This window comes from Mchenga conophoros, linkage group LG16, assembly GCF_057382185.1.
Source record: "Mchenga conophoros isolate Kocher_MC1m ecotype Shallow Benthic linkage group LG16, M_conophoros_male_GT1.1, whole genome shotgun sequence".
NCBI lineage: Eukaryota > Metazoa > Chordata > Actinopteri > Cichliformes > Cichlidae > Mchenga > Mchenga conophoros.
This window is the reverse complement of record NC_140541.1, coordinates 8,059,714-8,131,802: the sequence shown is the minus strand read 5'-3', so window position 1 is coordinate 8,131,802 and position 72,089 is coordinate 8,059,714. Positions and strand designations below refer to the sequence as shown.

At 40.9% G+C, this 72,089-nt stretch overlaps 2 protein-coding genes across 4 annotated transcripts in view; both read right to left on the bottom strand.

Annotated features, from left to right (window-relative positions):
- Positions 1–32,920, bottom strand: part of LOC146556219 (mitogen-activated protein kinase kinase kinase kinase 4-like) — a 109,885-nt gene extending 76,965 nt beyond the window's left edge. The window contains exons 1-2 of one of the 3 annotated variants that reach the window (XM_085249431.1): positions 32,616–32,920; positions 32,288–32,353 (exon numbers count right to left, since the gene is read on the bottom strand). In XM_085249431.1, the coding sequence (XP_085105557.1) occupies positions 32,288–32,353; positions 32,616–32,672 (123 nt within the window). In that variant the 5' untranslated portion in view covers positions 32,673–32,920. The remainder of the gene's footprint in view (positions 1–32,287; positions 32,354–32,615) is intronic. The other 2 variants (XM_085249433.1, XM_085249432.1) reach the window with 2 other exon arrangements.
- Positions 32,921–38,544: 5,624 nt separating this feature from the next.
- Positions 38,545–53,396, bottom strand: lonrf2 (LON peptidase N-terminal domain and ring finger 2). The gene is made up of 12 exons (XM_085249184.1): positions 51,711–53,396; positions 49,316–49,434; positions 47,866–47,988; positions 47,132–47,290; positions 46,575–46,800; positions 43,098–43,197; positions 42,870–42,984; positions 42,500–42,621; positions 42,202–42,388; positions 41,977–42,111; positions 41,562–41,711; positions 38,545–41,169 (listed from the first exon to the last, which is right to left on the bottom strand). Exons 1-12 carry the CDS (start codon positions 52,453–52,455, stop codon positions 41,011–41,013), a joined length of 2,340 nt encoding a protein of 779 aa, XP_085105310.1. The 5' UTR covers positions 52,456–53,396; the 3' UTR covers positions 38,545–41,010.
- Between the last annotated feature and the right edge of the window lie 18,693 nt (positions 53,397–72,089).

Below are 72,089 nucleotides of genomic sequence, written 5' to 3'. Positions count from 1 at the left end.
TTTTTGCTTTAATGTTATTGTGGTTATACATACTTCAGGTACCACTAATGCTGTTTGAAAATAAAAACAAGAGAAAATTGCATCGTCAAGATAAAAATAATGGAATAAATAATCAACTGAAATCTGTATGTTTTTTTGTTTTTTTTAATGAGTGTGATTTGTTGCAGACATCTCTGCAACAAATCAGCCAATTGCAAAACGTCTCTATTGAATATCAAAAGGGCTGACATACATCACACAGAGCCGGCCTGCTCACTCAGCTGCACAGCTCCATCTGAGGGGGAAACAGAGCGCAATTGGAAGTGCAGCATGTGCATCCGATCAGCCATGTCAGACAAGGCTCGTTTTGATGGCACGCGTGTGCAGTGGTGATCAGCTGTGTGTCCCTGTTTGTGCTGTGCGAAAGAGGCCGGTGGCCTACTTTCCACCGCCACTGATGCAATTTGGGCACTGCTACGGCGCTCTATTTAGATTCAGTCTAGCAACTGAGGAACAAAGACCTGCAAACATGTACGTGTATTATAGACTAATTAGATAACACTGCAGTATTTACATGAGTTATTTTTAACAATGATTACAATTCAAATAGTCATGAGTGAAACACAAAGTAAATGTGTGAGATTGGACTGCTTTTGTGTGTGAATATTTCCACATTTTCTTGTGCATGCAGAGCAATGTGGGAGCATGCCATGAGAAAGTCCACTGACTAGGGCTGTGCGATATGACCAAAATCTTATATCCCGATATAAAACCTCTATCGTCCCGATAACGATATTAATTCACAAAAATTTAACATTTTCTGTCAATTCTGTGAATCTCGGGTTGCTGAAGTGTTTCCAGCTGGGCGTCGTGTACCCTGAGTCGAGTGTTTTAACCCAGCGGTCCCCGGTACTGGTCCGTGAGAGTTGAGGCTCAGGTGTGAAATGTATGGTTTTCAGGGGTTTTATCGGTTTTCAGCGTTATTTTGTTATCGTTTTTATCGTTAACTCGGTTTTCCTGGGTCTTTTCACGTGTGTTATGAATAAATCTTCTTGTTTTCGGTACCGGTACTAGTTTTATTTTGTTGTATTTATCTGGCGACACCTTAAAGGCCGGTCCGTGAAAATAATGTCAGGCATAAACCGGCCCGTGCCGCAAAAAAAGGTTGGGGACCGCTGTTTTAACCGATGCATGAAACGATACATTTTTAGACATAACTTGTAACGGCCGCCGTTTCCTTAGTGCGTGTTTATTACACGGCGTGCTGCGGGGAAAAGCCGGTTCTAACGTTTAAGGTTTATTATTTAGCACCTGACGGCTGTTTTTTGCTTCTCATCCGTAAATACTCTGCATACTTTTTCACGTGATTCAGTCTCAACAGGGTCTTGAGCTTTATCGTGAAAGGTTTATGTGGAAAATAAACAAGCGGACACGCGGTGGTTTTACCGTCGTTGTTGCTAACGACAACGCATAAAAACAGTCGCTTGTCCGTCCGTAGTGTGGTTATATTAAATATAAGAGAAAGAGAGAACTTTAAGAAATTAATATAGCCACTACAGTGACCATCAAAATGATGAAAAAATATTGCTGTAAAGTTTATTTTGCGACACCACGAAACAAACGATAACGTAAAATGAAATGATAGACGTTTTTATATCGTCATCTGATATATATCGTTATATCGAACAGCCCTAACACTGACTCTGACAAAAAATAAATAAATCAAAAATCCACATAATAATTTTTCTAGGTAAAATATAACATTGGCATGAAGACTATAGTCAAAGCTTAGTCTAGCGAGGAGGTGCACTGAAATGTAACATTACTGGGAAGAGGTAATGTGGGTGTTTTGTATTGATGAGAATTCAACAGCAGTGTTACTGCTGTGTATGTTTTAGCTTTTACCAGTATGGAAAAAGCTGTAGGGCATTTGCTTTAGTACCTGTGTGTGTGTGTGTGTGTGTGTGTGTGTGTGTGTGTGTGTGTGTGTGTGTGTGTGTGTGTGTGTGTGTGTGTGTGTGTGTGTGTGTGTGTGGGGCAGGGAACTAATGTGCTCCTTCCCATGATGCAGCAGCCTTTCCATCAGCTGTAGCACATGGCGTCACCATGGAAACAGATAAAGATAGGTCAAAGGTCAGCAACATGTCTCACCTATGCAGAAACATCAATGGCTAGAAGAAGAAGAAGGGGAAAAAACATCCACACACCAAGAAAATCAGAAGCATGGCTATGATCGTGGGATCACAATCACAAGTGTCAAATTTTCTAATTTAAAAAAAAAAAAAAAAAAAGGTGCATCTGACGGACATTTGCATCTAAACATAGTTTTCTTTACTGGTAGCACACCAGTCTATATCAGTCCCTGAGTCTGATGATCCTTTCTGGGCCAATAATGTTGATTATACTACTCACCAATGCTTTGTGTATCAACTGTGTCAAGTTTATGTTCCAAGCTAGCCACATTACATCATGTATACAGTGCGGGTTGTTAGCAGGACTGAGTGTAATTGCAAGTGGCCACATAGTTCCACCCCGCTGCTCATTCACAATACGAAACACCCACCTTATTGTGACAATAGCTTACTTGTTGTCCAAATAAACATGTTCTTGGATGCGCTTAACACTCTCTGTTGTGTGTATGTTGCCCTAAAACCATGTCAGTCTCACCAGACAAACACTGCTCAGGTCTACGCTGCTTCAAAAGTCAGGCTGTGGACTTTTAAGCACCTATGATTCACACCATTAGAATGTCTTTCCTAAACATTTTAGAACGGTGACCTCATTTTTTCCCGCAAAGAGGAATTTTCAAGACCCCCTAGGAAGTTGCTACCAAACAGAAATAACAAGAAATGCAGATTTCTTTCAAAAATGGTAACAAAATCACCACCTTTACTATAGCTAGCATAATCATACTTATTGCAGCGTCATCCCTAAAGGCCCCATTCTGAGCCAGGAAAAACCCCTGATACTAATGATACACAACAAGACACAGGAAACGACAGGAAGGGAGGGCTGTGTCCCTGCAGTGTGTAATATATAGATGCATCTGACTGGGCAAAGCAGCTAGGCCCGGGTCCAAACCAAACCTTGGCTCTCCTGGAGATTCTGCCCTTTGATAGATGGTGCATAGGGTACTGCAGTGTTTAGTGTGCTGGAAGAGCTGGCATATAAACAAAATCCTCTGAACGTACAAGCGGAAGGAAAGGAAGGAAGAAACAAAGACGGGAGGGTATCTTCAAAGAAGAAAGTGTAAAGTGTGCCAAGTTTTTTTAAAACAGGACCAAAGAGAGCGATCGTGCCTCTCCATGAATCTTCTTCTTCTTTTCCTGCTCTGTCATTTAAAGCACAAGTCTGGACCGTGTTCCCTTCTGAAACATCCCTTCAGCCCAGTTCCTAGTCATGCTCAGCTTCGACATCGCCTGCCTCCAGACAGGAAGCTATTTGTGGTTTGTTGTATAATTGTGCCATGAGTAGCATTTTGTGCAACCTGTAGATTTGGTGTTTCCTGCAATGACTTCAAGGTTGCAGCCACTGATGCCAACTACACCCTCCATTTTCAGACACAAGGGCAGGGCGATATCCAAACCACTGGAACTTTCTACCCTGGCATTTTTTATCACCCCTTCAAAGGGCCTGCAAGAGTAATGAAGGGGTTTTTCTTGGAGGGGGCAAGCTAGGGGGGCTCTGGCTCTCCCCTCGCTACTAAATACAGGGCTTTACAATAGCGAGGAGTGAGGTCTGAAGGCGGTTTCATTCACAGTGGGCTGTAATAAAAGAGAGCGGCTCTTTTTTTCCAGTGCAAGGAAGGGTGAGGCGCACTTAATTAAGACAGAGATGTTTTAACCGCCTGTGAAAACACACAGCTGAAAAAAAATTAAAATGAGGTGGCGGCCGCAGGAGACAGGAGAAATTTTAGACTGAGGGTAGGCCGACACTGGATATTTGTCATCGGAGATCCGTCTCTTCTGCGGTCCATGTTTTTCAGTTCTGCTGCACTTATGCACGTGACAGAGCCATAAAATCCTCCAAGGGCTTATGGAAGTATTTTACCTCAAAGTGAGAAGTTCAACTTGAAATGTCCACTGATGACATCAAAATCTCAATCACTACCATAAATCCCTGGTCTGCAGCTGACACTCAGGAGATTCACAGATTTAAAAAAAACAAGATTAGCTACAACGTTAGATTAATTTCGTTTAGATCTTACTCAATATTTTATCAAAAAAACAAACAAACAAACAAACAAACAAACAAAAAACACTACACTGTCCAGGTCCAAGAGAGTAAATGGGTAGCTGAGGCAGCCTCCCACTTCCTGGTCTTTCAGGAAGACAGCAAAGCTTTCTCAAGCCAGCAATGAGACATAACTTGAGTCTGCCATGGGGTCTTCTTTGGACTGGACATGCCTGAAACACCTCTCCTAGGAGGCATTCAGAAGACATCCTAGTTCAGATGCCTAATAATTGGCTCCCTTCAGTACAAATAAGCCACAGCTCTATTCTGAGCCCCTTCCAAATGACCAAGCTCTTCATCCTAAATGGTGTCTAATGATACCACAGTGATATTTGTACAACTTCAATAAGTCTACAATCTAGATACCACACAGCCCAAAAAAAATTGGTTCAAATTTTACCTTTTCACAATTTTTGGTTAGCAGAACCAATCAAAGCTTCGGATTAATCAAAAATAAAAAACAAAAATTTTGTTTGGCTGGAAGCAGTCTAAAAATCTAGCTTTGAAAGATTAAAGAAGGAACAAATCAACACAAAGAAGGTTTATGTAGGTAATCAGTCATCCAGGTCGTACAAATCTAAGGAGCTTGGAAAGAAAAGCGAGTGGTCTTCTTCCATCCCAGAAGCTTTTCGGACGAGAGGTCAAACGTCTTCAAGAAACGTAAAGAAGTTGCTTTTCTTTCCGAGCTCCTTAGAAACACAAAGAAGGCTGTCTCCAGTGTGGTCTGTGTGGCAAACATTAGTGAAGGTCAACATACAGACGCCAAAGGTCAAAGTAATAATGGTGTGTAATTTCTCTCTTCAAAGTGCCCCCACATACCAACTTGTCAACAACGATGGATTTAAATTAAGAACATAATACCGATGCCAGATCCTTTTAATTTTCCTGCAGATCTAAAAGCTCCATTCTGCATCACTTTCTGTAAGTCAGATAGCTTTACACCCTCCCCTATACAGCGTGTCAACCTTATCCACAACGGCCACTTTTCTGGCTCCATTCTCAGTTATGTCACAAACATTATTACTGCTTTTCCAGGGCTCTGTTGTTTGAAATCTCTATGCATTGAAAAGAAGGAATTATTACCACATGACTGACTATTGAGAGCAATAAAAGGCCACACAGCTGAAACTGTCAAGGGTTCAGTTTAGTGGGTAAAAATGTTCCTTCACAGCAATATAGAGCTGTTATGCACAAAGCTGTGTGCTTATGAGAAATTAGGAGTAATTCAGTCAAATCCTAAAGTCAACAGTAACCAAACAAAAGCTGGTTCACTTCTTGATGAGCTGTGCTGCTGAGGGGAGGGAGGCTGATTTGGCTTGGCTAGCATCATAAACCCACATGTCCAAAACAGCCTGTAGAAACTTGGAAATGACAACATTTTAAGCCGTGGGACACAGCAAAATAATACCCTCCTTCGAAATATAACTAATAAAACTTATGGTGTTACGTAGAGGTGTAGTACGTCCATACGCATGCCAGATATTTAATAATTTGCTAATTTGTTTTTAAAGCTGTACTGTGCTGACTTTGTGTTCTGCAGACCAATGTCAGTGGGTGGCACCTTTAATAACAGTGAGTTGCCTGCTGACCTGGATTGAGCTCGACCCAACCCCTTCCTTCTGTCAACATCAACACACTGGCAACCAGCTATTTGACAAATACAGTTCGCAATTGTGCATGGACAACAGTGCATTATACAGCAAAAGCATGAGCAGAAACAATTAAGGAAAGTATTGGTCCAAAGTCAAAAGGCAAATTCCACAGACTTTTCTCCTCTTATTCATAACATGACAGGGCCCCTTTTTTCTTCTTTTCAAGACATAAAGCAAGTTGTAATGCACCACGCAGCACAAACAGCTCCTCCTACTCCCTCTCAACATACTGACCCACAATCCAGCTCCACTGCTGCTGCTGCTCACTATAAATAGAAAGAGATTTAACCTACAGCGAGGGAGAGAGGGAGGGAATAAAAGGGCAGTGCAGTGCAGCAAGATAAAGAGGGATGAAGGCAGAAACAAATATGAGCACAGAGATCTTCTTCCTGCAGATATAACTCATATCTGATGACAACATGAGGTGCCGGCAAGTTTGAAAAGACCTGTAAGCAATCAGCAACCACAGGAAGTCACAGAAGTCTATTTCCCCCAGACAAATTAGTCAGAGATGTGGCTTCTGTGGCCTTTGCACTTCATAATACAGGTGACTGCAGACAGACAGCAACAGTGAGGGGTAGAGGCTTGCCAACAGAGCAGTGAGCATTCTGTCTTCTAAAGCACACAGTCAAAACTAGGACAACCCAAAGCACGGCGACATGAAAGGGAAAGAAAACGTCTGCGTCAAGGTTAAATGATGCATAAAGCAAAGAGGGATTCAACAACGCTTCCCAGAACTAATTAAATATTCTCATTAATCACTGATCTATTAAATAATTATGCTGATTAATTCACTTAAATTTTAAACTAATGAAACATCAACATTTTAATTTTGATTTAGTTACATTTTATTGTCTGGATTGTCCCTTGAGAATATTTTTCACCACATACAAAGTCCATCAAAAAGAATCATCCATTTATAAATTGATTAAAATCCATTACTGGGCTGTTCACCAGTAACAATCCAAGCATGTGCTGTTAGAAAGAGACAAATCGTGAGTTTCACATGGCTGCCAGTAGAATTTTCCCTCCCTCTTTCAGTCTGTTTACAGTCTGAACTACTGAACATGTTTAAGCAGCCCATGCAAAGTATTAAAAAGGAAAGACATTTGCCAAAATGCAACCTCTTTAAAAAGAAAAAACTGGCTATTGTGTGATTGAGTGGCAAAGACCAAGCTTTGTAAAATATGCTTCTGTGAACAATAACTGGTACCTAAACAGGAAGTTCTGGGCAAGCTAAAACGCTGGCCGCTGCCTCTGAGGTGAAGTCAACAGACGATAGGTGGTAGGTTTCCATATTATATCATGCCTTGAAATGTCTGCACCAGAATTCAGATACAATTTAATACTCCAAACTACAAAAATACCACATAGTTAACAACATTGAAGCTCACAGCTCAAAAAGGCAACCTCACCCCGTCGAAAAAGACTCCTGTGCCACTCTTGTAAAGAAGAATCAAATAAGATTTAGGGCCTGCAGTGTGAACACAACCATAGCAGAGCAAAAACTGTTAAGCCCCTTCGTTCTGCTCTGGTTGATAATCCCCATAGCCTGGCTCCTCTCATCTGACAACATGAACCCTCGCCCAGTCCAACACAGGAAAGCCTAGTATGATTTATTTAGCAAGTAAGGGGAGAGCTGGGATTACACCTGAGGAGAGGAGGATGGGACAGACTGCAAGAACCTGAATCTTAAACTGACAGAGTGACAATAAATTCTCATCAGGTTTTCGTCTTTGTACTCAGGTGGGCTTGACACAGGTTTGCATCATCTGTTCTACATCTGCCTCTGGCTCAGTTTTAACATCAGGAAAGATGTCACCCCGTTGCTTCGTATTCTCCTGCCTTGAAAGAACGATTTGACAGTAGGACGTCCTGGCTGGCAGCAGGACAACCGTCGTGTCCAACAACAGACGCGCTCCCTGCCGAAGGGCCTTTCATCTAGACTGTGATCCCAGGACAGGCTGAGTCATCATGGGTGTAAACAGGGGAAAGCAAATCTAAAAATGCTTGTTCTGAAACCCTGCAAACTTGAAGGCCAAATACAAAATGAACACTTCAAAGACATTAAGTGTGCCACAGTATTTTTGCCTTTTTCAAAAGGAATTTGGTAACAACATTTACACCAAGGAAATGCTAATTAAAAGAAAAGTATTGCATTTTTGAAGACATTTTTTCCAAGAGAAAATAACACAACGCGAGCTCCCACACACCTGAAACAACAGGAAGTAACTAGCAGCAACAATCCCAGTTTTTCATGTTTCATAATTACTGCAGGATTCGTGTAGGGTTTATTTCTGGGTTGTCGGTTTGAAAGAAGCCATTAACGATCCGTTATGCCTCCTGGCATCTTGTCACATCTCCACTCAAACTTCATTGTCTTTTCCTGAATTTTGGTTTTTGAACAAATCAAACTGCCAAACTGAATACAACTTCAAGTCAAAGGACTCCAAACCTTTGTCCAGCCTACTAAGTCCCAGTTGATGTTAAAAGGGTGAATTGAGTATTTTCATGCTGGGTGTTGGATAAATACTGAATCATATGTGAAAATTTGAGAGTAGCACTCGACCCATTGCTCAGCGGACTGATATCATCAGTAGCTATTTACCATACCATTAGTATTGGTATTTATACCAGCTGACAAATTTATGTTAAAACAGTAAAGAAGAGACAGGAGAACACCATTCTACCATCTTATAAGTGTTGACATTGCACAAATAACTACACATGTTTGGGAAATTTGTTTGTTTTCGTAGGCCTAAAATTAAGAAAAATATTGCACGATATGTCAGATTTTTAAATCACCAAATATTGGCATCAATATTGGTATTACAAGTCACATATTGGTCAGACTCTACATGACAGGCTTTCAGAAATGGAAATCTTTGAAAACATTAGTCTCCTGATAAGGGTAGTTAATCATTTTACGTCACACAATCTCTTCTTATTCTTCCTTGACAACGTGTAGAATTTAGCTTTCCAGCAGGACCTCAGACTAGAGCTGCTACTCTGCTGCAATGAGAAGAGCAAGTTAAGATGATGGAGGTCTACCAGGCACACCCAGCTGGGATGAGATCCAGAAGGTGGCTCAGGACGCATTGGAGAGTTTACCTCCCAGTAGGTCTGGGAGTGGTTCAACTTCAGCAAAAGGATGGATAGATAGAACATACGTAGACAAGCGTGGAGGCATTTACCTCCACGCTCCAGGCTCATTAAACCAAAAAACAAACATACTAATTACTCCTGGATCAGACTAAAGGTCACACCTTTGATCAGATCAGAAGGTGAGCCACAACAACCAAACCTATACTGCCATAAAAACAAATAAAACGTAATATAGGTCATACCACTAAAATGTAAAGTTCTACAGCGGCTCAGCATCACTTTGCTGTTAGCACCTCCACATAAAGTAATTCTTCTCTGAGGCCTGCAGAACTCATCACGAGTAGCCAAAAATAACCAGCAAACCAGGCCCACAAGTTGCCATAGGATCAGGGCGGAGGGGTGGACATCAAGCGTTTGTTTTAATCACATGGTGGCAGAGGAAGAGGAGGAGAAGGGGATGGTGCAGTTAGACAAGACAAGAGACAGTGTGGAGAAAGAGAGGAGTGAGGGTGATTACAGAGTGATTTCACTGCAGAGCAATGCCAAGATGATAAAAGATAAACAATAAGCCCTTTGGCTTAACTGAGAGATTTACTGCGAGTGTGTGTGCATGTGTGTGCCTGTGTGTGTGTCCACGTGACAACAGCGTTTTATAGCTAGGCAGATCTTCTATTTATTTTGTCCTTTCTATTGTTGAAAAAGTGCCAGATGTACGCAGATGTTTTCGTTGCTTGTAAATTTTTTCATACACACACACACGTTTCAAATGCACAGAGACACACACGCATGCACAATCATTCCTTTACATTCAAGTCAAGCTTATTTAGAGAGCCAAAAAACACGAGCCACCTCAGTCTAATACATTTGACTTAGATAAGAAAAAAAATTAACTATTATATCAATCTGGCCTTTTTGTCACCTAACAAAATGAAGTAGATAAGTATCAAAAACCTATAGACTGTTTGCTGTGTGCTATAAAAGGTGCTACCTTTCATAACAAAACACACACACAGGTAATCAGTGAGTGTTCCTCTGAGTGTTTACATGGCTTTTTATGACGCCTGTTAAGCATGAAGGACCCTTGAACTGCTGTGCAGCAGCAGCCGGTCAGAAGTAGGCCAAGTTATGTGGGGCAGAGTACACAGAGCGAAGCCTGTAACACCCATCAGCACCTTCCACCAATACCACTCCAAAGAGAGGAAAGTACATGACAGAGAGCAGTGTTCAAAATGTCAAAGCTGATGACATTTAACAAAAATTAATTTCACATTAATCAAATCTGTTTCAGTGGATTGTTGACAGTGGGTAGAAACTGGGGTGAATAATTGCAAGTCTTTGTTTTTCTAAATTATCACACACTCTTCAAAGTCTTAGCGCTTTTTTATGTAATTATTTTTATGTGCAGGTCAGCAATGCCAGTAATGCTGCAGTCATGCCAGTTAGAAAAAAGTGCTAAAACACCTGTGTGAAAAATTTCAGATATCATCTCAGGGAAACTAAAGAAACTCTCAGATCTGATATTTTGGAGAAAATAGGCAATCCACCAACACAGATCAGGGGGTGAAATTTTCTCCAAAGGGCACCGAACAGAATAAACCAAAACATACACACATAAATACAGGTAAAATAGCAGCTCTTATCATTTAAAATGGTCAAAATAAAACCTTGATGGGAATGCCAGAAATTCAAAAACAATAATGGGCATAAACACAAAACATTCAGATAAAAACCACACAAAGCATATTATTATTTTACTTTTTGTAAAGTATACAATATATGCTTTTGGGTGTGTTAGGAAAAGAAGAAACTATACTGACTATAGATGTGTGGTGTAATTAAGGGTAAGTATGCAGCAGGGACACTGCACGCAGGTGTAGCAGTCTGTGCTATCCACTGACATGTCCAGGCTTGTTCTGGAAGCCTGTGGTGTGTCAGTGAGGTTTGATGAGAACGAAAAGTCTTAGTTATGGATCATGTGTTTCTAAGTAGCTGAAGCCAACTCTTTCTTACAGGTCACTGAACAATGAAAGTACTTTTAAATTGCAACCACACCTGCGCCTACACAGGTGATGTGCCTGAAAGTTCCTATTGACCCACTTTGATTTGAGGAAGTATTCTATAACAGAAGAGCATGTCAGAAAACAATGCAACCAGTGAGAAATGTATTAAAAACGTACATCACTGAAACAAACACTCATTTGATAATTACTAGGTATAACTAGCTAAAATCAGTGTACTCTAAACCAACAAGCTTGTAATGAATCCCAGACTGTGTAAGACTGTGGGAACTAAATGGCAACAGTAATAATGTAATAAAAAAGGATCATTAACTTATACATTAAGAAGCTAAATGATTCAAAGAAAGCTACAGTTTTTTCAGATGTCTACAAACTGCTGCTGCTATTGTTAAACCATGCTGCTTTAAAGCTCTGGAGTTTTGCTTTTCACATACTGAAAGACTAGTTAAATGCAACATATTTAACAAAAACTGCATAATAAATGGTAACAAAAAACATTAAATTCCTGAGTAGCTAGATTTATCTGACAATAGCTTTTCTCCATTTAAGTCAACGGTGTCAAACATAAGGCCCAGGGGGCAACATTGCTCCATGCAAAGTGCATAAAATATATTATTACTTTCCAGTAATCTCACTTCAGCAATGTGGCACACTTGACATTTTGAAAAATGTTAAGGTGAGCATAAACTTTGGACTTTTAACAGTATTTGAGGTTTTGTAACTTTTGCAAGACCTCTCCCATGAGCATCCAAACTACACCAAAGTAAATAAGAAATACATCAATAATTAAATTAGAACAGTGCATGTTTCTTTCATCATCTACTATTTTTGAGTCACAGTAAAAAAAAAAAAAAACATATAAAATAAAAGAAAAAGAAAAAGACAAAAAGAAAAACTGAGTTTTTTGGTTTTATAATTACAGGACAGTCTGGGCAATGAGCAATTTATTTCTTCCAGTTTAAGCACAAAAAGTTTTTCTTTTATTTACTAAAGCTGCATTTTTTTTTTATCATGTAGAAAAACTCAGACACACTGCTGAAATTTTATTTATTTTTCTTCTACGGAGATATCTCAGGCATTAAATGTGCATTTAAACTTCATACTGATAGAAAAGAGAGTTTCACTGGTTCAGCCCACTTAAGGTCAAACTGGGCTGTATGTTGCCTCTGATCTAAAATAAGTTTGATATCCCTGATTTAAGGCCACCTTTAATTTAAGCCAGCTTTGTTGTGATTGGCTGCCCACTGGAACCAGAAGGTCTGAGAAACAGAAAGTGGGTGGAGCTATGCTAACAGCTAGTCTGAAGGCCTGAGCTTTTGGTTAAGATGGATTGCCGTCATCTATGGCTTAAAAAGTAACAATACTGTAAGGTAGTAATATGAACATTAAAAAGCATTAGAAATGTTCCTCATTAACACTTTATTTTGGTAAGTTTATATGTAAAATCAGCACAGAAATCACATCTTTTAAGCATCTCACACAGCAATAGATTTTTCCCATATACCCCCCTCCTCATTTTACATAAAGCACCAGTCTGCCGAACACTTTCCAAACCCGTCTCCAAGGCAACCTAGTTGACTGAGGATAGTACGATGAAGGTGTGTGTGTGTGTGTGGTAAGGGTCATAAAAGGTGCTAGGAAAACAGAGTATAGAGCTGATCCTACAGTAACCTGTGTGCCAGCTCAACACAGCGAGGGCACAACATTTCACTTTCACTGTGTGTTATACTTGTATAACTATGCATGTGACAAAGGAAGAACCTTGAACAAAAATCATCCAACATTCCCACAACAACCAGAAAAAAAGCTTCTTAACACATTTTGTAAATGTATCTGTGTGTGTACCTGTTTAGACATCTTTGTCGGGACCAAAAACTGGAACGTTACTATACTTGTGGGGACCAACAGTCACTTATAAGGACAAAGGTGCCTGTCTCCACGAGTTTGAAGGCATTTTTAAGACTCAAAATGTGGTTTTAGTGTCCGGGTTACAATTAGGTTATGGTTGGGTTTAGACTAAGGGTTAGGGTAAGTGGCTATGGAAAGCATTATGTCAATTAGATGGCCTCACTAAGACATCAAATCGAGAATGTGTGTGTCTGCGCAGTGCTTTCAGATGAGAATGGTGTGTGACACATCAGAGCCAACTGTGAGTGACATGTTTGTTTCCAATGACAAGATAACAAAGAGAAAGACAAATACAGGAAAAAGCCGGTGACAGGGATGAGTGTAAAATGCATGCAGGGTTGCTTCTCCTTTCTCCAATAAAGTTGGATTACATAATTGTATTTATAGGGGAACCAAGGATGAAATCTAAGGGCAGAAAGTGATTTATCGTATACATTTTTTTTTTCCTAGGAGCAAAGCACTTTGGGAAATATGATTATCAGTCATCAATTTGAGAATTAGAGGAGTATGTGCTACCACCCTCACTCTCATTTCCTATCTGTATTTCCACTGAAACTGCCGACTAAAACTAATGAGCTGAGCTGTCCTATGCTTGGAGTGGATGCACAAATGTGACACTGAGATTGATCTGCTGTTCAAACTCTGTTCCAGCAGTTTCTCCCTCCCCGCGTGAGCAAGAAATGCATTTATTTGTATCTGCCTAGTAACACAAACAGATTTCGAGTCACGACAACATCGCCTGCATTAATTAGGTTTTTGTTTTCCCAGGTTCTGGCACGATGAGATGAAAAAAAAAAAATTCGTATCCTGTGGTTACATCATTTTCAGGTTTTCACTCAGGCTGAGCTCATAACTAAAGATGCTCTTTGTTGCTCCTGATATACTGATATTTTTACTTAACGGTAAGGCATCTATGTTTTCTTCTATGGCTGTCAGAGGTTCCCTCTACATAGTTGCAGTAACTGTCTCTCTTCACTGCAGTCTGTATATGTGTTTTGAAACACTTCAGTCCTCATGGGAACTCGCAGTCTGCCCGGCTACAGGAGGAAGTGCTTTGAGAGGCTCTAGCCCAATCAGATGCCTGGCTTCTGGTCAGCTGGCTGAAGCTCAGCGCTGTGGTCCAATCATGAGGCAAAGTTTGTGGTCAGGTGACAGATCAGACCGGCTCAAAGTGTTTTGAAGCAGATGAAAACAAAAGCTAATGTTGCTGTCAGTCGGCCAGCCAGCGGCCTCACTGTGCGCAGGGCTGAAAGGAGCTACAGAACTCAATTAAACAAAAACAGGGTTTATTATAACTGCGGCAACAAGCGAGTGTGTGTGTGGCTAAGAGCCTGACCGATACACTTAAAGCAAGCAAGGCAGGCAAAAACTATTGAATAAAATGGTAAAATAAAATAAAATAAAATACATGCATGGCTTTGCAAATGCGCCGACATTTTTGCACCTCCAGTCTAATTAGATGCTGATCTTGGTTGATTGAATGTTGCATAACTTGCAGAACAGTTGCCATGTTTGTTTCCAGGTTTAAAGCTGGTGACATCGCTTTTAAAGTTCTTCTTCATCAGTTTGCCCTCCAAGACTTCTCTTAAGCTTGTAACCCAGGACAAACACCCCTCCCGCCAACCCAAGAGAAGCTTTGACACCCCCCACCCTCCAGATGGCCACTCATACACTCAACCCCCACCTCAACATTACACACACATTCACACAGAGTTCACCGTGTGCACCCGTTTAAACCACAGAAGCTCAGACAGTCCAACAACTGTCATCAAGAGCTTCGACCAGACACTGAGAGTTAGCTGGCGCGTATGTTTCGTGGGGGGGTGGCGGCTATGATAAGCCAACAGGAGGGCCACTGGGTTCTGCTTTATCCGGAGGTGCAGTTAGTTCCCTTCTTATCCAGTCAAAACCCAGCCAAGGACGCATCTCAAGCCTTTAAATTGAATTACTTCCTCTCCAAACAAGATTTCAGGAACGTCTGTAGACTGAAGCTCATCATTTACCGTCAGAGCAAGCTCCCAAGTTCATTAATGTCCTCTGCTAATTTTTGGGCCACTGGTTAAAGTGTGAATTTAACAGGGAATCTAGTTCAGTAGTTCAGTGAAGTTTTTCAACTAACACACACATACACAGGTCTGATTTTTGTGGTTTGATTCCCTGACAGAGATGCATACTGTATAAAAGAGAAAACATTAAGGCTTTTAGAGCATTCAACTCTCCTTCTAAGCAGATATTATGCACTAATATAGCTGAAATGACAGCAACGCTGTTGTCTTGACTGTCTTTATGTTTACGGTAGCTTTCTCAGAAAACATAGTTATAAAAATCAGGACAGGCCTTATGAGAGACTTCCCTTATGACATTAGTATATTAAATGTTTATTAACATTATTTTGCAAATGCATAAAATAAAGTAAAAAAAAAATCTACCAAAATTCCAAAAACTCAGATCTGATCTAAAAGCATTACAGGTCCATAGTCAACAAAGATGTGGAAAACCTGAGTGAATATCCAACTCCTCCGACTTTTAAACAGCCTTTCATTTGTTGGCATTATAAAGCAGCACCTCATAATAATCAGTAAAGATGGTTGTATGACCTGAGAGGCAATGCACCAGCTTCAAAATACTGCAAAACAACTCTAAAAGATCCCACAAATGCTCCACTACCTAGATGGTAGCTTAAACAGAGGCTTGTAGTCAGAGTTATCAGGCAGAAACAGGTCACAGATAACATAATGAAGGGGCCTTTGTACAAGATGCAAGCTAGTGCTATGTGGAAATCAATAAAGGTGGAGTCCTAGGAAGAGGGAGAGAGAGCGAAAGGGGGAAGAGAGGCATGAAACCCATCTAAGTACACTACACTCGCGTGACAGATCCTCCGACCTTGGAAATATGACTGTGTGTACGTGTTCGTACTCACGACAGTTTAGCTGAGCTCCAATCTGAAGAAGGTGGGAGAAAACTAAAAGACTGTGATGAAAAAAATGCTCCTGTTGATTTTACACACACATAAACGACACCTATTGTGATATTAACAGTGTGAATAACTGCAGCAGCATCAAAATATTTCTGGGAAATTGAATTGATGCAAATTGTAAATTAAGTCAATGGTGACTAAGCTGCAACACTCCTGTATTTGGCTCAGATATCAGTCTGATCCTGGCTCAAAAAGCTTGATCAGATATTGGTGCCAAGTCTGTTCTCTTGTATGTTTTTCTGTGTTTGCGATGTCATCGGTCAGCAGCGGTAAACAAGCACTCATAAGAGGGCGAATACTGCATGAAAGAAGCGAACATCAGTTTGGCAGGATTTTAACATAGCAGCTTTTCTTCTTTTGCTTAATATTTTTTCACTTAAGCACAAACTCTTAAAGGCTCTACACCAACTCTTTCTCTCGCTCGCCTTTTTAACTCCAACTCTTATTATGTTCAGTTTAAGGCTTGATGGTAGAACAAGAACACAACAAGACTCACACATTAACCTCCTAAGAACCGAACTCTTTCATGGCATGCATTTTTAATTTCTCCTTGCAATTCGGGCTGATTGGGACCTGATGAATATAAAAACAAACAATTATCTTTTTACCTGATTTTGCTTTACAAGGGTATCCACCTATGAGGACATTTGTTTTAAATTTCGATAAAACAGTGGCAGTATAATGTCCTCATAAGTGGATATCAGGCCTTTGTAGAGCAAAATTTATTATTGTGGTCTAGACAACCCAAAATGTGATGTCCACATATGTGGACGCCAGGTCCTAGGAGGTTAAGCTGAAATCCATGTAAGTGAGATAATTAAGATAAATATATGATGGTAATTTCCCCCAAAGCCAAGTTATCAGTATCCAAACAGAAAAACCAGAATCAGGGCAACTCTAACAGTGTTATTACCACATTGGCATTTACCCATGAGACTGAATATTTTAGAGAATGGCTATTTTTATGAATCCCCAACGACAGAGGATTTGAACATAATGTCATTTACTTAAAAACTTCAACAAAAAAGAAGAAAAGCAAAGAATGCCATTTGATGCCTGCTCTATAAAACAAAATGGATCTGCTGTTATCTTTTGTCGAGGAATAAATTTTCCTAAAAGTGATTTTTTTTCCTGCAGAATTTCCATCTGGATTTTAGCTTTAGCCCTGTGGTTGTTGAGTTTTAGAGGACGAAGATTGCTGGCAGTTAGGGAAATATGACTGATGTAACACACAGGAAACATTAAGCAAGGTGAAGCTGAAGTAAGCAAGGCTACTAATAACATCTCATCACTTGCCAGTCCTGGCATGTGACATAGTTTATGGGCTGGATCATAGAAAAATGGACTCTTGTGCCTATCGTGTGTGTCAGCGTGACTGTAACTGAGAACAGAGGAACAAACACAGAGGGATATCTGTTCACAACGAGACCTAATCAATCTAATAAACTGCAAAACACCTTCACTCCAAGTCTTACAACAGCCTCCTCACACTGACAAACAACTGCACCACCTCAGCTTTTAAATTACATTTGGCCTTCTTATCGCTCTCATCCGTAGATACTTAGAGTAAGGAAAACTGAGGCTCACTGACTCTAACGCTGAGAGAGAAACAACACAGTACAGGCCAAGAGAAGCACATACAAGAGATTAAGTGGATGTTTATCTATTTAGAATAGAATAGAATTCAACTTTATTGTCATTGCACATGCACAGGTACAGGGCAACGAAATGCAGTTTGCATCCATCCAGAAGTGCTTTAGTGATATAGATATATTACAATATATATTAGCAATAATATAGATATGTGAGTATATTACAGAAATGGGTCTATTATGTTATAATGTACATGGTATGAAGTATGTTGTGAATATTCTATAACTATAAGTATGTACAGGCTGTAGTGAGTACAAGCTATGTACAGGATATGAACAGGATATAAATATGAAAAACTATACAGAATATGAAATAAATAACTTTACAGGAATCTGAGATATACAGCTATACAGAAATGGGAACTATGCAAGTTGTAAACAGTTGTAGGGTTAAAAATTATCGTATGTACAGAATGATTGTTTACACAGGGCTATACAGTAGTGCAGGTAAGATAAGTGAGATGTGTGGATAATTTCTACAGAGGCTATATAAAGTGCTAGTGGTTGTGAGTGGTGGTTCAGTCCATGTTATTATTGTGTTTGAGGGTACAGTTGTCCATTGTGGGTGTGTGTATGTTCAGTCCATGAGTTTAACGTGGGTCAGATGTCAGGAGGCAGAGTTCAGGAGTCTGACAGCTGTGGGGAAGAAGCTGTTCCGGTACCTGGTGGTCTTAGTCCGGAGGCTCCTGTAGCGCCTCCCAGAGGGCAGGAGGGTGAAGAGTCCATGTGATGGGTGACTGGGGTCTCTGATGATTTTCCCAGCCCTTTTCAGACACCGCTTCCTGTAGATGTCTTTTATGGCAGGAAGTGGTGCTCCGGCGATGCGCTGGGCAGTTTTCACGACCCTCTGCAACGCCTTCCGGTCCGAGGCGGAGCAGTTCCCATACCAGACTGTTATACAGTTGGTCAGGATGCTCTCGATGGTGCAGCGATAGAAGTTCACCAGGATGTCTGAGGACAGGTGGTTCTTCCTCAGAGTCCTCAAGAAGAAGAGGCGCTGGTGAGCCTTCTTGACCAGCTTGGAGCAGTTGGTCGTCCAGATGAGATCCTCGGAGATGTGGACTCCCAGGAACTTGAAGCTGCTCACACGCTCCACAGCCGTCCCCTTAATGTGGATGGGTGGATGTGGGTCAGCATTCCTCCTGTAGTCCACGATGAGCTCCTTGGTCTTCTCGGTGTTAAGCAGCAGGTTGTTTCTGTCGCACCACTCAGCCAGACGATCCACCTCCTCCCTGTAGGCGGCCTCATCGTTGTCACTGATGAGGCCAATCACCGTGGTGTCATCTGCAAACTTAATGATGGTGTTGGAACCATCAGCAGGTCTGCAGTCGTGGGTGAAGAGGGAGTAGAGGAAAGGGCTCATCACACAGCCTTGTGGTACACCGGTGTTCATTGTGATGGTAGATGAGCAGCGGTTATCCAGCCGGACATTTAAGGCTGGAACAACAATTCGAGTTTGACTGAAAATAATACAAACTAAAGAAGGGGTAAAGAAGTTCAAACCCCCTGTAGACAGAGGTGTAACAGAACACTGCAGCAATATATATCAGCAAATAAAACATATTACACTAAGGGAGAGCAGAGGAGGAAGAAAAAGAGGAAGAGGAAGAAAAAGAGGAAGTAAAGATGAAACCTCGTGTCAAACAGGTGGAGATATTTAAATAAAGATTGAAGCTCAGAGTTTACATACCCACATGGAATCTTTTTATATTTAAATATTCAAATTATGCTTTGATTTATTTTTTTTATGTACTAACTGGAACCCGATGCAACCTGTTAATAGCATGCGTGGAGACTGTCCGTCCTCATCCATGCTGAACGTCAGTGAAAATAATAATTGGGGATTTGCCAAACCCTGACTTTCAATTGATGCACTCTGAGACGTTATCATATCTATACAAAACTAATTACAAAATAAAAATGTGATTACAGAGAACTTTAAGCCTGGCCAGTAGCTCCATGTCAGATTTCAGTACATGGCAGTTTTCAATCTTTAGTAGGGCTGAACGATTATGGAAAATAATCTAATTGCGATTTTTTGCCCCAATATTGCGATTGCGATGCGATATGCGATTATTTTTTAAGGTCTTTGTCTTCTGTATTATTAAACAAAGACAAGCAATACATCATATAGTATGGCCAATACTATATTACATTAATTTTAAACTGTTCTTTCCTGGAAGACAGACCTCTGTTATGATGACATGAGGTGATGCATGAATTGATGACTGACATTTTTATTTAACTTCTTCAATCACAACAGTATATTTGAACATACACAATAGTTTATTTTTAGCTTACAAACATCTGAGCATAAAGTGCTGACAAGGAACCCTGGTGTAAACATTAAAATGAAAGTCAGTACAATGTGCAGATTGCAGAAATATATATAAAAAAAAATCAGTGGCTTTACCACACTCAGTTTTTCGACATCTGTGAACTACTAGACAGTCATTCAATTAAAAAATAATATTAAATAAATAAAACTAATAAATAAAAAATACACACATCTTACTGATCTCTGCAGTCAGTAACATTACACATAAAGTGCAAACATAATAGCAATTGTATAAACACACACACAAACACGCCTTTAAAATTTAAAGGCGTGAAATTGGACGGTCTAGCCTTCTGATTAGCGTCACCGCTGTCTCGGTGGAGTTTAATAAACTCGGCCGTCTGCTTCTTGCTATCTAAAATATAACCAGACACTGGTGTAAATTCTCGACTGTCTCATACTTCTGTTTAATAAGTTTTCTGTTTGACGTTTAGTCAGCTGTGTGAAAACCAAGGAGGAACCCACCCGGGGGATTAATAAAGTTTTATTTTATCTAATCTAATAACTTTAATCTCAGCCAAACCGATTTACTCACGAACAAACAAAACACTGAAAAAAGCCCAACAATAACATTTTTAGGTTGTCTAAGTGACTTATATATTACGTTTAACCCGAGCAGCGAAACTCCGCGGTGATCTGAAAATGATGTGCCGGGAGTTGTGCCGTTCTCGGCCGCATCAGTAACCCTCGAGCTCCCGGCTAGCTGTCGAGCTGGTGGGTAGCAGACGCCTCTGAAAACGTCGAAGCACTTTTGCAAATATGGGATATCTTGATAAACCGAGCAGATATTTGATGTTTACACAACTACTTTCTCGCCTGAAAATATGTTAAAAGTTTATTTTGTGACCCAGAAAGATTAGTATGAGTAATTTTAAAACTTAGTAGCGGCCGCCATTGCTGGAAACTGGAGTTTGGCTGGGCCGCGCTATGAATTCTGGGATATGGTAGTAATTTGGACAGCCTTATAATCGCAGTATAATCGCAGCCTTTGCGGTTAGAAAATTGCACTTGATCATGTCGCGATATTATCGCAAATGCGATATATCGTTCAGCCCTAATCTTTAGTGCTACAGACATTTTGGTCCATACCAAATGCTGCCACGGTGCACTCATTTACAATACAAAGGCTCATTTCTTTTGTTGCTCATTTTTGGAAATGTAGCATCTACAGTTTGACACGGCACACAGGCAGAGCTAATGCTCTGGACAAGCCATCTGTTTGCACTGTCTGCACGCTTGCATCCATCCACCTAACACCGCATACACACTGTAGCTGAGTGTATTATATAACAACCTTTCCAGGAGCCAGCAGACACAAAACAAAAAAAATAAAAGAGGGCTATTTGTTAACTAAGATGGGTTTTTATAGACATGCATAAGTGAGACAAACACAGCTGATGCTACTGTCTGGATTTACATGTGGCATCTCAGACATTTAGCTGAGCCAGAGGAACAAATGGGGAGTTTAAATATAGTTTAATACATCTAATATATCAAAAATCCTCCTCAGAGGCATTCAAATAGGAATCAAAGCAATATTTTACATTGGCAGGCCACTAATGGGTCTATTAATGTCAGTCTGAGTGTATTTGGTTACTCACTTCAGGAATGATGGATTTACCAGTAGACACCCCTCATGCCCTAATTATGGAAGTTTTTTGAAAAATATCTCTGTTCACATGAAAAGCCAAGAAACCATATCAAGCACTGTCAAGGGCAAGTTAAAGAAACAGGAGGCAATATGACCCTAACCAGGCAGAAATATTGGCCAATCAAAAGCCTACAAACAATAAAGTGGTAGAGTCTGATGTTTACTGGAGCTGCACACCTTTCATGTTGCAAAATGAAATCTCTGTAAACACAGAAACGGAGTTGGAAGGAGTTTTTTTTTTTCCAGTGATCCAAAACGCTGTTTACGTGTGGACGAAAAGCCAAAACACAGATACAAAGCTTACCCCACCACAGTGCCGCACCAAGAGTGTGAACATGGCTCCATTGTGGGGCTCTGCTTAATGTGGACAGCCCACACAATGGGCTGCCCAACACTGCGGCGCCCAGATGTGCTCTAAATTTCAAACCAGTAGAGGGGCCCACTGTGGACAGCTCACTGTGGACCCACGTGGGCCAAAAGATTGCATCTTTGATGGGTATTTGTCTCGATTTAAAAAGCATCCACACACACAAACAATCCTTTTTTCCAGACTAACTGATAACACCACTTCAGCAATTTCAGGTGAATTCCTGAAAAAAGAAACCTTTGCTTTGTGAAAAATATTTTAACAGAAACATAAAATATGTACTTAAAAGCACAAAGGGACTGATACACAATTACATCTCAAAAACTGTAACTAAGAGCTGAACAGCAGCAAGTGTAGCCACTTTTTTCTCTTTATCCTGATCAGTCCTAATTCTCTCTCTCTCTCCTCCGTGCCATCTTGAGGTAATCAAGCCAAGGTTTTCCAGTTTTGGGTCAACCAACACATCGGCCACAATGGTCCCCTGGTTGACTGGTATCAGCAAGTAAGAGGAAATTGACTGAAGGCAGTTACCAATCCTGTGAGGTCAAATGAGTTATGTGCTTGAAATTTTTTTAAAAACTAATATGATAAAGAACTGAAATTAGTTAGATATTTTACAATGAAGTTCTCTCAACTGATAAATGTAAGAAAATGAGGAAAGGGAAAAAACATTTCAAACTATTTAATATATATTAATATAATAACATTAAATACATAAATAATCCTTTTATTTTTATATTTTGGTCGCATTTTACTTTAATCTATTGCTTTGTGTTTATATTCTGTGAAGAATCAATTTTTTTAGCACAGGCAGCGATCTCATCTTTTATATTGTTGTTTTAATGATCAGTTAAACTGCAATCAATGCTGTGCTCAAGAGAACACACAAAAAAATAAAGGTCAATAAAAGCAGTGAGGTAAACTTGCGACTAGAGATTCAATCTCCAGCAGAGTTAAAAGTGCCAATCTTGTTCTGGTGACAATGGTGTAAAAATGAACGCAACAAATGGAAGCAAATGTCATCCATGTCAAAATCTCTTGAAATACAAAAGAAAAAACTAAATCTTTCTGCTGATGGATGAAAGGATCCTCGGAGATTCACCAGCAGAAGCAGTACAGTCACTGCATCAGTCCGCACCAGTGCGAGCATCAAAGAACATGACCCAGATACTGTCTGAGGCTTGTGGCTTATTTTTAGCTTAACTTTAGCTAGCAGGCACGGTTGGCTACTGCTAACAGATTCATTAACAACAGTAGCAGGGTCACCTTTGAGTCGAATAAAAAAAAAAGAAAAGTGCTTCTAAAAGAGAAAGTCACCTACAACTTATAAAAGATTCGAGCACTACAGGCTTGAGCAATGTGTTGAAGCACTTTTGTGAAAACCTTTACACTGAAAGGCTCGGGAGCACTTCCATCAGCGCTTTAGTGCAACTTCTCCATGAAACACGGTGACACAGTTGGGTTCCTGTTACTGCTATCAGTGGCAGAGCTTCCACTTCTTCTGTCTGGAAAGGTCACAGCAGATAAGCGCAGCTCTGACGGTAAAGAAAGTTCCCCATAGAGAGGTGGCAGGCTTTTGCTGCTTCACTTCCTGTGCTGAGAAAGGTCGCAGCAGACAAGACTAACATTCCAGTTTGAATAGCCGGAAGGCCGGTGAGCCGGCTTTGCATGAGCCTATTCCTTCTGACAGCTTTGTAGTTCCTCCACTTTACAGAGCCGGGGCCCCGGCTATAAATAGCTTTACCCGTACAAGTTATAAAACAAGAGAAATTTAGGAGGTGGGTAATAATAATAATAATAACGTGCTCCTGATGAAATCTTTTTTTAATAGGTTTAAGCTCGTACACCATTATTTCTGTGGATATTCTGAGTCACTGAAATGTAGATATTTATTTTTTAACACATTTAAACATCCAGCCTTTATTAACCCTTTAGAGCCGATCGGAGCGGGAACGCTCTGTTATGCGTAACTATTTTTAAATCCCGGTAGCACTGCAACCACGTAAGCTAGCGCAAAAAATTTTTTTGCATATGAAACCGGAGGAGTTGTACTTACATATTATGCCATCAGCTTGTCCTAGGTCACGGTTTCCTTCCACATAAAGCTTTGCAAAAACTGCATAAAAAGCGCTTGCAGGAACAAAAACATAATATTCCAGAAACACGCTTTGCCGGTCCGATCAGCTGTTCAAAACACTTCCTACGTTGGAATAGACGTCAGCGCGAACTTTTGCATTTCCGCCATTACCTGGCCGAAACTGGAAGTGACGTCATTTTCGCGGAAATGTAGTCTTTTTTGCGATCAGGGCCTCAGGGCCTATACTGCTCTTTTTAAAAGTTATCTTTGACTTTATGACTTTCTGTGTCGTTTCTGGGATGCTTAGGACTCATATTGCACTGCTGGAAATAGTTTATTTTGATGCATATGCTGCTTTTTTTGAAAATTTGCAGTATAATATTTATTTTCGTTTTTCCTGCAGTGTATAAAAATTGGTGTATTTCAAAAATAAAACTATGAAGACACTCAAATTAAATTTCCTGTGGTGGGAAACTATTTTGTGCAACTTTTTTGTATTTACAGTTTTGAGGGATAAGCCTCTTAAATTTCTCTAACTACAAATATATGTTAAAAAATCAAAAACGATTTTCAATTTTTTTGTAGTTTATTGCACTTTTTTGCAATTTATGTAATTACTATGCACTTAATGAATACATATTATTAAAATCTGGGCTATAATGGTTGTATTGATGTATAGCAACTTGAAATGCTCCCAAAAATGGCTCCACAGCATGTAAAAATATAATATAAGCTCTGGCGGACTTGGTTCTATGGTAGGTCTTAAAGGGTTAAGGAAGTGGCTTTTGTCAAGATTGAAGATTGTAGTGACGAAAACACACAACAGTGGAAGTTTCCACTTGGATTAATCATCATGTTGAGTTGTTAGATGATAAAAAATTATTTTGTCAGTCAATTATTTGACTTATTTGCAACTTCTCATGGAGAAGTTGCACCAAAGCGCTGATGGATCTGCTCCCACGCCTTTCAGTGTAAAGGTTTTCACAATTATTTTTGGTTTCAGTTTGTCAAATCTGTGGATTTACTGTAGGTCAAGTACTGTGCATACTCATTAGTCACAGTCCTAGTTTGTAGCACTACTGGATAGGGCTGTTCGATATAACGATATATATCGGTTGACGATATAAAAACGTCTATCGTTTCATTTTACGCTATCGTTTGTTTCGTGGTGTCGCAAAATAAACTGTTTACAGCAATATTTTTTCATCATTTTGATGGTCACTGTAGTGGCTATATTAATTTCTTAAAGTTCTCTCTTTCTCTTATATTTAATATAACCACACTATGGACGGACAAGCGCCTGTTTTTATGCGTTGTCGTTAGCAACAACGACGGTAAAACCATCGGCCGTCTGCTTATTTTCCACATAAACCTTTCACGATAAAGCTCAAGATCCTGTTGAGACTTTTCAAAATAAACTGAATCACGTGAAAGATTATGCCGAGTATTTATGGATGAGAAGCAAAAAAAATAAACCTTAGCGTTCTAACCAAACGTTAGAACAGGCTTTTCCCCGCAGCATGCTGTGTAATAAATACTCACAAAGAAAACGGCGGCCGTTACAACTTATGTCTAAAAATGTATCATTTCATGCATCGGTTAAAACACTCGTCTCCAGGTACATGACGCCCAGCTGGAAACACTTCCCGCAAGTCGAGCTGCCCGAGATTCACAGAATTTACAGAAAATGTAGAATTTTTGTGATTTATATCGTTATTGGACGATAGATGTCTTATATTGGGATATGAGATTTTGGTCATATCGCACAGCCCTACTACTGGATACTACAAGTCAAGATTCATGATATTATTTCAGTCACAGAAAAAGCCAGATACACCAGCTACCTATCAGGTATGGTGATTCAAATGAACTGGGTGTTTTTAATGATTGGGGCGATCGTGGCTCAAGAGTTGGGAGTTCGCCTTGTAATCGGAAGGTTGCCGGTTCGAGCCCCGGCTTGGACAGTCTCAGTCGTTGTGTCCTTGGGCAAGACACTTTACCCGTTGCCTACTGGTGGTGGTCAGAGGGCCCGGTGGTGCCAGTGTTCGGCAGCCTCGCCTCTGTCAGTGCGCCCCAGGGCAGCTGTGGCTACAATGTAGCTTGCCATCACCAGTGTGTGAATGGGTGGATGACTGGACGTGTAAAGCGCTTTGGGGTCCTTAGGGACTAGTAAAAGCGCTATACAAATACAGGCCATTTACCAATTACTTTAAAAACATTTAAAGAAAATCCAATTGTTCTGCAGCTGTGGGCATTACTAAAAGCAGTGGGGCAATATTTAATATTCAAAAACAGCACTGCAGTCACTTCATTGAAACAAACTGAACCTCGTGGAAGATGCAGATGCTGATGTAGACCTGCAGCAGGTTGAAGGAAACCTGAAACAGAGCCTGAGTACTTAGACGTCCATGTATCTGACAGATCAGCTATGCATTCAGTCATACGCTGAGGTGCATCTCCTCTGAGACATTTGCAGTAATGGTGCTCTACCCAGCAGATGACAGGCAGCTGATAGAGAGCCACACCCAGCTTCACTTTATCAGCAAGGAGAAAAACAAGCATCTTTCCTGTTAGAAAGTCAGGATGAAGACTTGCACAAGAAGTGAAACTGCTTTGACAGGAGGTTTATTATCTGTTCTATCTAAACAGATTTTTTGTTTTACTTTCAGCCGTGAGATGATTTAGTGTTTTATATCACAGTATTGCACATTTTGCAGGCATTACCTTAAACTTCAGAGAGATTTATTATCAAAATGCAACAAATCAAAAAAAGGATTGATTTTTGCAGCTGTTAAAATTGTTGCAACCTAACATTTAATCAGATCTAAAGGTGTTATCACATCTACACTTGGTTCTTTTCACTGGCTTCCTGTGAAATAAACCAAATTATAAGCAGCATTCATGATGGTTCCTACTGGGGAATAAATCAATGTTATAACTTTAAATGCGTTTCATCTTTCCCCATAACGTGGTCATGAGATGCAGGTGAAATCGAGAATCGTAGTGCTGATGCTTCTACGTCCAAAAACAGAATACAGGGAACACTTGGTCTTGTTAGCTGCACAGAATATCTGGCACTGGAGTTCCACTGGTACACTATATATTGGAAGCACTACAGATAAAATCCTCACATACCACTGAAATGGCAGGTTAGAGAACGATGATTACAAAACACTGCACCAGGGTGAGGCGGTACATATTCCACCTCTGATACGAGGAGAACAGCCTGCTGTGCAATCTGGCTTTCATTTTATTCACATCTCTTTCTAGTCATTCACTTAGAGTTCAAGTCTTTTTTTAACATAAAAGTCTAATTACCTTAGGTTTTCACTCATTTTCCAATGATCAGCCACAACAATAAAAAATTAAAATAAAAAAAATAAATAAATACTTTTTTTTTTAACTCACACCTGTCCAACAGTGTGCAGGTCCCCTAAATGCCTTTAAATAAGCTCTGACCCATCGAGGTGGTGGTGATCCATCCTGTGCTGTCTGCTGACACCAGGCTCATGGGCACTGGATCCTCTGAGGTTGGGATGCTGGGCGGGTCTTCCATGGATTAGGCTTGTCCCAGCGTATCCTGCTCCATTTGCATGGTGTATACCTCCTGCAGTTTTTGCAGTATTTTTGAGGCACACTGAGGCGGGGTGTTTAATTTGCTTTTTGATTTATGACTTAAGGTGGCACCTGCATGAATGCCAGGTTTCCCAGCAGAACACGGCACCATAACAAGATGAGCCAAGTTACCCACTGTGCCTGTCGGGCATTTTAATCTTGTGGCCCATCTGTACTTTTTAATAAATACTTAAGGGTGTGTAAAGGCCTTAAAGAGTATAAATTCTAATTGCTCATGTAAAAACTGGATATTTCCAGGCTTTCCACATTTGTGGAAATTATGTTATTTCAACTGATATTTTGTACTCCCTCTAGCATGTTGATAATAAGCTGAACATGATCCACAGTGTGGTCTCCTACTCCACTTTAAATCTCATATTATTGCAGAATTTTTATAAATCTGAAACCTCTGATATACATCGTGTGGATACATGACAGAACAACAGGAACAGGGCTGTGGTTTTTCTAATCTAGCCATCAGAGCACAGCCATTAACTTCTCCTCACTATGCTGATGACTTCCGCTGTTTCACTGCTTCCTCACAAATTTCCATTCACTCTACAAATGAGGTAACAAGCTTCATCTTTGGGGAGTAAAGCCAAAAAGCTTATTCGTTTACTCGACTCAGATACTTTGTTACAACTTTGTAATACGGAGTGAGCCGGTGAGCCTGAAACAGTGAGTAAAGGAAAGAAGCGCAGCGAGACTCAAAGCTCAGAAAGTCATAAATGGGTTAAACCATTTCCTCAGAGAGAGGGGGATTCCCAGCCCCACATGCTGAGTGCAGCCTTACACCGGAGTTTTAAAATTTCCTCCAGCCCCTCTCTTCAGCTTTGATTGAACTTTTCCCTCACCTCCCACTGTTTAAATGGAAACAGAAACACTGTGACCTCTGCATATTCATTTGTTTCTTTTCATGTTTTTTGCAGATGTTTCAGCTTTTCATTTCAAAGAAATCCAGTGAAACCTACACATTACGCTAAACTCGAAACCCCGTCGCGTGGAGGCAAACTTGTCGTCTGGAATGTTCAATTTAATACGTGGCTTGCACAGCGGTGTGAATGATGCACTGAGGCCCTCGTCTTTATTTTCTACAAGCAAATTAAAACACTGGTACCTCAATGGTGAAATCTTCTCTCTTGCGTATTTCATCTTTTCTGTCTTTCTCTCCCCAACCGCTCTACTCCCTCTCCTGTTTTTATTTCTCTGTCCCAACAGCTGTTGTCGGTGCACACAGCTGCAACACTCCTCACTCTGTCATGCTCTGCAGCTACTCGCCAGCCTGGGAAACCTGACCAATCGCCAAGTGTGGAGGATCAAGTGCACATGTGCAGACCCAAACACACACAGGCACACACATAGGTTTTTGGGTCAGATGTTAGCGAGGCAGGCGGCACAGACAAGCACAGGGAAAAAAAGCCTCAGCTTCACTCAAACCCTGGTTGGCACACGTAATTATGATTCATTGAATCCTGAGGAACTAAACTCAAAAAGTCAAGGTTAATTTGTGCTTCGGTGCATCAGAGCATTTCCAAAACCACTTGTCCCCTGCTCTAATGAAACGTTTACAGCCACCGTCGCCTTCCACTCCCCGCCAACCACAAAGAAACAAACAAAAAAATAATAATTCAAAGTAAATCGAGATCTCATTCAGTCTTGTTTTTCTTGCAGCACCGAAAAAACAAAAACAGCCAAACAAACACACCCACTGTGTATAATTACAAGGAGAAATTTCGCTGCACACACCGAGCGTGCATTTATAGAGGCTCGCCTCAGGGCCGGCCTCGCCATTCACGACTAGAAATTCAAAGTGACGCTCCTCTCAATAAGAGGAATCGCTCGGTGCTGCCAGTGACTTGTGTAATCCCCAAAAGCAAAGATGCAGTAGAGCCTTGTACTCTACTGTGAACACCGATGCCTAACGTACATGTGTAAATACGAGAGGTCAGACGAACATAAGCTCACAAAATATGCTTGCATAAGACTGGACTGCCAGTCCTAAGACTGCCCAGCCAATATTATTGGGTGATATTAGCCTTTTGCTGATGTGACCTTATTGACATTTATGATGGCCGATAAATGAAAATTGACAATATATAAATATATGGGAATATTATATTTTATTAAAATCAGGCTTAAGAAACCTTTATTATGGGTCTCGATTCACACTTTAGGACTGTATTCATTAGCAGAGCCAAAGCAAATCTTTGTCCACAGTAACTGTTCCAGATGGACTCTATCGAGGCTTTAACATGATCTCATACCATTGCTACCATATGGAGCATGTTAACCAGCTAGAGATAAACAACATAGCATATATCCATCCATTCTTTTTTTCTCCTTATCCACTTCAGGATTGCAGGACCACTAGGTGGTGTGGACAGTATAAAAGATGGACGTGGCTACAATAATGTCACCCACTAGATTCTGAGGTTCCAACTGAAGCCTTGAGATAAGCATTTCTTTATCTTAGTAGCCGAGTGGCTAGTGACTGACAACTTATAGCCAATGAGCAGGGAGTCCTTAATTTTAAAACACAGGCTTGACCAAGAGTTATAAAATAGACTTATTCAATTTGAAATGAGTGACTGAGCCCATAAATTCAGAAACATTTATGGAGGTCAAGTAAAAAGATATTTTCCCGCAGACATCTACAGGACCAGAAGTCCTTTTTTGCAACCACAGCTATCGCCATATAGTGGGCCTTGCAGGTTTAAGGCACTTACGCAGCGACTTCATTTTTGCGATAGGGAGGCAACCTCCATTTTTTATACTGTCTACGATTGGAGAACATATTTATGTATAACTTTAATCTATTTTCAATCTTCTTCATGTCACGATTTCTAGCACATGTTACAACCTCCATAACAACAGTACTAACCATATTATGAGGCTGATGTAACTCTTTCTTAAAGTCTTTTTGGGCACCAAAATAAAGGCAAACACTAAAAATGTAGTTTTGTCATTCGAGATCTTGCTGCTATCCAGTTCAAAAACACTGGCTGACAGCTGCAGTCATACTTAAATGGCGGAATTACCCCCTCCCTCTGTGTACTGTCCAAAAACAATTCTGTCATCCAAATTAAATCACGATTTAATGCTTAGTAAGAGCTGATTAAGCTAGCTGACTGTATTAAACCCCTGCCTAGCTTACCTTATGCATAGCAGCCCCGAACTTTTCCCAGACATTCACCCATCAGACTATAACCTCCTAGTTCTCTACTCTAAAATCTGTGTGACGTCCAGATGCGCAGATTTAAGAACAGTTCATGTGATAAGACTGGTTTGTTCACAGCTAGCAAGTAAAGTCATGCCTCCTGCACGTACCAGAGAGGTAACACACTTAAATTAACGGTGTACTTGCAGCACTGAAAACACAGCACCGGCACGCACTCCTCCCACTGTGTGCGACATGTAAGAAAGAACAACTTCAGACAATGTCATGTGTGTTCACGTGTGAAAAGAGCTCGACAAAACCTAAAGTCAGTTTCAATTAATCCTACAAAAAAACCTGGTGGAGAGAAAATGTGCACCACAAATCTCAGTCAAGGTGTTTGTTGTTCAGTGAAATTCAGTTGGAGTTATTCCAAAAGGATTTGGGCTGGGCCAATGCCATTGCTAGAATGCATCACAGAAGGGGGAAGGAAAAAAAACGCACAAACATACACATACGGGGACTATTTTCTAGCTTCAGGAACATAAGAGTGGATTGCAGATTTGACTTGCAATTTGTGCTACACAAGTGTCAGATGTTGCAAATGACTGCAGGTCACAGCCATCCAAGCCTTACCTGCTTTGTGTTTTACATGATATTCGTGTGACATATTTTGAAAACAAACCACAGCAACATTCAGAAATGCAAAAGCTTTATATGATACAAAGCTGCATGTGTGTGAGACGCTATTTTCCAGCAGCCAGCTCAACAGAAGCTCTGGCAGATCCATCAGCTGTAACCCATTCCTCCTTTTTTCCCCTGTGCTCTCAGCTTTGCCAAATAACAACAACAGGGTGATGTCGCTGCTCTGCTGCTCATCTCTGCCAGGCTATGGAGGTGGAAAACTGGGCTGCAAGAGTACCAGGTCTCCGTCAAATGCCTTTTCCGCTAAGTGTGATGGGATGAACAGGCCTACCTCCTCCCCCCTCCCATTAATGCAGCACAGGGCCGCTCCAGCAGAAAGGCCTGCCGGGCAACGGTGTGCACAAATGCGCAATGAAACACCGCCCACCCAATGGCGCACAAGTCGGTCAGCGTGGTGAAGCCTGTCATGCACGGATTGGGTCGGCCCTGTCAGTGCGAGGCAACGCGTGCACTGTGCAAGGAATATTTCACTGGGGTGTGGATGAGGAGAGGAGGAGAAGAGGGAGGAGGGATCTCTTCAGGACCAAAATAGGCCTAACGTTACCGGGATGATGTTAGCATCGTTGAATAACATTAAGATGAAATAATTAAAATAAATAAATGGATGTAAAGCAGAGAGAGAGGTCAAAACGCTATCAGAGATAATCCAGTCCAGACCGCACTGGTCCCAAGTGAAGGAGGGGAGGGGGTAATGTTATAAAAACGTGTTTCTGAGACCGTGAGAGAGGAAAAAAACATAAATGCATGTTTGTGCTCCAGTTTCCGCCGCCAGTTTGTTCTCAGATGGTGCTTAAACACACACACACACACACACACACACACACACACACTGAGAGAGATGGAGGCTCAGACCAACCTTGTAGACTTGTCCATATGTACCATTTCCGACCACTTCCACCAGCTCGAAAATCCCAGCAGGATCCTGGATTTAAAAGAAAAAGACAAACCGCAGAAGCGGATTAATTGATTCCCCGTAGCAATTACAAGCGGGTTCGTTCGATGCAGGAGCCGGCTGCGCCCGGTTCGCTTCTCATGCCAGCGGATATAGACAAAGAAAAGCTGCCGTAGGGCTGTGTCAACAACAGCACTGCCTCGCTGTGTGATTGTATTTTTTTGTTTAAAAAAATCTGAGGGAGAAAGAGGGTAAACGCGAGCGTGAAAATGTCACTGTGAAGCACACTCACCCTCAGGGATGCCAGGTCTATGTCCACCAGACTTTTAGCCGGAGAGTCGTTCGCCATTTTCGTTTAAAAAAGGTGGTAAATTAGCGGAATAACGGCGTGTTTTAGTCTCCTTCAGGCGGACGGCGTGTGTCTCATCCTCGGGTAGTTTTAATTTTAATCCCCTTACTAATATTTTCAACCCAAGGCGCGTTTTTTTCTCGCTATAGTCCCAGACAGAAGCTCCGCTGCTGCTGCTACATACCGACCAAGTGCCGGACCGCTGCCTGCTGCGCTCGCTCGCTCTCTCTCTCTCTCTCTCTCTCTCTCTATTCTCCGCCCTCTCTCTCGCAGTCAGTCCCTATGTCTCTCTGCCTCTCTTTCTCCTCATTCCCCGCCCCTTTATCCCAGGGACAGCACTAGATTTTCTGGGGCCTGGAACCAAAGTCACCCCCTCCTCACCACCCCGAAGTATTTCTGCACATGCGCATTCACACAAGTGGTTCAACAATATATAGCAGTTACAAACACAACCCACCTCTTAGGATTACTTATTTCTTCTTCACCACGCCCACCTTATTAAACATTAGCGCTGGAGCACTGCCTGATTTAAATCTCTGCAGGAAATGCCGTGGTGACTTACAACGTAAATGGAAATGCCTTTTAACCTTGCACCATATGCCTCCTCGTAAATCCGACGTGCACCTCCTGAGAAAAAACTAGATGTGAAAAAACATTTTAGTTGTTAGTTTAGCTTCTGACATATGCATTGCATGCAATAATACTTAAATTGTTATAAAACAAAACAAAATAAAACAGAAACATTTTTAAACAATAAAAACTAAGCAAGAAATCTACTCTGGAAACTCACTGATACCAACCAAATAAAAACCAAAATTCAAATTAAATAAAAATAACTAGAAAATACAAAACTAAAATAACTCTTGTGTATATTCAAGATTGCTAGAATGAGGATGCAGTTGATACTAGCATGGCTGATAACCGTTATTGCTATGCAGAAGCTAGCGCGCAGCTATCAAGTCAGTAGACACAAACTAATCACACATGGTTAGTCCATTTAAGTCCATTTAAGCAGACATAGCCCCATCCTGCATATTTATATTGCTTCTGGCTACTTTGTCCTCTCAACAAAGATGGGGTTATAGTTGTAACATGACTTGAGCAATAATTGAAATCTAACCATGTAAGATGTTTAAAGGGAAACTATCTCTCTGGCATCAACCAGATAGTTTGTTACACAGAACCTACTAACTCCCCTTTGACACTGTTTATAAAAAGGGCCAATATTAACACGTCATCAATGACTATAATGGGTTAAGGCACAGTCCTAGCTGCCAGCAGTCCGTCATGCAAAACATAGCTTTTTGGACCCTTGTGCGAAAAGCAACAACTAATCAGAGCAATCAGATAAATGACAAATCTAGTCAGTAGTTACAATGTAAGTAATTGTAAATGCGTACCTATTGGGAAGTCCTGTTTCATTTAGTAGTTTATTGCCTTCACGCAAACAGTTTTCCTACTTTCTTCTTTTCTTCCAGCTTTTGTTTGTATCCTCCCATTTCTCAGAGAGGGATACAGGACAATTAGAGCATGTGAAATGGAAACAGTGATAAATATTTCAGTACTGCTGTCACTGCTCTGCAGACGAGCTGCATTATTTCCTGCTGCCATCCCTCTTACAGTACCTGTCAGCAGCCATGTCGCTTGTTAGCTGCATACTGATAACATATCACATCACGATGATATCAGCATCCTCTTTTACAAGTCATGTTGTATAATTTGTTCTCCAGCATCCCTCTAGACTAATGCTGGATGTGATGTGGATACTAATGTCTGAAGTAAAGGTCTGCTGGTTTACGGCTTCAGTCCAGGCTGAAAACAATTGATATTACCATGAAAAATGCACTAGAGACAATAAAGAGAAAAATATCCTGTTTGTGGTAGTTCTCTGGGTGAAAATGCACTGCTGGTGGTGAGTGGTTGGACTGCTTCAAGCTAATAGTAAAGCAAAATTAACTCAAACAACCACCCACCACAATCAGTGTATGCAGAAGAGCATCTCTGAATGCACAAGACGTCAAACCTTGAAGGAGATGGGCTACAGCAGCAGAAGGCCGCACTTGGTGCCACTCTTGCCAGCTAAGAACAGGAAACTGAGGCTACACCAAAACAAAAATGTAGCCAGGTTAGTTTTAGTTTCTGCTGTGACATTTGGATGGTGGGTGTAAACAACATGAAACCATGGATCCATCCTGCTTTGAGGTCATCAGAAAAGGAAGCAGATGATGGTCTAATGGTGTGGAGGATATTCTCTTTGCACACTTTTGGCCCCTTAATACCAGGAGAGCATCGTTTAAAGGTGATGACCTGTCTGAGTATTATTGGTGATCATGTCCATCCACTTTTTACCACTATGTACTCCTCTGAGGGCTGCGTCCAGTGGGATAATGTGCTATGTCACAAAGCCCAGATGGTCTAACTGATTTCATGAACAAGGCAGAGAGTTCACTGTAGTCAAATGGCCTGAAAAATGACTAGATGTCAATCCAACACAGCACATTTACACATTCACTCATTATAAGTTATATATGATAAATAATTATAAGTATAAGTTTACCATTTAGCACTTGGAAGAACACACTAGTAGGCTGAAACTTAATGACAAAACTTGGTAGATGCACTGTTGTGTCTTCACGAGCCATAAAACCCAATAATGTCCCAATAATGACAATTTTATTTGCAAGTTTGGATGAGACAATTCAAACTTTTTGTATTTTTAAATTGCAGCACTCTATTTACATCTGTTGTTTTTATCCATCAGCAGCTCTTCAGTCAGTCAGTTCAGTTTCCTGATTCTTGTTCTGCAATTTGTCCCCAGTCTGTTTTCTGCAGCGAATTCACTTTGTCTGTTTGTTTGTTATTTTTGTTCTCTTTTCTATATCCATGTCCATCCCTATGCTACAGTTTTACATTTCTCTGGTAATCCAGATGCTAAAGTTTTGCCTCGCTCACTTTGAACTGTCAATCCACGTACACCAAAAAAAAAAAAGGAAAACAAAGAAAAAAAGAACATCAGTTAGCCCACATGAAACTAAACCACAGGAATCTGGAGTACAAGTTAACATATACAAACATACCTTCAGTATCATGTTTTCCATTGTGAAAAGGGGCACTTTAAATAAAAAAGCAAAAAACACAACTTTGATTGCATCATTATAAGAAAATGAGATTCACAGATTTTTACAACAATTACATTTGGGGGGGAAAGGACTACATGGGAAGGAACATAATGGAGCAGCAAGGACAAAGTATGAAGACATCAGAAGGCAAGAATTGGGTCATATGAGCTGCTGTTTCACATCCTGTTGGGGATAAAAATAATTTTGCACTGTGCCCTAAAACTTATGGTCTTGCCCGCTTGATTGAGTCTTTCCTTTGAAGGTGATGAAGGGGGATGACCCAAAGACATCAAAGTATCAACCACTGGGTGTGCCCTGCTTTCATGTGTTATCTATAGAAGGGATATTTTGGAGATTCCAGGCTGGACATGTAAATTAGGCTGCTTAGTTTATTCTAGACCTGGAAAATATACTCAGACTCTTCATGAGCCTGCCCAGAGTGACTCATGGAGGGCACCGCTCAGTGTTTGCTGAAGCTCGGCTCCTCAGTGTTTGCCCATTTGCAAGTATTTTCTTTTCGGCTTTCTCTCTTAGATTTTCATAATGCATGTTTATCTCAGATGGTTCTTCACCAAAGAGCTTGTCAGATCGCATCAAAGACGTGTGTCTGTGGGCTTTTTTTTTTTTAGCAATCTCTTCTCACAAGGTAATTTTCCATGTGTCAGGTTACTCATCTGTATCATCTGTATCTGAGTTATGTCTTGCTACCCAACATAATGATGAAATCAAAAACAGCGCCGTGGAAGGGGAAGTCAGAAGGAGAAGTTTCTAACGACGCGCACGACCGGGCTGAACCTGAAATAACAAACAATACCATTTAATCCCTGTGACAAACACACCCACTGCCACTGATCCACACCTTGGAGGTGGAGGAAGTGGCTTTTGTCACTGGACATTCATGTTTGTATTTCTAATGTCATCGGATGGTACTCACACACAGTGACTCAACAACCGTGGCTGTTAATCAGGTCAAACAGGGACTAAGAGCTGGATTACAGAAAAGGCTTTGATCCAGATATTTTCCTTTTGTGTGTATGTCGCTTTTTAAAAGATCTAAGTTTTAGCCTGAACAGTTTTAACTTTTCAGAAAGTAAAAATGGTTTATAAGATGAGAATAAGAGTAAGAACAAATTGCAATTGTAATAAGCAGGTTTTCCAAGTTTTATTATAGGGTGAGGCATAACCATGAGTCCATTCACGGAGCGTTAGCTATTAAATATCTTTAACACCACTCATCACACTGATATTTTTAAACTGGTCTGTTACACTTTATGTACATAATGGCACACACAAATGTCTGGTTTGCTATCTTTGTGGGGACCTCCCACTGGCATAATGCTTTCCCTACCCTAACCCTAATAATCAAAGATGAATGCCTAACCCTGACTCCTACCCTAAACCTAACCATAACCCGGATGGGTCGAACACTGAGCTAACACTCTGCTTGTGTTTGATCTACCACAGCTTCCTCCTTCATCCTCTGTGCCGTTGAAGTCGTGATGTGTAACTGCATGTCAGCATGTCGATGAATTTGAATTTGCAAGATTTGCCATTTCGTTGCATTCAATGGTAAAAGCAGGATTGACAGTAACTAGTTTTACCTCAGCCTAGGCCTCAGTCCCATTGATTACCTGAAGCAGGACATGTAACTGTTGGCAATGCTAGTATGGCTTCCCACCACTAAAGGCCTGTTGGTGTATGAATGAAAAAGATGGCCGGGGTGGGAAGAAAAAACACCTCGTGCTCTTTGAACCTAGAAAACAGGAGGCAGAAATTACATATCTGGACAAATATCACTAGGCTAAGCATATTTATGTTTTCTGACAGAGAACAGGGGGAACAGCTAATTTTCTTCTAAAATGCTGCACTTTATTTTTCCTTTAAAGGAATCACTATGTGTGTGTTCAGTCTCTGTATGATGTTTCGTATGTGCACTTTTGATCCCTTTGTCCTGAACATGGCACAAGAGAAAGACTCAATATGAAGTTCATCCACATCTCTTAAAAATACCAAAATCTGTGTGCATACTGTGGTTATTTGTGTGGTTGTAAACGATGCTGTTTATCAGATGGCAGTGCTGTCATGATGCTTTTGCAATGTTGACAAAACGCACTTTGTGTTACATCAAAGACGTGTCAGAACATGATGGATGTTCTACATGGATGTGATGATGATGCTACCATATTCTTCTGCCTCCTCTCAGCTGGAGGCCTGTATGAACTCAATGCACCCATGATTCAGCTCACCTGCTATCTTCCAACAAACACTGCCACCCTGTGGCGCACAGCTGCTAGAGCCAAGCACATCCACAATTCATTTTGCCCAGTGACAGTCACATCGTACAGACTATATAAATAAAACACCAGTGGAGCCTAAGAGGAGAATGAAACAGGTAGATGCTTGTTGTTTGGATTGAGTGAGCCAAATCTGCAGTCTCACTGAGGGAGGAGGATGTGGATGTGTCAGGCCTCGTTCCCTGTTACAACTAGAAATGGGGATTCTCAGGAACCTACTGGGATAAAGTATAGATAAACTACACCCTCTAAGGTTTTAAATATCAGGGCATAATACAAAAATGATCTTGTTCGTAGGAGTTGAAATTACTGTATATGACAACTGATAATATCAAGCAGAAATTATTATTATTATTTTTTTTAAATCACCATTGTAGGCGTACATACACTTCATGCCTATCTACCTTACTTTTACGAGATAACAAACTCAGAAACGGCTACAAAACAGGTGGACACGACTGAATGTGCTTTCCTTTATTTGCAATAAAAAATAGGTATAAGAGCTCCCTTTACAAATACGCCAGGGAAATGCAGCACATTGTGAACACTGCTCCCATGCAGAGAGCACGTGACTGCAGTGGAGTCACAAACATTTGAAGAGGAAACGGCAACACAGAGAGAATATGCATTTATATGCACACTGACAATGTAATTATAGCCACGACCTAATCTGCTTAAAAGTCTGCATAAAGAGACTCAGGACGCTCTTTATTATTGAGAACTGCTGAATTCCATCTGTAGGATAAATATATAGAAATCTCCTTTCAGACATTTAAGTAGAATTTTCTCATTTACATTCATTTTCTCACTAAGAAAATCCACACGTGCAAAATCATGTCATGAATTTTTAAAAACCTCCATTGCTCTTGTTTTCTTCCCCCCTTTTTGGCATGCTTCATATGTTATTGCTAACAGACACTGTGAGAGCTTGAAATTGTGGGTAGAAACCCAAATTTAACTACCAGGTACAAAGAAACTCCAATTTAAGGCCAATTTAAAAACAAGACAAACCAAAAAAGAAACAAAAACTTTAAACATTATGCAAATTTGGGTTACAGGATCAATATTGTGCGCCGATTTTAGGATTTTTAAATCAACAACTGTTGATGCCAAGTGCCAACAGAAACAGATCTGTAGCAGCAAAAACGTTTACAAAAGAAGAAAAAAAAATTAACTCTTTGCAATTGTTCACATCGACATGTCTGTCAGGCATCAGAGATACATAGAAAGTGCTTGGGTGATTTCATATCAACATATCCAACTGCTCATTAGAAAAATCCAGGAATTCCATTACAGTGTGCATGTAAATGAACAGGAAGAGGATGAGAGAGAAAGATTGTTGAAACGTTCCTTAAATAAAACATTAAAAAGGCCTTAGAGTTACAATTATACACAGAAATTCACCCAAATTAAATTTGAACATATACATACACTTAAGGGCATAGCAGAGTGAGAGAAACAAACATAAAAATACACAATCAGCCCCTATAACTACATCAGTCCCAAAGATATGCTACATTTAGGACATTAAAAATAAAATATCCAGATCAGCATTATCAGGATGCATTGTTATCTGCTCTTTCCTAAACGCTAGCACGACTTGAGTGATGGAGGTTTAAGCTTTAGTCTTACGCTCAATCGCTCTTCAGAACTAGTGCAGATGTAGAGTTGCACTTGATCTTACACGCCGCAGTGTGTGATGGTTTTTAGTGTTAGCATGAGTGAAATCACAGTCTCAACACAAAGGCTTTCATGGCATTCATTCCTTCCTTTCACACAATCTGAGGTACTGATGCTTATGCACCAGAGTTTCGGCTCAGGAAGATTTCAAGCGAGGCATCAGCTGTTTGTCCGCTTTTTTTTATTTTTTATTTATTTAATCCTTACCAAGTGGGCCGGGCAACCTGGCAGAAACACCTGTATCTGTCTTTTTATTGAAGAGTGGATGGAATCACAACGCTGAATCTGACTCCAGAGTAATTTAACTCCAGGGTAAATGGCCAAATTATAAATGTAATGCACACTGATTTTATTCTGAAAGCTCTGACAGGAAGTGTGGATTTGTATCTCCTCTTTTTTGCCGCCTTTTCGGGGTGTTGGTCTGCCCGAGTTGTTCCTCGTCCACCATGCTGTCTTCTTTAGAAAATAAGCTACACCTTTCATGATAAATACTGCATTGTAGGAGTGCGGTCCTAAATGTCACAAGTGAGCCTTATGAAATCTGTATAATATAAAGAAAACAAAAAGCTGATTTTGTATGTGTAGTCTTGGGGGAGGAAAAAATATCTACAACCTACAGCCTGGCCAGTACATTCACATGTGCTGCCATCATGCAGTATTTTTGCATTTTCTTTCTTCACACATCGCTGGGGTTCGTTTGTTTTTGGTTCCCAGTCGTGAATCCTGAAGACTGCACAGCTCTGTTCCCATTTTGTTAAACACTGCTTAAAATGTATAGGAAAAAAATCCTCTTGAACCTGAACACACTGCTTATGTGAGAACAGGTTTTTGTTCCTTCATAAAAAGAGCCCATGTTGACCATAATGAAAGCATTCCTACTCATCTCGATTGATTTTTCCTCCTACAAGACTGAGAACGCCACATCAAAGATCACTGGTTTAGAAGTGTGTTGTGGTCGGGTTCACTCATGAGTAGTGAAGCTGGTTGGGAGATGCTGGATAAAGAAAGAAAGCAGGAACACCTTCATGCCAGCGCTGTGACCCACCTGATACTCTCAGCAGAACTGACAGGCGTTCGGGAGGGCTACGTGACACAGGAATGAGCATCTGAGAATAAACTGACGCAGGAGAGAATGAACGAGTAAACACGTACAAAGTGAATCAGTCAAAGAGCGACCCGACGAATGACCGAACACGTTTCTGAACTGCATAGATGCCAGAGCGGTTCTTCCAAGCAGCTCCTCCATCACCGTGGCCTCTTGCGAGTGACAAAGATGAGGACTCTTCGGATGGCAATGAGGCGATCCTTGAGGGAGGTCATGGCCAGGATTGTGAGCTGGGCACGGTTTTCCAAGGGAAGAACAGCGAGCAGCCACCAGGACCAGGCTGGACCACTGGGACTGGCCTGTAGTACAACAAAGATTTGTTCAATTTAGAAACAGTTTACACAGATTAGAAAAACCTTCAGTGGTCACATGACTTAGCAAAGCCCTAGTTTTCTAATAGAGTCATTTTATGTGACTTTAGAAGACAACTCTTTGTTTGAAAACACACAGCTCTTCTATTTTGCCATCTGCAGCCAAAACAGTTCCTCATGTAGGGTATTAAAAAGCATGCAAACACTGGGAACCTTGCCGAATATGAAATGCACACATCCATTCAAGAGCAAAAAGAATTTTCTGTGACTATTCCTGAGATGTTGCTGATTTTCTTTCTTTCCTGCCATCACAAGGTGTTTATCAAACTGCGCCTTTATTTATAAATGAAAATCCGTGAGTCAACACTGCACTTTCAGACCTGTGGGTCCGGGTCTTTGCTGGGAAGGTGTCCAAAGTGGCTGTGTATCTGACTCTTCATGTTGTCTTTCAGAGATGTGAACCAGCCGTTGGCCTGATCATACACGGAGTCGTGCAGCTTCAGAAGCTCTGTTAGCTCTTCCCCCGCCACCTGATCAGACAGACATATTTTATAAGCGTTTTAGAAAAAACAAACAAACAATGACATGTTTTTTTTCCTTTCATATGAAAGGACTACATTTGCCAGTGGCACACTAGCAGAGACTCAGGTTTGTTTTTCTTTGCACTGCTGAACAGTGACAAGCAAAAACCCCCCCGAGCTCTGCTTTGTGCCACTCTGATTGTCAGTAGTGTGATGTAAAGTGTCTGAAATGGTTCTACTGACAGAACATCAGCACATCGCTCCTCACGCCCACCTTCTTGTCTTCCAGGTACTCAATCTTAGCAGTGTTGTAACCATCTCTCTGGCCGTGGCTGAGGACCTTGAACCGTGACACGCCAATGGTGTCAGCCACTGAACGGCCGTCGGGAAAGAACTTCACGTCTCGCACCTGAAACACAGTATTTCATATCAGCACTCATATGATTTCTATCTGACTGCTCACAGGGACGCACAAGAAAATCTGTGAAGAAAGAAATACCTGCAGCATACAGCCATAGTCAGCAAAGCCTTTGAGCTCATCAGCGATGCACATGCCAAACTGCTTGGTACCAGTTTCCATTGAGCGGCGAATCATCAGGCGGTAGCGTGGCTCAAATACGTGCAGAGGGCAGGGGATGGTGGGGAAGGCCATGGTACACACAAAGATGGGCACTTCCTGGTTTAGACTGCAAGAGACACAGTGAAGAAATTGTTACTTTTTGTGTGTGTGTTTGAATAATCAATAGGTTTTCTAAAACAATCGTGAATGTGTGCACGGGTGTGTTAGTAAAACTGACTTGGAAAGCTCCTTCATCTCCTCTTCATGGATTTTCTTCCTCTCTGCCAGCTCATCTCCTAGGTAACGCTGCAGGACTTCCTCCATCAGCAGGGTCTTGTTGTAGCCCCTGCTAGCTAGATACTGTAAAAATACACAATAGCACATTTTCCTGCACATGAGCATTACAAAGAAAAATATTACCGTCAATTTATTATTAAAGATTTTATTCATTCATTCTTTTCCTGAATAAGTGAAACCTGCATTTTTTTTGTCTAATCGACAGTTCAAAACACCTTCCATCACATGCTACATTAAACATTATGAACACAGAAAAGAAAACACTAAACAGGAGTCACACTGACATCACTACCCTCTATGAACAAGTGTACCTCAGACAGATTCTCCTTGCACAGAGGACAGTTGGGATTGTGGTCCAGACAGCGTTCCAGACATTTGAGGCAGAAGGTGTGACCACAGGGAGTGGCCACAGGCTCGTAAAACAATCTGGACGACAAATGAGCAAAAGCACCCAGCAGAATGCCAACATGACAAACTTGCACACACTAATTTAACAGGTCTTAAGCTGCAAATGCTGAAACTGAACTGGGTGAGCTTACCTCATGCAGAGTGAACACTCCAGGTCTCCACTGTCCAACAGCTCAGCAGGAACTGATCTACCTCCACAAGCAGCAGTCGCCTGACGGATCTCCCCCTCATCTGCACAATAAATTATCATCCTCAGCACAAGTTTGAGCAAAGCAAGATTCCTCTTTACCTCAGCAGCACATCAAGTACAAACATTAACGTCTGTATTGTTGGCAAAAGTAGGCTCGGGAGTTTTCTTCAGTAGCGGAATAAAATGATTCATTGAAATAAATCATTTTAATTCATATGGAAAATGCAAAATTTGCTTTTCATTGTTTTCTAACATAACTAAAAGACCAAAACTTATTTCTGTAGAGATGAGAAACTGTTTCTAAATGAGCCGATCAAATTTAATGCCTCATCTACTGAATAAGAACGGCCCCTGGCTGGTAAACAGAACAGCTGCAGTCCACCATCGTCATACCCTCTAGAGCAGCTTCTGCTAACACCAAAACTAAAACATCTTAAGAAGAGAGGGAAAAAAACTCTGTTGTTACCAAGAGCAAACACAATGCACTCCTGCTATATGAAGAACTGAGACAAAGAGACACTTATTTTGAAGCCAATCTCCTCCCAGCAGTAGACAAATCATTAGTGTTAACATGCTGCATGTCTAATGTGTCTTAAATGGTACGCTCAGAGGCAAGTGTTGTGCTGAAACTAATTCTGCAGGACAATCAGACACTGTGAAAATGTTAATGAACTCAAACGTGTAAAACGCTGTGTAGAAAAGAACTGTGCAACAGAAAATACTGTTTAATAGTGATTATATGTCCAAAAAACTCCCTCTGAGGAATTTCTCAGCTGTGGTGCTGTATAATGATTATATAAGCATCCAACCTAATCGTACACACCATAAATCCCATATCATAAAGCTGTCATCAATTCAATATACCCCTGCAAGATGTGGGTGTGTTTTGGGGATATTGCACCAAATATGAGGATTTAATAAAATACCCATCTAGATAAGCTATACTGCATAGTAACGCAGGTATCTGTAGATACATGTGAGCCTCATGGAAGAGCTGTGCGTGGCTGATGAATCTTAACGTTTAAGACCGCCACAGCTTTCTAGTCCATTACCTAACGAACCTGATTTGCGTGACCTACATTCTGAACATCCGCTTTTCATTTTCTTGACACAGATCTCGTTTTAAATAGTAACACTACATGCTAATGCTATTTGGAAAATTACATGACTGTGACTCATTTTCCTTTCATTATGCAGCCAAGATTTGGGTAAAATTACGCCCTCGTATTTTGCTGTTACACTTGAAATAGAAAACAGCTTTTCGCAAATTTTCTGGACAGATGTGATGACTAAGGATTTCTCAGTGTACGTTCAAATTTAACACCTCTGCACTGCTCAGAAAAGAGGGAGAAGAAGCAAAATGCCAGCAACCTGCTGTCCTAATCCATGATCAATATAACAATAAGAAAAACATAATGTAACTCATCAGTTTAAATGAACCCATTCAGTATCTCACAATGTCAGTGAATACACTAAATTACGAAATTAGATTTTGGTCCTGAGTAGTCAGATTAGCTCAAGTTACTGGAGGCTGAGTCAGAATCCTAAAAACCCAAATAAGGACTCCTTAAGAAACTTTTAGAATCCTTCAATATCTGATCTCTTTCAAAGAAACCAAAGAAATTCTTCAAAACATCATTGCTATTCATGTCTTTATGTATGCAAAAACTGTTCTGTACATCAACTGTGGTTCAAATCATGAAAGGGAGAGCATGTGATGATGCAGCACTGTTTGAGCCAAAGAGCAGCATTTCCACCAACTGAAGAATACACTCATTCTCCGAAAGGAGTAATTCCTGGTACTATGTGTTCCATTTCTTTCGCAACTTTAAGCATCCTAATTGAATATGGAGTGCCAATTAGGGCTGGGCCATATTATACCATTTACGGTAATACCGGTATAATGTTAGGCAACGATAGGAAAATGAAATATCGCGATAGAATATGAGTAAAACGCGCATGTGCAGTGCCTTTGTTTTCATACGCACATGGCCGATTGTTGAGTGAAACAGATGAACCAGAATTGGTTTGTAAAAATGGTGCAACTTCAGTGATGTGGAACTGGTTTGGTGTTTGTCCGTCAGATACACGACAAAGCACATTTTTTGCAGAACATGCAAGCGGCTGTCCTTATTGTCGTATTTGTCGGACTAAGATGCTCTTAAATCTGGGAGTAATCTGGGTCCTAAACCCCGTATTTCTCAGGTCAAACAACACTGCAGCATCACTGAGAGTTAAAAACTGTCTAAATTCTTTCATCTTTAATAAAACGATCAGCATTGCTGCTTTACCAGGTGTAACTATAAAGTTTAACTTCCAGGCATCCATGAAAACAAAAGTTATTACATTTAACGGAGTTAGAAGTTAGCAGGAAGCTAGCGGAAGTTAGCTCGCTAGTTTCGCTAGTTACCTAAGCATGATATTGCATGTTCTGACTGAGAGATTTCTGAAAAAAATCAAACGTACAGCTCTGCTATCACTTCCAACATAAATGAAGACAGGAAACTAAACAGCAGTGACGTTTGTAGGGTTACTGAAGTTGGGCTAGCTGGTATATAATGATGTGCTACGTGATCGCTAGCGACACAGCTATGTTAGCATAACATAAACAGTGAAGCTGGAGGACGAACACTAACACTTTTCCACTTATAAAAGTTAACGTTAAGGTTCCTGATAGTTGGAGACAAATTCAGTCGCATGGCAGGATGCTGTAAACGGACCAAACTTCAGTCAGGAGAACAACTGAGATAATCAATCCACAATATGAGGTCAGTCATTAATATACTGCAACAACATGGGAATAGAGCAGCTGCCAGAGAATTCAACATTAATGAATCAATGGTACAGAAGTGGAGGAAGCAAGAAGAATGAGTTTAATAAAGTTTGATTTATCTGACTGCTTTGTTTCGCTTAATGTGCCTTATAATCCCGTGTACCTTATGGTCCGAAAAATGCGTACTGCACACTGCAGTTTAATGTTGCAAAGCACCTCTTTTTAACTTCAGTGGATATTATACATGGTTATGCTCAGGATATTTCAGCCCATTTCTACTGGAAATGCCTTTTGGTTAAACTTTCAGCAAGGAATTTGCATTTGCACTGTTACATTTTTATAAAGCTTTAATGTACATAAAAACCAGCTTCTTGTTTAAGTGAAAATAAATGGAAGGTTGTCTTTTTGCACTAGTAATGTTGTGGAGTTGTATTTTGTCTCGCATCAATTATATCGTCAATTATATCGTTATCGCAAATTTTCAAATATATATCGTGATAAATATTTTTGGCCATATCGCCCTGCTCTAGTGCCAATGATGATAAAACAACCCTACCACAAATATCTACATTTTACCTTTTTCCACTACAGAGGTTAATGTAAAGAAATAAAATTATATTTAACTGAATTATTTTGGTTTCATACCAGCTCTGAGAAGTTTAGAGGGAGGGCTGAAGGTTGCTGAAAGTTCATCACTCTTGTGTTTCCTCTTAAGGCCACCAGGGGGTGCTGGCAGTGCAGCCAAAACATCAGCCAGGCTCTTTGTGCTGCCCTCCCCTGGAGAAGGGTCCGATTTACCAGCAGACAGAGCACAGAGTCTGGAGGATGAGTCGTCCACTGGAGGGCTTTTAGTCACAGTGAACTCTGAGTCCTGGAAACACAAACACACAGACAGAAAAATACGTTAGCATATCAGGTGGATTAAAAAAAAGAAAAGAAAAAGAATGATTAGTTCAAAAGCGCCTTTGTGGAAGATCATATTCAGAATTATAGAGAGTATTAGATGCTACTACAACAACTCTCACTCGAGTAGTTTTGGGGTTGGTTGCAACAGATGTAGTTGTTAAGACCACTTGTATATACATGTATCAAGATTCAAACACCTTATAAATAGCTACTTTTTTTTCCCCTTCTTCCTTATTCACAAGCGCCAACCGCAGCGAGTACTTTGATTTGGCAGATTCTTATACATATACAGTTACCTGTGAGGAGGATGAGCCTGGTTTCTGTGGAAGTGGCCTCAGGGAACTGAGCAAGGCAGGAGGTTTGATGAGACGCGTAGCCAGGCCTCCTTGCAGAGGGTGCAACGGCGTTGGAAGATCCTCATTCTCAAATACAGAGGAGAACAGCTCGCCCAGGACCTTCAAGGTGAAAGAAAACAGGTGGCTAATTAACAATCGCAAAGAAGTAAGCACAGGAAAATTTACCACAAGAAAGTCACCAAAAACAGGATCAAAGACAGCTGTATACTCATTTGCACTCCCCATTTATATCACTCTCAGGAAAACTGAAGAAAGCAGAAGGCTTTAACTTAAAGCACTTACACTTTCTTAAATCATATTTTGAACAAAATCGATTTTATTCCCATTTCCTTTAAAGGGTAGAGCCATATACAGAGAGGCTTTGTAATGACACTGGCAATAGCAGAATTTACAAATGAGAAACCTTCTTTCAGCTGCAAAACTGAGCATCAGCAAAACTAATTATTCTATCACGTAGTTATGTGGGCAGCGCATGGTTAGCGCCGTTGTCTCACAGCATGATCTCCCTGTGCCAGTTTTCTCCAGGATCCCCAGTTTCCTCTCATGCTCCCAGGACATGCAAGTTTATTTAAAAGCTTATCCGACTACAGTTTGTTAAGAGGTTCTGAGAATTATGACATGTTTTAGTCCGTATCAAATTACATATTTCACACCAACAACTGGTTCTGTCTTACCTTCTGAGCTTCCAGTTTCACTTTGGCCCAGTCGGGCTTTAGTGCCACACACAGGAAATACTCTTGTAAGGCTTCATCTTTCCGGCCTGCTTTACTCAGTGCTGTAGCTTTCAGATAGTGAGCCTAAAAATGACAGAAAACTTGTGTTTGATTTTTGAGGCATGGGCTGTGATAATGACATTTCTAATAATAACAAGATTAAACCAAATGTCCCTCCTTTATGACGTTTTGAAATTTACAGTTTAGAGAATTTGTTACCCAGATACACAACTATTACTTGTACACGCACTGACCCCTTGAATAAAGTAATAAAAAGGAACATTTTTTCCTCCTCGTGACATGCAAATTCTAAAAATGTGACCACACGATAATGTGTGTTGAGTGGATGGACACTGGTCCAGGGTATCTGACTATGGCAGAGAACCTGCGTGTCACAGAAGGTCAAGAACATCATTGTACCATTATTAGTTTCAGCATCTTTTTATTGCCAGAAATAATGACTGGTAATACAGGAAGCAGAATATTTATTCACGGTTTATTTTTATACAGAGAAGTAGGTTAAGCAAACCATGCCACACACCACAGCATTTATAACCTAAGCTAGTTTGCATTACCTGTTCCTAGACGAGCTTTTAACACACACACACACACACACACACACACACACACACACACACACACACACACACACACACACACACACACACACACACACACACAAAACAAAACTTAAACAACAAATTATATTAAATTATAGACACCAACAGCACAGGGCAGAGACTGCAGTATAATAAAGGTAAAATAAGACTGCACGTCCAATTCATCTTTAAAAACCGTTTTAGTTTAAGTTTATAATGATCTCAATCAGGCTTCAGTTTGAGTTCTGTAAGCTAATAGTTCCACATGTTAATAAGACAAATAGAAAAATGCCATTTTCCAAAATGATTTCTGTGCCCTGCAGTTTCTAACAGATGTGCTGCACGTTACTGAAGCCAAACCTCGAACAGGAACCACAAAGTCACAGCCGAATATGTGAGCATTTGTATAATAATTGTGGATTAGCAAATTGCAACAAACATTGAAATACTGCAATCTTGCTGGCTTCTTATCCAGAATTTGCCCATTTGTATTTCATCATAAGAGGCCTGACTGTTTGAAGTGATGCTTGTGACCAAAAGGTTACACAATAACTAATAATACACAATAACTAATAACAATGAGAATGTATAAAAAGGGACTGACAGCATGAAATGGCAAATATAAGTTTGTTTTTGCAACTTTGGTCACATTTGAGCAGCTGGACTCTCAGTGACAACTACTGAATGCTGCAGCACTTAATATGAAATGTGACCATTATCTTTAGTCTTGGTCTTCATTCTCACTCAGGTACATTTAATTTTGTCCTATAAATCACTTCAAACTTTTCCCCAGTTCAAATTGTTCATCTTACCTCTGTCCACAGGGTTTTTAGCCTGCAGAGACTGCTGGCATCCTGCACTGCCTGGCTGAAATTCTGCATCTCCAGGTGCAACTCAGCCCGCTGATGCAACAGTCTGCCTGAAGAGGGCACTGTATACACAGGGATGAACAGACATCAGTTCATTGGATAGGTCTCCAGGCAATAGACTGTTTTTTCTAGGTCTAGGAGAAGTAGGGCAATAATGTAACATGTGGCATGAGACCAGTTACACGTGTTAGAACACCATGTAACTTATGTTACAACTCTAATAACTGACATCAGCCACACCAGCGGACATTAACATTTAGTCTCATCTGCTTGGAATGCATGCCTACATAAACACACTGCTTCATGCATCACGTACGCAAATTATGCACTTTACTAATGATCAGATAAAGTACACACTGTACCTAAGTTGGACTTGTCGTGCGTTACTTAACCAAACTGTCATCACTGGTTTCTTTGAGAAGGATGAAAAAGTTCCAGCCTAAAGTATATTTAACCCACTTTGTCTGAATGGCTTTTAGTTGTCAATAAGCAAAATAACACTCGCTGTCATCTAAGATTTCAAAGCGACCTGATAGTTAGTTCATAACATAATATACAAGTTGAACAGGTATTCATAACGAAAGAAAGACATTTGTGGAACAGCTAAAAATGGCACATGGTTGTAAAGAAACAGGAAGAAAAGTTTGCAGAAGTTTAGATGCTCAGTTGCCACCGTCTTCTAGTTTCATTACTAAGTGTGTGTATGTGTACACAACAGAGCCAATGTTTCAGTGCAGAAAAAGCAACGCAGTTTCTACAATATCCATGCAGCTTAATAAGGGGTTCAGAAACCTGGTGTCTGAACCTCTTGGGCAAACTTTGCCCATAGGATCAGGACAATCAACCAAAGTATGACAGTAAACAAACAAGAGGACCAGCCTATCATCAATGTGTGGGACATAATAGTTGAGGGAAAGTATAGTATAGAAAGAACTACATGGCTCCGTTACCATAAAAACCGCAACTAATAACATTTTTTGAGACTCATCATTTATCTGACTGCATTTTCTCCATCTCTTTACACAGATGGAGACCATTTGCAAAAATGTAAGACTATGCTTTACATGCCATACCCTTGCACACCACACATATCAGGACATATTATCTGCTAAATTTATAATTCAATTACATGCAATCCAAATGACAGATACCAGACAGCCTCCTGCTGTCTTTGTTGGGAAAACACTGGCTGGCAGTGACAAAACTGTGAAAGCACTCTGTCCTCCCATCACCCAGAGTCATTCACAAGACAGAAGGCATGAATCAGTATTGATCTGGGGAGAGAAATGCCTGAAAGGATGCCACAGGGATGGTGCATAGTCCTTTTATCTGAACTGTGATTTCAGAATTTTCAGCTAAATCAGGCTGATCAGTTTTATAAAATGACATTAAAGTGAGAACAGCAGAGAAAACCAAAGAGGAGTCTGAAAAAAGAATTACAATTAAAAGCTGCTTTAATAAGTAGGCCAGATGTGGGAGGGGAAGGAGGAGTCCGTTTTAACTTTCTGAGGATTCAAACTGTGCAACATGATCTTGCCATGGCCCATGATTAATGAAACACACTGGCTGCCTTTATGTAATGTGCCAACATAACAGAACACTCCGTTTTATAATGTTTAGGACAATTTGTCCTTAAAGTTACCAGAAAAATAAATAAATAACTAAAATAAATGAATAAATAAACATGAAGCAAATGAGGGTGTTAAAATAGGCTGTTGTTTTTCTGTTTAAGTACAATTAATGACCAACTACCGTTCACCCAAACGTTACCCAACACTGCTTATCCAACACCATACATAAGGGGAGGAGTTAAGGGTTATGTCAAACCAGAGACAATACGATGGCCTTCTTCTAGAAGGACACTGACCCAACCCGGCCAGACAAATCTGATGAATGTATTCATACAGTAGCGACTGAGCAAATAAAATTTTCAGTTTACATAACGGAGATCACATAACAGTGGAAAAACTAAGTGAGGCATCAAGTCCAGAGAACTACATACAGACGTCCCCTCTGCAGCTCTGTGAAAACAGCACAGCCCTGCCAACTATAAAGAGAAAAGCAGCATTAAACAACCGCTTTGCTGTTTCTTGCGTGCACGGGTAGGCTGTGTACTGCTTTGGTAAAAAGGGACGGCACGTCACGTAACACCACACCTCGGTACAATCCAGATAGGAGGGGGTGGCGCCCCTCATCGGTGACACTGAGAAGTTAAGACTTAAAAAGTAGGTCATTGCACAAAAACATTACACTTTTAATTGCAATCTGTCAAGTTAAACACTGGAATTAGCACAGGGTTATCTCTCGGTGCGCATGTAGTGGCTGTGTGCAGTCTTACCTAGATCCACTGCTCCGTTGTATTTCTCCAGAGCCTCTAAAAGATTCTGCTTTTTCCACGAATCCTCTCCTTCGATCCATAATTTCCTAGCTTTACTCTCAGTTGCAAACAGTTTGTCCAAGAGGCCACTGAGTACAACGTTTATTCTCCGGCCGTTCGGCAGTCCTCCTTTCCTGCTCAGATTTTGTTTGCAGTGTACACAGTTTGTGACAGAGTCGTCATCTGTGCAGCGTTTGCAGAAAGTGTGTCCACACTCCACGGTTGTAGGCTCGTGGAGCAAACACTTGCAGAGATGACAGGAAAACAAGTCCAGGGCTTCATCATCCTCACACTCCCCACTATTTTGAAACCCGTCTTCCCCGCTGCTGCTTTTATTGCTCCCGTTTACAGTGGCGTGGATGCCCAGCTCTTTCTCACGCAGAGTTCGGGCGATGGTTTCCACCAGGAGTTGAAGCTCCTCCGGGCGCAGCTTGCCAAGGCTGGCCGCTGTACAGTACGAGTCCAACGCTTCGGATATCCGCCCGGCACAGGATAGCGAGTCGGCCTTCCTCAAACACAAGCCCCTGTCAGGGTGCTGGAGATCTGCGAGTTGGGAGCTATAGATCTCTACGGCCAAGTTGAAGTCCCCGGCCCGGCTGGCCTCTTCTGCTACCTCCAACATTTCAGGGCAGATCCCCGCAGCTCCTGGATTGGAGAGCGGGTGGACGAACGCTTCGCCCTGGTGAGACCTTAGTCCGGTCTCCATCTTCTTCTCCCGACGGGAAAATCAGACGCTTAGAAGACTATGAGAGTCACTGAGAACATGGCACAAGCACACACACTCCCCACCATAAGAAATCATTTCCCCAGTTATTGCACACTATCTTTAGCGTTTTTAAATGTCAACCCAGACTTCCAGTTGTGTCCAACTCTCAGTGATGGCCATGAGTCCGATCCATAAGACCTCAACCCAGATAAAACAGGGGGCCTGTGTAGCATGGCTGGTCCTCGATAAGTCCCAGTATCTGATGTAGTTTCACTGCAAACACCTGGAGGTTGAAGGTCGGCGTTATTTATTACAAAAACTTTCAGCGTATCGAGGACGTCATCGCTCCCTTTACAACGCGGAGGTAGTTTTATTTATGTCCCGTCTAAAGACAGAAACTTCTTTAGAAGAAGAAAAAAACCACACACACACAAAATGAATCTACGGCATGTTTAGGTACGAACCGGTGGGTAAAATCCAAGGAGCTTAGTAAATAAGCAGCTTAATTTCCATGGATCGTGCTAACTCGTAGTTATGATGGTAAATGTCCGCAATAAAGGTCAGGTTTCGAGCCACAGAAGTCCCATATAGAGTGGATAAATGCTAGACCCACAAGCTCATCATTTCTCCAAGAAGTCACAGCTGATCGGCCGCGTTTATATAAGAGAGCCCGGGAGCAGTTAAGTCCGGGGAGCCAGCTAACGTTACTACTGGCTAACTGGACAACACATACTGCCACTTCGCAGTTTGTTAAACTCCGGAACTCTTTCCGAACCGATATCCCCCAAAAATGTGCATTTACACGACCTCGAAAGTCATTTCTTCGTCTTTTATGGCGAGGAAACCCAAACAAAAACAAAGCTCTCGCCGAAGGTATCCATCTTGGTTGTTAGCCAGCTAGCTTTGAGCTGCTAAAGGTTCTGCTTTGGGATTTCGCATACAATTCGCCGAAGCAGACGCAAGACCACACGTGACACACGAGACAAGCTCCTATTGGCCCTTTATGTGGCTCACTTATATAACTCAATAATATTGTATAACCTTTGCAGATATCGCTGAATGAGTGTCTGTGTGCGTTACCAAAAAGACACTTCACGTTTTTTAAATTTAAACGAGGTCTCACACATGATATTACAAAAATAGCCTCGAGTAAAACAAGAGAACGCAGCTTTCGGTTCTGGTTGAGTTACTTTATTCACTTTAACTTATAGTTTCATCTGTGGGAGTTGATTCATTGTTTTATGTAATGCTTTATATAAGCAGTGTGTCAAGTCTGGTTTTGGATTTAAAATGCGGACGACATGTTATAGTTAAGATCTATTGCTTAAGCCAAAGGGGAAAAAAGTCTGGTGTACGACCTCATCTTCTGGATCAAGTAAAGCTTTTGTTGTGCTGTTAAATAATCCATAAAGCTGTGACCCAATTTAGGTAATGGGAATCCACACAAGGGTGAATTCTTTTAAACAAAAGAAAAGGTTGTACAGACCCTGCTGCTAAGTATGCACAAGGACGCGGCCAAGAGGGTCCCCAACAGCTCTAGGTGCATTGGGTTCAAATTCAAATTCAATTTTTATTTGTCACGTACACAGTCATACACAGTACGATATGCAGTGAAATGCTTAGACAACTGCTCGTGACCTAAAGAAAAAAAAAGGCTATGAATAAGATAGGAAATAAATATGAAAAATTAAAAAGGGTCAATTTAACTAGGAAGGAATAAAATATAAATTAAGGTTAAAAATGAAATAACTGTACAACACAATTTAGAATGAAGGGTAAATTTAACTGGGAAAGAATAAGATAAAATATATAAATTAAAGTTGAAAATAAAATAACTGTACAACAAAATACACAATACACAGTATAGAACTATATAAGAATGTATGAAGAAATATAAATAAATATATACACAATAACAGCAGCTGTACAAGTATTAACTGGAAATGAAGAATATAGTGACCAGTGTTGTGCAATCCACATTATGTCCTGTGCAGTGCAAATATGCTAAAATTGATTTAAGTGATGAAGTGAAAACAATGTCCAGAATGTCCAGTGTGTGTGTAAGAACCATATGTGTGGGTCAGTACTGTGTGGTGGTGTGATTGAGAGACCGTATCGCCTGCGGGAAGAAGCTCCTCCTCAGTCTCTCTGTGTTGGTATTCAGGGAGCAGAAGCGCTTCCATGATCTGAACAGAGAGAACAGTCTGTTGTTGGGATGGCTGAGGTCCTTCACGATCTTCCTGGCCTTGGTCCAGCACCGCCTGCTGTAGATTGAGTGCAGGTCAGGGAGCTCGGAGCGGATGGTGCGCTCAGCTGATCGCACAACCCTCTGTAGAGCTCGTCTGTCCTGCATGGTGCTGTTCCCGAACCAGGTTAAGATGTTTCCCGTCAGGATGCTCTCTATGGTGCACGAGTAAAAGTTCCTGAGAACCTTGGAGGGCAGTTGGAAGTCTCTCAAGCGTCTGAGGTGGTAGAGACGCTGTCGGGCCTTTTTCACCACGGTGTTGATGTGACAGGACCATGACAGGTCCTGCGTGATGTGAACTCCGAGGTATTTGAAGCTGTCCACTCTCTCCACTGGGCACTCGTTGATGACGGGGGTCTGGTAGTTCCTCTCCTGCTTAGTGCTGAAGTCCACTATCAGCTCCTTTGTCTTACTGACGTTTAGAAGGAGGTTGTTCCTCTGGCACCAGTTCTCCAGATTCCTAATCTCCTTCAGGTAGGCCGTCTCGTTGTTATCAGAGATCAGGCCCACCACAACGGTGTCGTCAGCAAACTTGATGATGGTGGTGGAGCTGGTAGTGGCCACACAGTCATATGTGTACAAAGAGTACAGCAGGGGGCTCAGGACACACCCCTGGGGGGCTCCAGTGCTGAGAGTGGTGGAGGCTGAGACATGTCCGCCCATCCTTACTGCCTGTGGTCTGCCAGTTAGGAAGTTGGAGATCCACTGACACATAGATGAGCTGAGTCCCAGATGCTCCAGCTTGGTGGTGAGTGTGGAGGGAATTATGGTGTTAAATGCAGAGCTGTAGTCTATGAAGAGCATTTTAACATAATTCCCCCTTCTAGTGTCCAAGTGAGTGAGTGATGTGTGGAGGAGATGAGAGATGGCATCGTCTGTGGAACGATTTGGACGGTAAGCGAACTGTAGTGGGTCCAGTGTGTCTGGTAGTGAAGAAATGATGAAGTCTCTGACCAGGCGTTCAAAGCACTTCATCACTACTGAGGTGAGGGCTACAGGGCGATAGTCATTGAGAGAAGCAGGGTGGGGTTTCTTCGGGACAGGAACAATGATGGACTCTTTGAAGCATGTGGGGATCACCGACTGAGATAAAGAGATGTTGAATATCTCAGTGAACACAGGAGCTAGCTGGTATGCGCAGTCTCTGAGGATACGACCTGGGATGCCGTCTGGTCCTGCTGCTTTCCTGGTGTTCACTCTCTGGAAGGCTCTCCTTACTTCATGCTCGGAGATGACGAGAACGTTTCCGGTGCTGGCAGTATCTTCCTGTCTGCAGCCGTTAGCGCCGCTAGCACTAGCATTGTTGGAGTCCTTAGCTGCAGCCTCGAAGCGAGCATAGAAAGTGTTCAGCTCGTCTGCCAGAGTCACGGCCGCGTTCATCATACCGGTTGTTGGTGCTTTATAGTCCGTTATTGTCCTTAGTCCCCGCCACAGGCTCCTAGAGTCACTCTGTTGGAGTTGTGACTCTAGGTTTATATAATATATCAAATATATAAAGATAAGCAAAGTTATTTTGTAACCTTTGTTTTGTTTTTACCTTCCTCATACACACAGGGAGAAACGAGGTAAACGATTATCAGTGGATGAGACATATACGAAAAATTAGGTCCTAAGCTTGGTTTGCATTCCAAACACAAATCCACCCTGTCTGCTCCACCTACCAAAATTAAACGACCCAGTTGAAAAACGTGTGCCCCAGTTACCTCCTGCATACCAAATGTAGCATGTCAACATTTATTTCGCTTTTGGTGTGTTGTTGATGGACAGGACTGAGATACAGGGAGTGCAGAATTATTAGGCAAGTTGTATTTTTGAGGAATAATTTTATTATTGAACAACAACCATGTTCTCAATGAACCCAAAAAACTCATTAATATCAAAGCTGAATGTTTTTGGAAGTAGTTTTTAAGTTTGTTTTTAGTTTTAGCTATTTAAGGGGGAGATCTGTGTGTGCAGGTGACTATTACTGTGCATAATTATTAGGCAACTTAACAAAAAACAAATATATTCCCATTTCAGTTATTTATTTTTACCAGTGAAACCAATATAACATCTCCACATTTACAAATATACATTTCTGACATTCAAAAACAAAACAAAAACAAATCAGCGACCAATATAGCCACCTTTCTTTGCAAGGACACTCAAAAGCCTGCCATCCATGGATTCTGTCAGTGTTTTGATCTGTTCACCATCAACATTGCGTGCAGCAGCAACCACAGCCTCCCAGACACTGTTCAGAGAGGTGTACTGTTTTCCCTCCTTGTAAATCTCACATTTGATGATGGACCACAGGTTCTCAATGAGGTTCAGATCAGATGAACAAGGTGGCCATGTCATTAGTTTTTCTTCTTTTATACCCTTTCTTGCCAGCCACGCTGTGGAGTACTTGGACGCGTGTGATGGAGCATTGTCCTGCATGAAAATCATGTTTTTCTTGAAGGATGCAGACTTCTTCCTGTACCACTGCTTGAAGGAGGTGTCTTCCAGAAACTGGCAGTAGGACTGGGAGTTGAGCTTGACTCCATCCTCAACCCGAAAAGGCCCCACAAGCTCATCTTTGATGATACCAGCCCAAACCAGTACTCCACCTCCACCTTGCTGGCGTCTGAGTCGGACTGGAGCTCTCTGCCCTTTACCAATCCAGCCACGGGCCCATCCATCTGGCCCATCAAGACTCACTCTCATTTCATCAGTCCATAAAACCTTAGAAAAACCAGTCTTGAGATATTTCTTGGCCCAGTCTTGACGTTTCAGCTTGTGTGTCTTGTTCAGTGGTGGTCGTCTTTCAGCCTTTCTTACCTTGGCCATGTCTCTGAGTATTGCACACCTTGTGCTTTTGGGCACTCCAGTGATGTTGCAGCTCTGAAATATGTCCAAACTGGTGGCAAGTGGCATCTTGGCAGCTGCACGCTTGACTTTTCTCAGTTCATGGGCAGTTATTTTGTGCCTTGGTTTTTCCACACGCTTCTTGTGACCCTGTTGACTATTTTGAATGAAACGCTTGATTGTTCGATGATCACGCTTCAGAAGCTTTGCAATTTTGAGACTGCTGCATCCCTCTGCAAGATATCTCACTATTTTTGACTTTTCTGAGCCTGTCAAGTCCTTCTTTTGACCCATTTTGCCAAAGGAAAGGACGTTGCCTAATAATTATGCACACCTGATATAGGGTGTTGATGTCATTAGACCACACCCCTTCTCATTACAGAGATGCACATCACCTAATATGCTTAATTGGTAGTAGGCTTTCGAGCATATACAGCTTGGAGTAAGACAACATGCATGAAGAGGATGATGTGGACAAAATACTAATTTTCCTAATAATTCTGCACTCCCTGTACTGAACTAAATGTAAAACCTCAACCTTTTTCATTTTTACCTAAACCGTGTGCACAAAACTCTGGAGGGATCTAAATGCTAACGTAGAACCCAGTCAGGACATTTGCTACTGCTGTTTGCTCGTTTTGTTATGGGAGATCATTTTCAGGTTTCAAGTAGCACCATTATACCAACATTTCACATTCTAGACATTGTTTTAGGTGTATTTGACCAAAAATTTGACTGAAAATTCACATGCAAGCTTTTTTTCAAGGCTGTGGTATTTGCCCGCAAACAATACCTTTCAGCTAGCTAAAACAGAATATTATGCTATCAGCGAGCAACATGGCTAATGCCTTTCACACAGCTTTGTCTCAACTCCAGAGAACCACAGAAGTAAAAGCTAATAATAATAATTGAAACAATCTTTGAAAAAATGACTTACCAAGCATGGCAAACAACTCAAATATGTAGAGCAAAATGTTCTGAAACGGCTTCACTTCAGCTTCGATTGGAGCCTATGGTGCTGGGGGCGGAGTCTGTGAATTTACTCTGTTGGTGTCATAGCCCCTGTAGGAGTTCAGAGTTAAGAGGTCAAGAGTTAATGTTTCCATTGAACACCTCCAGATTTGACCTAGAAACACTCATTTTTAACACTCGATTTTAACTACTATCATTTTACACCTCAGAGTTACATTAAAAGAATGTGACTCTACTTAGAGTAAAATTAACTCTACTTTTGCAAGAAGACCACTAACACCAAAACATTTAACACTTTTGAAGTTGCTGTGTGGCTAAACATATGAGATTTAAGAGTTTCAGCTCCTTTATTTGTCCTCAGCGTCTTATGTTATGTAGACAGTGAGTTTATCTAATAAAATGAAATGAGATGGGATTATGTTTGTTCAGCTCAGAACACTAAAAACATCTACTTAAAATATTGGTGTCATTCCCAGCCTCCCTGGGAAAGTCTATGCCAGGGTGCTGGAAAGGAGAGTTCGTCCGCTAGTCGAACCTCGGATACAGGAGGAACAATGCGGTTTTCGTCTTGGTCGCGGAACACTGGACCAGCTCTTTATCCTCTCCAGGATACTTGAGGGTGCATGGGAGTTTGCCCAACCAGTCTACATGTGTTTTGTGGACTTGGAGAAGGCATTCGACCGTGTCCCTCGGGGTGTCCTGTGGGAGGTGTTGCGGGAGTATGGGGTGTCTGGCCCATTGCTACGGGCCATTCGTTCCCGGTGGGTGATGGGCTCCGCCAGGGCTGCCCTGGCGGAGCCCATCACCCACCGGGAACGAGTCCGACTTATTGCCGGCAATGCGAACCAAGCTCTTGCAACGGTTGTATAGGGATCGAATGGCCCGTAGCAATGGGTCAGACACCCCATACACAGCAAAGTTATAGTCTTATATCCACTAGATCAGGGGTCTGCAACCTTTAACACCCAAAGAGCCATTTGGACCCAGTTTCCACGCAAAAGAAAACACTGGGAGTCGCAAATACTTTTTGACATCTAAAATGAAGATAACACTGTATATATTGTTTTTTTACCTTTATGCTTTGTGTGAACAACTAAGGTGTGTTGCTTATGAAATCCATGAAGTGCTACAGAGAAAAATACATTTTATTTATTTAATTAACACATTTTGAACTCTTAAAGAAATATAACAAAAGGAAAGAAACCCAGCTGAACTAAAATGATCCATGTAGCAAACAAAAACTGTTGTGAGCCGCCACCCTTATATCGCCTTTGGGCTTTTGAAGCCTTGACCTGACTTTTAAAAAACAACTGGAAAAAAATACTATGCTGCTAAAAAATGAAAAATAGATATTTGCAAAATTCTGCAAGATTTGTATAAAAAATGAGCGTTTTGAAATAATAATGACAGGTTTTAGTTTTCTTCTCCTTAACTACATTTCACTTGCAAACCTTTAACCTTGCTTTTCTCTTATTTTCCTTCTGCGAGGTTTTTCGTGTCTTCTCCTTGCGGAGGTTTGTTTTCCCCATGCGCTCTGACAAAAATGATATGATTGGCTGAGAAGTATCACGTGGGATAACAATACACGTAATTGGCTTGCTTTTTCTGTGCACGTACATTGACTACCGTAAAGACAAAGGAAAAGGCTGTGCAGGTTAAAATGACCTTACCGTAAATACAGAAAGCCTAGGCCCTACAGTATGGCCAACACCTTATGTCCTAAACCCTTCGGTAATCCCAGAGCTCACCTGACGCATAATCTGAGATTCCTAAACAGTCAGTCAGTGACTCAACGAGCCAGAATATAATTTCCAGGCAGTCCCCGCCTTGTCAGGTACACCTCATGTCAGAAGCACACAGTACGAAGAACCTTCGAGCTGTTTTCAGTTCCTCACACTTAAAGTAATGCTTTAAATATAAACAGAAGAAAAATAATGTCAAAAAGGTTCAAACTGATGTCACCAGATAAGCATATTGAGATATTATCTGCATGAATTCTCTTCTAGGTTTCCAGCTACATATTTTGCCTGTTAAATACAAAAAAAGAACCCACGGTTCACGGTCACGTTTTCGGGAATGAGGAAGTCTTAAATTAGCGTTAATAACAAGAAACAAGATAGGAACGTCTTCTAAGAATCAAGTGGTGAGTGTCGCTTTCTCTGTTCAGGATATAGCTGCAGGACACGAAAGGAACATGCGGTTTTTATAAGTTGCTGCTTCATTGATTGTGTCGGTAGGTTTGTAGTGAAAAGGAGACGGAGGGATGAAGCAGTTGGATTATCGAGGCAGCAACATGTGACAGCTTGCTCTGCTGTCCTGGGGGCTGGTCAGATGGCCAGTCTCCATTCTCAGTGGTACAGTATCCCTTCTTTGTCCCGTGTGTTGCTTTCAGTGACACACAACACAGGCAGGGGACAGACAGAGAGAATAAACACTTGAGCAAACGTGACAGGAAACAGTGGCAGCTTTATTAATGCATATAGGGTGATTTTATATAAGATCATAACTCTAATTCACCGAACGAGCTTAATGAAAGATCTCATTTTACGGAAGACATAGGAAGAAAGAGATCTAAAATAGGTTGTGATTGCTGTGAATGAATTTATGTGCTGTTCCTGTTGACTGGTAACCTTTGCAGGGCCTATCTTGCCTCATGAACGTTGGGATAACGGATCCAAAATAACACTGAAGAAATTGTAAGTGTAGTAGAAGAAAGAGAGTTCGGTATCATGATGTCCTCAAAGCAATGAGTCATCTGTCCTAATCTACCATTTTTATTCTGATGTAAACTGAGTCTAATCGACACAGTGTGTTCCCGTGTTTAGCACAGCTGTCAGACCACGTCCAGTTCATGCAAGCCTTGTATAACTGTTAGTTACCTCTTCCTGTCGTCCCTGCCAAGTGCACCGAGTTCGTCATCACTGGCACGTGGCCCTGATACTATTCAGACCCCCCCCCCCCACACACACACACACACGCGCGCGCTCGGCTACTGGCTGCCTGTAACCCACACGCACTCACAGCACCACCTGTCTTCCTGCTCCGGTGTGCTACAGTTTATGTGTGGAGTCAGTAGGGGTGAGCTATGAGAGCGGTGAGCGGCAACACGTGAGGTTCCTTCCGCTGGCCTTCACACATGCAGCAGGCTGTGTGTATGTGTGCGTTTGTGTTATTGGATGGCTTAACCACTTTTAGCCCAACTCCAATACAATAACTGGGGTTCAACAATGAATAGTTATTTACGTTATTATTTTTATAGAAGTATTGTGAGCCCCACCACACCACCACAGAGACACGCGTATTTACGCATACGTGCCTTCCACAAAAGGCGAGGACAAGGAAGAAAAATGACATTTCCTCATTCAGTTTTCGGCTGAACAACACCCTTGAATGATTTGTACAGCGACACAGAAATGGGAAGTCTGCACTAATGATGTTTTCATTTCCGTCTGTTTAGATGGAAAGGTGATTACAGGCACTGTAACAGCAACACTGTAGTTTCTGGCTTCAGTCTAGCAAACCGCACCTTACTCTAGCAGTAACTATGCGGTGTTTTGTTGGTCCTTGAAATGAGCAGGGAAATACAGTACTTTAAAAAGCAATACATATCAAACTGAGGTTTTTTTTCTGAGTTATTGATATGATGAACAGTTCAGTACCAAAAACACTGTGATAGTTAGTGTCATGGGACCTTACGTTTCACCGCATGGCACTGTATAAACTCTACTAGTTTCCAGATTTGCTTTGCCTTGCACGCCTTTCATCACCTTGTTAACATAGATGAATTTAACATGTAATATAAAGATAGTAAAAACTTCTGTACTAATAAGTATTTACAGTATAATACATTAGTTTTTAATTCAAATACGTTTTATATTTGACATTATAATAAATTTAAAAGAGATATACTGTATAGAACATGAACTACCAGTAACTGATATGAATGCATTTCCTGATGAGTGCACTTAAGGAGGGCGTTACGTTGCACATGCAGATTTAGATGGATTTCTTTTCCTGTAAAGGGATTCAATTATGCTCTCTGAATGCAGCAAATTAGAGTTATTACAACATTAGATCATATATTTGGATTGGAAAAACTCATCTTAAAACCCTGCAAACAGGATAATACTCACCCATTAAAATATTTAAATCACACTTTCCCTGAACACACAGAAACAGCACAAGGTGACTGACACCATTTAGAAAGATGAGGAAAAATGGAATAAATTAGAAACAATTCAAATGTAAATCACTTTTGTGTGTTAACTGGGTATTATACATAATTACTGTCAGGTTTGAATCCAAACACAAGACTCAAAGCTGGCTGAAATAACCCAAACAAATCTTTATTAAGGCTTAATAATGCAGACAGAGAAACAAAGTCCAACATGCAATAGACAATAGAGAACTGGAAAAACATTGCCTGGTTTGATGAGTCTCGATTGCTATTACAGTGTTTGGATGGTAGGGTAGAAATCGGCTAATAGCGTGGGGGATGTTTCCTTTGCACACTTCACCCTCCTTGGTACAAACTGAGCATTGTTTAAATATCACAGCCCACATGAGTATTGTTGCTGACCATGTCCATCCATCTGTGACCACACTGGTCTCATCTCCTGATGATTGCTTCCAGCAAATTAACACACCAGCTCACAAAAAGCAAATCATCTCAAACTGGTTTCTTGATCATGACAGTGAGTTCACTGTCCTCAAATAGCCTCCACAGTCACCAGCTCGAATCCCCATCATGGGAAAATCACATCATGAATGTGCAGCCGACAAATATCCAGCTACTGTGTGACAGCATCATGTCAATATGGACCAAAATCTTCCATCACCAAGTAGTGCTGGGTGGGTAATGAGTGTATGTACAGGCATCGAGGCTAGTTGGAAACTGGGAATAGGAAGAAAATGAGACGTGGCTAAAAGTCATCAAGACAGTAACAGGGAAGGAAGCAGAACTTAAAGCAGCTTACAAAAGACAACTAACTGTCAAAGTAAAACAGGAAAAGTGAGCCGACTAAATACAGAGACACATACGCTGGGGAAGCAGGAATAAACCAAAAACAACCAAACCATAATAATTATAATAAAACTTGCAAAAAAGCCCCAATATAAAAGCATTATAAGATCAATGAAACACAGACAAGACCCAAAATAAATCCATCCCTTAAAAAATAAGACTCAAACCTAAACGGAGCTCCAGATTTAGATGTATTAACTAAGGTTACAAACTCAAAAACACAGCTCATCCCAGGGATCATGACAACTACACTGTTGCCTGTAACGATGGCATACAACCAGAAGCTGTCTGTGTACATGTGTCTTTGAGTATGAAGCAGTGGAGCATATTTTACCACAAGATGGCAGTCTGACCTCTGAGGACGCCAGCTGATTCAGACATAGGCAAAGTTTAGTCTTGTGCATGTTTGGCTGTTCTGATATTGTACATGTTTACAGAGAATGATAAAGACTTATTATTCCAATTGAAAGGTGATCAATAAGTAAATCTATTACCAAATAAAATATTGCAGGCTTTATCATTAACATCATTTGATCAGACTTTGAAGTTTCCTACATTCAAAGAAGTCCAGGTTTCCCCTTATATTTTCTCAGACAGATGTATAGAAAGAACATTTTTTAAATATATATATTATCTCACTAATCAAAATCGTCTGAAACACAGTTTACTTACACTCATCAGTTTCCCTATTTCTATTTTTTCCCCACTTTTGTCACGAGTTATGGACATTTTAGCCCTTTTTCTTTGATTCCTGCATCATCCTACCACACCTTCTTTAAATATGATAGCTCTTTGAGACCTCTGATCTTGAATGTTACTGTAAAAAACAAAATTAATTGTTATTATTCTGAGGAAGAGACACATTCATGCACATCAGACAAATTGAGGGCCATTGTCCTTGTTATATATTATTCATGTTTCAACGTCTAGAAAGTATTTCCATTGAGCTTTCACGAACATGTTACTATTTCCATAAATGCATCTTGAGCATAAAAAATATCCCTCCAAAAATATTTCGTTGAGAGAAAGCCAGAGCCCCTGGAAATAGCAAACCCTGAAAGGAAATGAATACATTATGAAATTATTTCATTTTCTTTTGCAATTATAACATATTTATAATAAAAACCCGTTCACAAATAGCACAGGTTTTCTGTTATGCTAATTCTGACTCTGCTCATACAACAAAAAGAAAAAACTACTACTACTGATGTAATGAGTGTTTTTCTATGCTCCTACGATGAACTGTAATAGTGAGTAGTGGATACAGTCATTGAGTTGCCAATAAGCTCTCGCACCAATAAAAATACTCAAACTTTTATTGTGCCGTCTGTTATTGATCGACAGAAATTGCTCACAGTCGATTCTTACCAGACAACATGACTGATTCTGGGAAAGTGCTGTTCCTGATGAGGATGCTGTGAGTCACTGTGCTGTAACTGTGTGTACCAGCAGAACTCCGTCAGTAATGTAATGTCTGAAGCTCTCGGCTGTAACTGTCCTGGTTAAAAACAGCTAATACTTCACCGGATGATTGGGCATGATTAAAGGGAGATGCCTTTGAGGAGGTGACTTTGGCTTTCACATTAGTGAGAGCGGGATCTTGTTACTTCAGTGTTAGCAGCCTTGCACTGGCTCCCTGTGCATCACAGAATCCAATACAAAGAGGCACTGTTAGTATTTAAATCCTTAAATGGTCTTCCACCTTCATATGTGGTAGATAAGCTGTGTCCATGTACTCCTTTAAGACTGCTTGACTGCACAGTGTCATGTTTAAGCTTTAATGGATGAGATTTTTGGGCTTGTTTTTCTGGGATTTGTCCAGGGTCCACAGTTCCATGCTTACAACTTTATGGGAACATTTTGAGGAAGGCCTTTTTTGCTCCGGCATGACTGTGCTCCAGACACACTCCAAAATCTCGTAGAAAAACTGCCCAGAAGAGTGGAAGCTGTTATAGCTGCAATGGATTTAAATAACCCATTGCATCTATAATTGGGTTTAAATTATTGGGTTTAAAAAGATAGGCTTGACCTGGGTTAAAGAGAGAGTGTATCAATTATTAATCCAAAGCACACTACATCACATGGAAACTCAGTACACACAAAACAACAGACACCAAAAATGTGGAAATGAATCATAAAGCAATTATCTCCTATGTGCTTAGCTTTCCCCAAAATTTCCCTGCAGTCAGATTTTTAAGAGAAATTTTAATAAACCAGCCTTTTACAGTTCAGATAAGGCCTTAGTTTTTTTCAGGGAAGGGTGAGCCGCTAGTAGAGATTTGTCATCTTTGTTGGTGCATTGAACAGTTAGTAAGATTCAGCCTAGAGCCAGTCAAGAACTATTGTGTGAAAGGACCGTAGAGTTTTGAATCATGACAGTACAGGCTGGTGACACATCACAGCTAATGCCACTGCACTGTAGCCAATCAACTCTTCCTTTCTGAGCTCCCACTCTCCTTTCATTAATTTTTTAAAAAATTCTGCCAGAATGGTAACACGTCTGACTGTCATCAAAGTGAGTTTAACAGGCTATGTGGCACCTGGGCCACAGGATGTGGAAAAATCTGGAAAAGAAGGAAATGCATGCTGAAACACTGAAACTGGAATGCTTTAGGATTCTGAAAAAACAAAAACTATAAGAAAATTGAGCATATCACGATGCATGCTCAATCATCCAGGTAAGGAAATTCCAAAAAGTTTATTCTGTTCATCTGGATGTAGAGTTTTCAGTCAGAGAAACGTTTTGTCTCTCATTCAGGTGACTTCTTCGGTTCCAGCTGACTGCAGGTTTCTCCAACCTAATAAACAGTACATTCTCACAATGACTGAAACTAGCGCCACTGATGAAGAATGGGCTGTCAGGTCAGTTTCATTACAATTAATATGCACATTGATCAAAGACCAGCTGATCAGTTATCGTTGATAAATAGTCTTTGATCACATTATTATACAATTTCATGTACAGTATCCTTCTATTTCTATCAAACAGATGAGGATCAGTGTCACACAGAGTGAGGGAGCTTCCATTATCTTTTGAATTGTCCTCCAGAGTATGTTTCAGCTTCTATAACAAAAGTGCTTTTTATTGAAGCTGTAAGCAAAGTGCTTCATCAGCTGGGCCAATATAGTGTTTATGTGCTAAACAAAGATCTGCTTATTGAAAGTACAAATCACACAGCAGGTTGAAGATTTGTGTGATCGCTAAGTCTGTCAAACTGAACTTCAGCCCCTAACCCCAAAATGGTTGCTGGGATATTACCCAAGCAGAATCAAGATGTTCACACACTTCTTCAATACAATCATCTGCAGAAGCTAGTCCATGACTGGCAGTGTGTTTGGGATCATTCCATACATCCGAATCGCCAAGTAACCTAACCCCACTAACAGCATGCCTTTGGACTGTGGGACGAAGCCAATCAGATGCTTTCAGCCCCCTACCCCAAAATGATTGCTGGGATGTTACATGGTGGTGTTGCATGGTGAATTATTTCCATCAATACCACTGACTGAAATGTAGCCTCAAACCATAACACAGCCTCCAACAATGACAATCTGAACAACATCATGATATATAGGGCACCAAACCTGGATTATAAACAAACATGAGGGTGAAATTGAGAATATGTAGAGAAATATGGAGCGTGTTTAGGTGAAATATTCTTTTGTTGTTTATATGTGGGGTGCTAACCACTTGTTAAAAGTAAAATAAATAGTAAACATTGCATAGCTGTGTAATATTTGTCATAATTTTTTTTTCATTCATCATCTGTTTTTGTTCTAGAGTTTGGTAGCCTGTTCATCAGACTTTCATGAACAGTGAGTTCATGAAAGTCCACATATGTAGCGGTACTGTATGAACACATACACAGAAAGTCTCAGTTTTTTGTTAAGTTTTTTCATCCAGCTGCTGCTGGTATGTGAGGTAGGCCTGCATCTTCTTTCACATGTGCCTCTGTCTCACCAGTGGAGGGTGTCGTGTAGGGCTGCCACAAACGATCATTTTGATAGTCGACTAGTCACCGATTATTTTTGTGATTAGTCGACTAATCAGATCATCATCCATTGGACGTAAAACTACAGCTTATTGCACCAGCAGCATCTGCTCTTATATAACTATCATTAGCTTACAGCTTTAAGTGTTTAAGGTCTGTGCTAACTAAAAATAAAGACAAGATGATAGTTTATTAAATTTTAATGAAATTTGCAGATTGTTTCGGTGAAGTTTAATAAACTCCTTGCTATCTAAAATATAACAGGACACTGGAGTATATTCTGGAGCATCTCACACTTCTGATAATCAGCTGTCTGCTTGATGTTTATTCAGCTGTGTAAAAACTATAACTTTAATCTCAGACAAACTGATTTACTCAGGAACAAATAAAATACTAAAAAAAAAAAGCCAAACAATAACATTTTAAGTTATCTAAGTGACTCATATATATTTAACCTGAGTAGCGAAAGACGGCGGTGGGTTTGAAAACGATTTGCGGGGAGTCTGGTGTTCTCACGGCGCTAGTGAGCCTAGCCCCCGGCTAGCTATCGAGCTAGTGGGTAACAGATGTCTCCGAAAACGTCGGAGCGCTTTTGAAAATATGTGGTGTCCTGATAAACTGAGCAGATATTTGAGGTTTACACAGCTACATTCTCGCCTGAAAATATGTTAAACGTTTATTTTGTGACCCAGAAAGAATAATAAGAATAATATTAAAACTAACTAGCTGCCGCCATTGTTGGAAACTGCGCTGGGCCGCGCTATGAATTCTGGGACACAGCTGCTTCTTCTTCTTCTTCGGGGTTTAACGGTAGCTGACATCCTTGTACATGCAATGCTGCCATCTTCTGTTTCAGTCCGTTATTACACTCTTAAATCCTGCTACTTATTCCTGTGTCTTTTGTGATCTTACAAAGCTTCAAACGACGCGTCGACTATTAAATCAGTCGTCGACGATTTTGATAGTCGACGTAATCGTGACTAGTCGACAAATCGTGGCAGCCCTAGTGTCCTGTGACTCATGCTGACTAAGTTGCATTGGTCACTGTGTATTAAATGATGGCATCTGTCAGAGGTTCTGCTCGGCTATTAGAGTGATTCACCAGTGTCTTTAATGCACCGTGAGCAATGTTCCCTCTAAGCTGTGCGTGTGCGCAATTGCACACTGCTGGCACGGCCTCTGCGCACAGAAAATCTGTGTTGCGCACAAAAAAAAAAAACCTAACCTGAATTGAAATTAAAATTAAAACTTTAACAATTCTGTTTTGCAGTGTGAGTCAGTAAGTGACTGGCTGCTCCCGTATGGGATTAGAACAATGCCACCTTATTCCATAGTTCAGCCAATGATGCGCTTCACAATCATATATACGCAGCCAGTGTTGGGGAGTAACGGAATACATGTACCACCTTTTCCTATTTAAAATACAAAATATGAGTAACTGTATTCCGTTACAGTTACCGTTTAAAAAGGTGGTATTTAGAATACAGTTACTTTGTTGAAATAAATGGATTACACTGTTTCCCTGTTTCATATTGTGGCGGGTCAGGACTGTTTGGTTTTGTTTGACAGCTACGTTCTGTTGTTCCAGGCGGCAGCGTTACGGTTGCCATGGTTACAGGGTGACGCTCTCTCTCTGCGTGTTTCCTGGGTTAGAGAGCGCCTTTTTGTTGTTGTTGTTGTGCTAAGCTAATAGGCAGAATGCTACAGGTATAGCTCTAAAGAATGTAGCATCATAGGCAGTGTAGTCCGTGCTGCAGGGAGAATGGACTGCCATACACGTTATGTGTCTGTGAGCGAGGGAGGGAGAAAAAGGAAAAGTCGGAGCTGTCATCGAGCAGAAACGGGAGCTGGAAGCATGTAAATATAATAATAACCACTGCAGCCAAGAAGAGTGCCTGACGAGCCCAGTTGTAAGTAAGCTATTAAGACTCGACTGTACGCTGTGTTCGTGTTTTCCACCGAAACAATAAGTTCCGTTGGAGCAGCCTTTCAACGCCTCTCTCTGTCTGTAGCAAGCAAAGTTGACCCAGACAACAAAGTAAAGCTATTTTTCGGCTACGAGCCGACACAGAACCCACCGTTAGTCAGAGGTCCCTTTACTACGGTTCGGAGCCGCGGACCTTCAGTAACAGTAATAAATCACAGCAATAGTACATTCACGTAGTTGTAAGCAGCATGATAATATGTTAAGTAATCCAAAGTATTCAGAATACGTTAATCTCATCGAGTAACGTAACGGAATACGTTACAGAATACATTTTGGGGCACACTCTGACAAGCCAGCGCGCACACAAGCCTACATATTGCTCAACTTAGCAGGTCCCGAAGCTATAGAACGGGAGCGGTCTTTTGTTTACGCGCCAGAAGTGAGAGAGCCCGGCGATGGAGGACGAGTACTCATTCCTGCAGAATCGAAGGAGGATCCTGAGTGCCTCAAAAGGAAATTCAGAGAAATGTGCAGCCCTCAAACCAATGTCACGATGGAAAGACACAAGTTCAACACGCGGAATCAGAGGACTGGCGAGACTGTTGAATCCTATGTAAGTGATTTACGGATTAAAGCAAAAAGCTGCAGATTTGGTGATCTGAGTGAAGAACTAATAAGAGACAGACTAGCAGAGATGGGCAGTTGTAACGCGTTACTGTAATCTGATTACTTTTTCGAGTAACGAGTAAAGTAAGGGATTACTATTGCAAAAACGGTAATTAGATTACCGTTACTTTCCCGTAGGAACACTGCGTTACTAAAACCGTGATTTTTTGCAAGAATGTCTCACGACAGTGACGTAAGCGAGTGCGCTGTTAGTGACAACAGCTGTGTGCAGATCAACAATGGATCACATATCGATTGTGGGAGAGAGTATGAGCGTGCAGCGTTTAAAGCGTGGAAGTACTGACCTTACCTTGAGTTTGATTCCATAAAAAGTGACAAAAACATTAGTGTCTGTTGTGCGTGGGAAGAAAACTTCTTTTTACAGCGAAAAAAACCCTTAAACTTCCGAGCAAGCGCCGAGTGCGCAACGACGTAATGGGAAACTCACAGAGAAAGTCGCGGATTCTTCAACTGACCGCGGCACACCTGCACCAGGGTAAACCTCCGCCTACCGCAGTGCTGCTTAATAGGTGAAAATAGAGCAACAGGACCACTGAGTCTTTGACTTTATTTATGTTCTGCTGTGTTTTACTTGCATCTATTTGAAAGAGTGAGTGTAAACACAAAAAATATTTTATTTTATGTGCTGGAATGTGCAGAAAATAGGTTTAAATGTTAAACTAATTTATTCACCTCAGAGAATGTTGCATATAATTAAATTTTTGCTTGATGCATGAAGTTAAAAGATTAAAACTGATAAAACAAGTTAAAAAAAAAGAGATTTTTCCATTTGATTACATTTTGTATGATGGATTATGTAGAAAAAGTAGAATTGGGCTGAAGGATCTATCGCTTTATCACCTATTCAGGTTGTAAATTGTGTTTTTAAAAAGTAACTAAGTAACTAAGTAATTAATTACTTTTGAAAATAAGTAATTAGTAAAGTAACGGGATTACTTTTTTGGGGAAGTAATCAGTAATAAGTTACTGATTACTTTTTTCAAGTAACTTGACCAACACTGCAGACTAGTTTGTGGCATCAACAATGACAATTTAAGGAAAGTGCTACTGCGTGATAGTGATTTAACGCTAGCAAAAGCCATATCTGTCTGCCAGATTCATGAAATGACTGAAGAGTATAATAAAACACTTGCTTTTCCTCAACAATCTGCATCAAATGTTGATGTGCTCCAGCCCACATTTACAAGAAAGCACAGAGGAGATAAAATGAAAATACAAGGAGACAGGTCTGAAACACAGCATGTCACTAACTGTGGGGGCGCTCATGCTGCAAAAAAGAGCAAATGTCCAGCTTTTGGGCAGCAGTGTCATGCATGCAAAAAGTGGAATCATTTTAAGAAACGGTGCAGAGCTGTTCAGCCTACCCAAAACGTAGCAAGACACAGAAAGTCAGTTCATCATGTGGAACCAGACCAAGCTGATGAGAGCGGAGATGACACATTCTACGTTGATGGTGTAAATCTGCAATATGCAATCCATGCGACTGATGTGCATGTGGAACACAAAGAGGAAGTTTTTGTCACCGTGCAGATTAATGGGATTCCTGTTGAAATGAAGGTGGACACAGGTGCTAAATGTAATGTGCTTCCCAAGAAAACGGTTAACATTATAAGAGCAGATAAAGAAATGAAAGCACACCCCAAGTCCGTTAACCTAGTAGCATTTGGAGGCAGCAAGATTCAAACCTCAGGTGTAATTAAGCTGCAGTGTTTTCTGCATGGGCAGCCACATGTGCTATCATTCTTTGTTATTAATGAAGATGTTCAGCCAATACTTGGACTATGTGCATGCAGAGAAATGGGACTTGTATCATTCAGCAATGACGTCCACCAATTGAGCATGTCTGCAGATGACCTGTCACAACAGCTTATCACAGAATACAGCGACTTATTTTCTGATGAGCTTGGGAGGTTGCCAGTCACCTATCGCATGACACTGAACCCAGATGTGAAACCAGTT

Excerpts from the sequence above, each read along its gene's own strand:
- lonrf2 (XM_085249184.1), bottom strand. The coding sequence starts at position 52,455 with ATGGAGACCGGACTAAGGTCTCACCAGGGCGAAGCGTTCGTCCACCCG. Across the intron at positions 47,989-49,315 it reads TAAAAACCCTGTGGACAGAG|GCTCACTATCTGAAAGCTAC; the intron begins GTAAGATGAACA and ends TGTCATTTTTAG. Across the intron at positions 47,291-47,865 it reads TGAAACTGGAAGCTCAGAAG|GTCCTGGGCGAGCTGTTCTC; the intron begins GTAAGACAGAAC and ends TTCACCTTGAAG.